We start from the raw sequence: 71,817 nt of genomic DNA, 5'->3' as shown, positions 1-71,817 counted from the left end.
AGAATATGTGGTGTGGCTGGAATGGTGCATGGGTGTATAGGAACACTGAGGAGCAGAAGCCTGCCAGGGTAGTTTTGGAGGGCTGCTCTGAGTGGAAAGAGCCAAAGCTGGCATCTTCCATCCATGTCTTTGGAGTGAACACCCTGTACCCAGATTTTGTCCCAAAAACAATTATCTGGCTTGTTACAGAAGGCCATTCGAGTACATGTTAGCATCCACCCAGTACAGGCACTTGGACAGCTGAGCCCTAGAGTCAGTGATGGAGTCAAATGGATGGTACAGAGCCCCAAACACAGGCAGCAGCCACCAGGCCAGCAGTCAGTGTTCCATTGGTATTGCTTTTCCAAAGGAAAACAAGAACCATGTTTGTCCTTCTGAATCGTTTAAGTAATAAAATATTCCAGCAACTGAGTACTGAACTCCCCACATAATGAATGGTAAGAATATGATATTTCAAATGAGACTTTGACTGTTGAAAGACTATTCCCAAGCTCCCAATGGATGTAATTGTAGATCTAATACTTTCATGAGTATCTTTAACAAGACGCAAAGCATTTCCAGTTCTTTCTGCTGTCCTTGGGACATCAGCGATGTTATATGGCATTTCTTTGTGCAGTGCATTGTGCAGCGGCATTTCTTGATGTCTTTTCAGTGCTACACAGTTTTGTGGTACCGAGCACAATTTGTTGCACGTTCGTGCTGCCTTGCATAATGAGACTTATACATTGTTCCTTACTTTGTTGGGCTGATCCCTTTCTGCATCTATGCAGATGCCATGCTCACAGAGCGTCTCAGCTCCTCCCTGGCAGTCATCAAACTTCGAGGCACAGTGAGACCCATAGGTTTCTGGAGTACAGGAGCAGCTAATGGTGAAAGCAGACAGAAAAATCAATACGTTATTTCTATATAGCACTTAAAGATCACGTGTTGCCATGGTAAGATAATATTCTGCAGTCTTTATTTATACGGTGTTCCTCATGAAGTCCCTGTGTACTTAGCAGTACTGACAATCCCATTAATAATCCTACAGCCAGAGGCAAGGCTCCTGTCTAGCAGAGACTGAAGAGCTGTGTGGGACTTGCTCATATCCGTGACTGTCCAGGCCCATAGGAGTATCCACAGATTTTTGTTACAACCACAAATTCAAGAAAAATGAAACAATTAAAGTGAGACTTCAGCAGAATATGAGCCTGGAAATCCCCACTTCAGCCAGAGAGCACCTTAACTTTGCTTTTCACCTTCTTGTGTTGCCGGGTACCTAAAGCTCTACCTCTAGCAATATGCAAAAATGCTTTGCCATCCAGAGGCTTGGTGCTTATCTCCTGTCTGTGTCCATACACAAGGAGCAACCCCACTCACCTTCACAGCGATCCAGACATCATTCCCTGCACTCCCTCCCAAAGCAGAGGTGTACAAGCTACAGGAGGCACCACAGTTCCTTTGATTTTTTTTTGTTGTTATTATTTTTGTTTGTTCGTTTTTTAAATCCCCACCACTGCAGGAGATGGTGGTGTTAGCTCTTCACCATGCGGCAGCTTCACTGCCGCTGAGCGCTCATCTGGGAGGTGGCCCAGCCGGGGCCATTCCCTCCTATCCCACATCCAGCCCGTCCCAGGGAGCGGGGCAGCCTCACACCCTGTGGGGTGACAGTGGCGGTACGAGGGTCTGCTGAGGTAGGAGGAATAAAGCTGCAGGCTGAAGGGATGCATCCTGCATCGCCTTAGTCACAGCATTGCGCAGACACAATGGAACTGAAACTAGGAGTTTCTAGGCCATCAGGGGATGTTTCCTTTTTCTCTGGCCCTTTATTTCCACATGGACAAAAACTGAATCCGAAATACAACTAAGTGAATGGGACTAAAACTGCAGAAAGACTCCAATCAGCTAACTTTTAATAAAATGAAAGTGAGACACTTATTTCGATGCAAGTTATGTGCTGAGATGTCTGATCCCCACAGAGACATATAGCACTCACACAGCCCTGTTCACTTGCTTTTAAGCTGGTTAATAAAAAAATAAAATAAAATATAATAATAATAATAAAAAAAAACTCTGTACTAGCATTTACCTACACAGTCTGAATCAGATATTCCAGTGCAGCCGATCTGGACCTTGGAGCAATTTACTAGTAAGCTGTGCTATCCTTGCCATGGCAACATGTGATCAGCTGAAAAAGCAGTTTGATAAGCCAATTGCAGATAACTAAACTCTGCACCCAGGACAAGCGACCCAGATGAACCCAGGCTTAAAAACTGCAGTCGCAGTACTGTAAAACTGCATGTTTATTAGTGTGAGAGACAGCAGATACACCAACACCATCTTGCAAGTGCAGTCGCACAAGCTGGGCAAGCGGAGAGTCAGCAGGACAGGGAAGCAGAACACCCCCAAACGTTCAAAGTACATGCACAGCCTCGCATTCAACTCCAAAGGACACAGCAAGGCAATCGGAGAGGCTCCAAAGGAGAAAGAAAATGACACTGTCTCCTGCCTAGTCTGGCAAAGATTAATCCATTACCCATTTGAAGTTGCTCAGCTTCGAGAAGTAGGCCACGCCGCAAGGAGCTTCGGCCAAACTGCAAAGCGGTGCTGCGTGGCACTGCCCTGGTCCTCTCCCATTGCTACCTGCGTGTCCTGGTGAGGCCCCCATCATGCTGGTTGCGATGCAAGAGTCTGATGGACATGGGGATTCCCACAGCCTTTTGTCCAAAAGATGCCATGTCCTATTGAGGTGCTGATTCAGAAAGCATTTCTAGAATACCTGCTTTTTCCTCATAGATCCATGCTTCCCTGAATTAGAGCTTGAAGCTTGCAAGTAAAGAATCTGAACAGGGAGTGAAGACTGCGTTACCCTCCATTTGAAAGTACCTGATAGAGCACTGCCCTTCACCTGGCGTTATCGCCGAGGTCTATGGGAAGTTAAATATCACCATTTTCTTTACCCTCAGTCCCCACTGGTGTATGTAACTGCACCAGAGCAGGACTGGGGTGACAGGGGTTGCTGGACCCCAGAAAAACCAGCAGCAATGTTCTCACAGCTGCTGAAAAGAGCCATGTCACCCTGTTTGGGGATGGTTTTAGCATCTGGGGAGCGCTCAGAAATAAGTAGGACATGATGTGAAAGGAGTCTGTGAAGACAGTATAATGGATTTGGGGAAAGGACTGAACTATAATCCTGAAGGCATAATGCAAAAGCAGTAATATCACAATGTCCATGACTTACAAAGAGGTTCTAGTTTCTTTGAAGTAATTGTGTAATTTGTAAGAATTACACTGGGGAACAAACTTCAGGAGTCATGACCATAGAAACACAATGAAAACACCTGAGAAAAAGGCAGAGGGTTTGTTCCCTCAAACCTTAATTTAGCCACACACCTGTATGCCACATCGCAGAGCTCAGTAAGAAACAATAAGTAAAGGCAGGCTGCTTTGTGCGGAGTTTCCTTGATAAATGTCTTGCATTGAGGACAGCTGCAAGCAAGCTAGAAAGATCTTTAAAATCAAAGAAAAGCTGTCAGGCAGCCTTATGCACGCAGTAACATCTCAACAGGCTCTGTGTCCCTGCTGAAGTGGAACACTGCATGAGAATTTCCCTTTTGTGAAGTTCCTCCAAGAACTGATAAAGCACTGTAAGGCAGTGTTACACCAAGCAAATATTTGTGGGGGCTAAGACTTTCATGCTGAAGCAGGAGACAAGATGCTTTGAAGAAAGCTGTGGCATGCTATCCAGCCTGCTTGTTCCCATTGCACAGGGAGAGCTTTGTATTATATCTGAAAGTTATTTATTTACCAGATTATTTGCCACTATGGAAAATAAGACTCAGGATGTTCAGGCTGGCTTGCCTTGTAAACGGGAGCATGTTTCTTAAGGAGCTGAACAAGGACTGCCTTCTGCCTGGGCACAGCTGGAGGAAGGTGAGCCCCAGGAACCTCGTGTCTGTGGTGCCCAAGCACTCTTCTGGCCAGCCTGCTGCAGGCAGCATTTCTCCTCCCTTTCTATCTGACAGCACTATCTGTTGCTTGTGCAGCTCCAGTCTCAGCAGTGCTGGTATTTCTGGAGCAGGTAAAGGCATTTCCAAGAGTTATGCAGCGTGCTGGGGATGCCACTGAACGCGGGTGTCCATATGTTCAGCAAGTTTCCAACATCCCGAAGAGTTTGCTGGAGCAAAGCTCTGCTCCTGTGTTGAAGCAAGTGATGGCTTTGGAGGGCATCTGTGCCTGTGGAAGGCTTGTCTATACAGTGTACTAATGATTTTGTGGCCTCTCAGACTGAAAGGAGGTGATATATAGTGTATAGATACTACATGGACTTGTTCCTAGAACTTGTGCTGCAGATGGGATAGGTGGCGCAGACACAGCAGTATTTTATACAGCATTTTTGTGTATAGTTTTGAAAAGTTACCTGTAGCTGCCGGGTGTGTTCACACAAGTGGCTCCGTTCTGGCAGCCCAGTGCTGTTCCAGCATAAATCTGGCATTCATTAACATCCACTGAACAGAGGAGGCCCTAAGATGAAATGGAAAACCAGTTTATTTTCCAAATAACAGAGAAATGAAGCAAACCATGGAGCCAATGTTTAATATAGTTTCCAAACATACACAAACCACGGGCTGCTATCAACACAGCTTCTCTTATGAAACATTATAACAACACTCTATTGTTCAGCTGTGTTTCTGTGACCCTGGTTATCAGTCAGATGAGGGATAAAATATTTCAGATGTCTGCAGAAAGCATATGGACAGCTTAGTACTCTCCGTCCCCCTACTTTCCAGCTCCCTAGCAAAAGGCTCTGAAAACTCTCTTTCAAACTGTTTTTTCAGGAGATGCTGTTTTGTTAGGACTGAAACTACATCAATTTTGACACGAGTCTCATTGGGACAATTTTCAGGCTGACAGCTTTTGGGAAAAAAATAGAACTTTCCATCTTCAAATGTACGTAACAACACCATTAAAGCCTTTGCCAATAAGGTCTTTGGATTTCAAAAACCCAGAATGGGACTGATTATTTACACCCCCATTTGTTTTTCTTCTTTGGACTTCAGTAAACACCATTCCCTTCCTTCATTCTCTCTACGCCCTTGTGTAAGCTCAACAGCAAGGTATGCAGTTCAGTTCACGCTGCTCAGCAAAAACCAAAGACTAATTCTCTGCTGTGGAAACTGCCAAGCATCACTGACTCCATGGGGCATCACCCACGTCTAACAGTGCAGGGTCTGGCCCAGTGGTCGCGGCTTCAGTTTTCTTGCTGTATGTCAGCGTTGTTGAGAAGCAAATGTGTTGCACTTAAACTAAGAGATGACTCTGTTACGGTCGTTTTGCTCTTCGGTATATCTCGCTCCATCCTGAACAATTTTTAAATGGTGTGCTTTGTCACGACTGTGCTAAGCCAGGTACAGCCTTGCAGTTACAACACACATCACACATTCAAGGAGTCTACAGACTCACCTGCCAGTTGCTGGGACAGATGCAAAAGAAACCATCCAATGAGTTCACGCAGGTCCCTGAGTTCTCACAGGGGTTGCTGCTGCAGGCTTTCCTCTGGAGAGACTGAAACCCAGGAAGAGAGAAGGCAATTAGCTTCCTTCTTATTTAGTTTTTCATCAGCATTTATTTTCAAGACAAAGTTGTAGTGTTTTTTTTTCGTTCGTTCTTGGAGTTTTCCCTCTCACTTTTTTCAATAAGGTTAATTTGCAAAACTTTAAATCTCTTTCACTCACATCTGTACAAAAATATGACTCAGTATGACTGATCTTACACAGGATGACTGGCTGCAAGCACTAGGATGAGCGAAGCTCTGTAAGATGTAAATATTAATAGAAACTGTTCCTCAATGGCAGGCTGTTAGCGAGTCTAGATGGAGAGTTGGTTATCTTATCTTCCTGATTTCATGAGTGACTCATCGGACAACTGCTTTTACTGGCAGGAGTAGCTGTGGCTTGTCACACACTCATGGAGAAGCAGCTGATGGTTGAAAATAAGCTATTTCCAGCACAATACAAAATCCAGTTTAAATTCTCCAGTCTTTGTCTTGACAGATCAGTGAAGAAAGAGTTTATTTTTCCTTGGTATCTAGTTGTTATTCTTCAGTCTACAATTGTTTTTCCTTTAAGGAATGCAGGCTCCTACACAGTTTATGTTTTGTAAGAGGGTTTTTCACCTCCTTTACAAACCTTGGCTTTTTTTAACCTCCTGTTACCAGAAAAGGTTTTCCTGAGCAGTGTGTGAGAGGAAAGAAATCATTTAGCTATTTAATCATTGTAATCTTATCTTACTTACTTGGGGTCAGATGTTTCTTTTTTGATCTTCATTTTCTTTCCCATTTACTCACCTGCTCTAAGCTTTGAAGTTTGTTGTCAAGATTTGTGATCTGCAAGAGAAATACAAATTAAGTTGTCCTTGGCATGAGAGTCACTGCAGAGGTACGTGTTGGTCTCAGTGCTGGCATGCTGGATGCCAGTAGACTGACAAAGTGCTTTCTTTGGAGACAAGAGTATAGCTTGTGTGTGAAACCAGGTGACAATCAGGTTCAAATCAGGTCCCATTCACTGGGATTTAAATACTTTAGGCAGTTCAGAAAATGACAGCTTATGAAAAAGGTATGTCCAATTTTGCCTACAAAAAAAAAAAAAAACAGTCTTCTGAAGATGCATTAGGGTATTTAACATTAAGAACATGAATATTCCAACAGGACTGCTCAGGTGCTCGTGAGCCATACGAAGGACTGAGGCCTGAAGTGGGCACACTGAAAACCCAGGAAAGGTTCAGCATATCTCAGTTGGTTAGATCCACAAATAGCAAGCAGAAAGTGAATCAGGGAATACCATAGACACATGTTAGGACAATTTCCCTTGGAGGTCTCAGGCTATAAAATATTTTCCTATAATGAAATTATGTCTGCACTCTAACAAAAGACACTTAAACAAAGTCACTTAAAGGTTTTCCATCTTCTGTTGGAGAAAGTCTTTAGTAGCTGGGGAAAGTTCCTCGCAGGTATTTTCTTTCCACTGTAAATCTCTACATCCCATTTCACCCATGCAATGGAATATCTAGGTAACATGTCTAAGAACATATTTGGTCCATAGCCTCAACTTAGTGAGATTTCACTTCCATAAATGTTAGAGGACATAGTCCATGGAGACAGTGAACAGAAAAAGAATCCCAGTAATTGGAAATTATGGGAATTACAGGACTATTTCCATTGTCTCCACAGATACCGGTTCAGTATCTCTGATGTTAAACAGACCCTGAGCTGATGTTAAATATGGACTCTGACCCAGTTTTCTGAATCGAAGCCGAGAAATACTGAAATGCATCAGGTAATTATGTTAATCTGGGGAATGGAAAATACGGAATGCTGGTGGAGTACAACACGAGGGTGCAGCTCACCTTGGAAGCCAGCAGAGAAACCTGGTGTGACACGTTCTGAGAGACACCACTGGCTTTCTTAAGTTCTTGAATCTCTGCGCTACTTTCTCTCACCTATTTTTTTTAAAAAAAGTAAATGTAAAACAAGCTTTGATTTTTTAAAAGCTTAGGAAAGTTTTATTCTTGCTTAACATTACTATTATAAAGTCTCTTTAAATACAGAGAGCTCTGTTCCATGCACAATTTAATCTTTTAATTACTTTATGTAACAAATTGATTACAGGTCCGCAATAGCTCACTTTCATATTAAAGTGCTGACAGAAATAATATAAAATAACAATCATACAAAACACATCAAACATTTGCTAAGAAAAATTCTGAAGAAAATTAAACTATTAACGTACAAAATTGGAAACAAAGACATATTAAGGAGAAGTAACTATATCACCTGACTAAAAAGTTCTGCAAGATCTTCTTCATTAAGCTTTATTTTCCCCAGTGGTCCAGTTCTAAATTCAATATTTTTGCTGGAGCCAGCGTGGAACACTAGATTACCCTGTTCTGAGGACAAACGAGGCCTGTTGTATTACGGGAAAAAAAAACAAAAGATCATTTAGTTACACATATCTGCCAGAAAGTAGGTAGAAAATATATGCAGTAAAGTCATTCTGTTCCCATTACTGGCACTTAAAACCCACCATATGAATAAATCCATTTGCAATTGATAATAGCAATGGTACTTACTGTTCATCATAAACGTTTCTTTTCTGCCTCTTTTTTTCATAGTGGTTTGATTCACAGCTCAATCCAGCAAGTAATAACAATGCAACTAACAGCCCAGGAACAGAAGCAGCCCAAAGCATTGCTCTCCTCCAGCTGTCCTGAGATTGAAGTGAAACCTCTAGTGCTGAATTGTACTTTTGAGAGCCCAGGTGCCCTTTGCTCTCACACAGCTCTTTATTCACAAGGTGCCCATGCTGCTGTCTTGTCCTGTAAGGGTAATCTTTATCTCAGGTATCTTAATTAAAGATTGACAGTGTGCAAATAATCTAGGCACTCAGTGTGTTTTTCGCCTTTGGCTGCAGGAGCTTTGAAAGGTATTTAATTAAAATCTGCATGCGTTGGATCATTATGTCTCTGACCTTTGAGCAGCTGAGCCCCCCTGTGTCTCAGAGCACACTTGTAGCTGGCTGCTATGGGAATGCTGCGCTGTCCCTGCACGCTGCACCACATGGCAGAAGGGAAGATTGTTTGGCAGCACTAAAAGACCTAGATTATTACCAAAAAAAATAACATATAAAACCCACAGTAGCTGGCAAGGAATATTTGTATTGAAGGAGAAGCTTCCAGCCAGCAATTCATTGGGCAGATGACATAAACAAGTTAGCAGTACCAAACAGCATCCTATGAATTGCAACAGCAAAATACAATTTTAACCAAATATGGTTGCTCTGACTTAAAAATGACTCAGTCCCCAGATGCTGAGAAGACGATCGCACACCAAGAGGACTGCATTTTGTTTGGCACATGGAGGCTGTCTTCACTGCACACACTGGGGCTCCCAAATTCAGGGCCAGCCACAGACAATGGAGAAGACCAAGGAAGGATTTGGAAAACGCTCAAAAATAATCGAAGAATGCAAATTCATATGTTCTGAGAGCCAAAATTTGAATCTTGACCCCATTTTCCTCTACTCTTCAGCTGCACCCTTCTCAAAAGAAGTGTAGTACCCAATTTAGTGCCACAGCCACCACTGCTCCTTAGGCCCCTGCCCCTGCAGAGCCTGGCCTGGACACGCACCTCCCGGTGCGACCTCTGCGTGTGACGAGGTGACGGGCTCCGAGCTGTGACCTCCCCAGAAGCATTGACATCAGCGGCTGCTCCTCCAGGAGTGGGCAGGCTGCTTCTGGAAGGTTCCACATCCCAACCTCCTTTGTGACTTTGCTACTCACCAGTCAGGTCTTGGCCTTTTGTTTCTTCCTCCTAGGTGGCGGTTCCCAACACCCCCGCTGCAACTGGGACTCCATGTACTCAGTCCTTGTGCCTTCTACTACACGTCAGGGATTCTGCAGCCCCATCTTCCACCCTGAAAGTGCACTTTTTATGTGACAATCCCTGCTACTCCGTCCTTTTCTTTTGCCAGTCCCCTATTCCCCTCACACATATCTTGCTGTGCTTTCTTCCCCCTGCTTAGAGCAGCTTTGCATACCCTGTACTAGGAGCTACCTGAACCTCCAGTCCCACCACAATTCATGCATTTTTCACAGAATCAGAATTGTAGGGGTTGGAAGGGGCCTCAGGAGATCATCGGGTCCACCCCCCCTGCCAAAGCAGGTTCCTTACAGCAGGCTGCCCAGGTAGGCGGCCAGACGGGCCTTGAGTATCTCCAGAGAAGGAGACTCCACAACCTCCTTGGGCAGCCCGTTCCAGTGCTCCGTCACCCTCATTGGGAAGAAGTTCTCTCACATGTTGGTGCAGAACTTCCTGTGATCCATTTTGTGGCCATTGCCCCTTGTCCTGTCCCCAGAAACCCTTCTGTTTAATGCCTAACTCATACAAGTTGGTCACATTTCAAAACCCGAGCAGTACAGCAACATTTGTAGCTGCTGTCGCTGAAGATAACAGCGGCCACCGTTCGTTGGCCCTACAGGTCCCAGACTTTCACAGAGGCCACAGAGCTCCTGCAGCTCCCAACCCTAGGCAGCCTCCATTTCTGCTCCAGTTTGCACTTCTCACCCAACAGGGAGGTTCTGCCCACAGGTCTGTGGGACATGCTCTGACGCTGGGCAACTGAATGAGCTCTACAGCTTTCAGACAGGAAGGTTTCAAACAGAAAGGTCAGCGCCTTCCTGTATCCTGGGATTAGATTGGATGTGGTGACCAACAATATTAATGTCACCTCTAGAACAGACAGAAGTACACTGTGAAAGTGAGCGTGAAGCCAGGACTGCTGAGGTTTATTGCTTTGCCACAAATAACTTTATCCTTACTACAAATAACTAAAATGTCCATTGTATCAGCAACATCCCACCACCTCCACTGTTTTCTGTTGTTTGCATGAAAAACTAGCTTGTTATTACATTTTATTGCCTGAGTTTTTCAAATCTTATCTCATAATTCGGTACAGTGGTAGCCTGCTGCTCATGTTTCTTGTGCTTACAGACTGTGGTGCAGGTCACCCGACCGTTACTGCTGCTGCCTGGAGATCTGGAAGGGCAGAGGTGAAGCTCACCCTGAAACCACGGTGGTTTGAGATAGCCCATGCCGTAAGCCTCTGCTCAGCCCTCTGGGCACCCCCCTGCTCCAAAGCAGGCTGTGGCCTCCAGGAGATTGAGTCTATCAGCCGCTGCTGCCAGAACACAGGAGCATGAGGAGGAAAGACCTTGTGTTATCCTTCACCAATGCAGGGGATGGTGTTTACATGAAAATATGGAATTGTATCCGCACTTGATGTAAACTATCCCTACTCCAGTCAATCCAAACAAACTATGATATTTTACACCAAATGAGAATCTGTCCCCACACTTTTTACTTTTTTCTTTATTACTATTATTAATTTTCTGTTCCGCTCTTTGCTCTGAAACCCTGTTCTGGAATAGGAAAGCATAGATGAATTATTGATGTCTCTGTCTAGTCAACAGGATACCTTCTCCCTCTGGGTATACTTGTACTGTCCATTAAACTAGTGCTTAGTAACATTCTTCATGTCTGTTCTGATATGTCTGGGGTTTGTGTGGTGCTTTTTGTATTTATTTTATTTTTATTTATTTAACAGTCCACTAAATGTGTATGTCGTGTTGGGTGTCAGCTTGAAGAACTTAAGGGACAACTAAAACTGCACTTTCTAGCAGGCTGCTTGAATGTACACATATATTGAAGACTTTCTTTCACAAAATGCATTGTATGTTGAGAGTTTTCAGCTTGGATTTAGGCTGTTACGCCACAAAATCCTTTCTTTATCTCTATTTATTGCTTTAGCATATTCAGTACGCATTGTCTCTCTCTCCTGCCTGTCAATCTTTGATTCAAGCTTCACTTTCCAACTAATTAACTCTAATATAGCAAATGACCAATGAGCAATAAATTATAGAGGTTGGGGAGATTGTTGCTAATCCAAGGAGGAATAAAAATAGTTCATTTCACCTTCTCTTCATGCAGGCTTTACAGCTTAGACAGTGGTTGACCTAAAGAACAAGTGACTTTGACTATGCACTGATTATAGGATGGAAAGAGAGCTCTGGGCATCTATCTAAACCTTGCATGACACACTACTTTCCTTTCATTAGACCTTCAAGATTTTGCTTAATTTACTGCTCTATTTCTAGTGAATGCACCTTAGGCTGGCCAAGTTGGGAAATCTATAAACCATTTTAAGGAGAAAAATAGGTCCACACCTTTTAATTTTACTGAAATATATTGGATTAAGACATCGCTTTCTGCAGGAACAGAATGGAAACCCTGCAAGTATCTGGCATAAGTTTAGGGACTGTTCATTATAACAAGAAGAGCTGGCATGAACACCTCCTCCTGGGGCAGATCATTCCATTACCTCACTGACATTATAGCCGAGGAAACATCTCTAAAGAGGATAATTTGCACACAGATTTGGCAGAAAGTAATGGAGCATTTGTCTCTATCTTATTCTGGTTGAAGTTCATCCTGTCCTAGCAGGGACTACAATTCATCACCATCTTATGCTTCAGTATGTAGCTGTGTGAAATGAAATGGTGGTTTCCATCTACTTCTCCAGCAGCATGTGCTTGCAATGCAAAGATGCTGCTGGAGAAGACAAGAGTTGACTGAGAGCACAGCCAGAATTGAACATGCATAAATTGCAACTAAGAAATCAACTCAGATGCAGACATGACACAAGACTTAACAATGCTCGCTTTTTAAGGGGGGAAGTGCAACTACTGGTGTGGATACCAGACTCAGCTAATCTTTAAGGAAAAACTAACAACTCGATTATTTGCAAATAATTTTGCATGTTGCCAAGTAATGCACATTCACTTGAGTTTCACTTCAGCTTAGGTCATACCTACCAGTACTTCCATCTTCCCTGGATTTTCTTTGACCCTTTCTCTTTCTAATAGTGCTCCAATGTTCAAAAGTGGCACACGACATACGAAGAAGGACTGTTAACTACATGGTACAAGTGTGCAAATCGCTGGTATAAACAATGCTCGTTACAGAATTCAGCACTTTCTGCCCCTGCAGCTCAGAGATGACTAAGCACCAACCTGGTATTGGGCCCTCTATGGGGGATCAACAACCACAGTTTACATCAGCTGAAACAATGGTGACTGAAAAACAATTTCGGAAGGATTAGCTCTCTGGTGGAGGGGAGGCTGCCCAAAGACATCAAAGCTCAGCTGTCCCATCACCCCAACCTCCTCTTCCTAATGTGCGTCTGGAAAGTTTTATGGCCACAGCACCTTCTTCAGGGGCTGCAGCAGCTCCGAGGCTCCATTTCCCACGTCACTCCTTAAAGATTTCTTCTACTTCTCAGCACACTGCCCTCTGACACCTGCTTAAGATTTTGCTCCCTCAACACAGTCGATGAAGTTAATAAGTTACCTGCTGATGGAGTTTAACTGTCTAGGAAATGTAGGTTTTCAGCTTTTAATAGTAAATAACAAAGAGAGGAGCTTTGATTTAGTTAGCTACTTCAGCTAGAATTTATCTACCATCCTAGTTCACCCTTGGCTCCTTTATCACAAGGAAAGCAGTTATAACATGTATTAGTTTTTTTCCTTTGTTACAAGACTCACATTTTGGTTCCTGTCTTTTTGATTCTTCTTCCTACACATTGTTTTAACAAACTATCGCTTTGATGCTTCCTATTTTCTGTTTCATTCTTTTTTAAAATTAGGTTCATGAAACACTTCCAGTCAGTTACATTGGTTTTATTCTTTCCTATTGATTATTCCAGTCCTTTCAGCATACCCAAATTGCTTTAGTATACGCTGGAGTTATTTTTAGGGAGTTGCATTTGCATTGTCACCCTTCTCCACTAATAACCCTAAAGCCATGAACGGACCTGGCTGCACAATCTCTCTCAGATTTGTTCTATTCTGTACTCTTGGCTTTATGGGGAGGCTTAGATCTGAGCTGCACATTCTCAGTCCATAAATCATTTGCTGTGCATTGGTGTGATTACAAATATCGGCATTCTGTCACAACACAAATATAAGAAATAAGAGTGGTCATACTGAGAAGAAGATCCATCAAGGTCAGTACCCGGTCTCCAACAGCAGCCAAGAGCAGACAGTTAGGAAAGAAAGGGTTTGTGAAAGGGCAAGCACATACAATACCTCTCCTAAGTACTCACCTGGCCTCCATATATTGCAGTGTGGGAACTTCTTCAGCCAGAAGTCTACCTACTTGGTACTCTCAAAGGACTTTTTATTCCATGAACTTGCCCAGTCTTCTCCTGAGCTCTTCCCCACGCTTCACCTTATAATACATGCACAGTGACTGAGTAATGCCACATGGTAAGACGAACATACAGTCAAAATGCCATTCAGAAATGTTAGTTCTGAGTAGAGTCCCATACTAAAGTGTAATAGTTATAAACAAAATGATTTATCATTATTTTTTTTAATATACACAGGACAAACATTTGAACCAATTAAAACTATTTATTACTATATGAGAAAACACATTAGCACCATCGATGCATTTTGCTTCCGAACGCCAGGTTGTACCTTAAATTAAAACCACGCCTGAGTTAAAACATCCCATTGCGTGGACAAACAAACATGCTCTCAGCCATGCTGGGATTTCAGGATGTATTCCCGTGATTAAAAACAGAGAGGCTCCCAATTGGAGGAGATTTTAGAGACTTTCGTTGCAGAGTTTTCTGAACTTTAGTATCAACCCCCAGTTAAGGTACCCAACCAGAGTGGCCACCCAACTCTCTCTTACTAAAAGTGGAGTATTGCACTAATTTAGTTCCTCTAATTCTGCTTCTGTGTGCATCAGAGCTCTTGTAAAAACATCCCTTGTCCATGCTTCCTCCTACAGTCAAAAAGACAAGGTGGAGGAAAGTCAGAGAGAACGATCCAGTTTTCTTGTGCTCTCAGATAGCTGGCTGGTCATCTAATGCTATATACTTCTTTTCTTGGACAGCTATATAAGTTCCCCAGCCTTTGTAATGAAATAAAGATAAAAGTAACACAAATCTGTTCATGTGCTTCACAGTAACATTTAAACTGACACATTTTCACTACTCATTTTCCATTGTGTCTTGGATATGTTATCTATCCAAGCAAGTTGTTATTAAACAAGTATAAACTTCCCTTAATGAGGTCAGTAAAACTAGAACATTTATATTTGCACAGGCAAAAGGAGGATGCCTAATGGAATTCATTTTGGACTTTATGCCTAATTTCTTATACTTTAGCATTACTTTGCCTCGGATATTTACTTGACTATTTCTACTTTACATACTATTTCTCACTGATATGACCTGCTATTTAAACACAACGCAGAAAAAAATACGCAGAGCACAAACGTGGTTTCAAGTATCTAAGAGACAAAATATATTAAACTGTTAATAGATTTTCACTTCATATAAATTTACAAAACATCCAGCGTACAGCTACACAAATGCATAATGCAATGGGTGAACAACTGGCTGATGCATCGGGCTCAAAGGGCTATAGGAAATGGGGTTACATCTGTGGGTTAGTGTGGTGGCCAGTCACTAGGAGGATTCCCCAGGGCTCCATTACAGGCTCAGTTCTCTTTAATGTTTTTATGAATGGCTTGGATGCAGGATGTGAAGGTATACTAAGTAAGTTTGCAGATGACACTAAATCGGGAGGAGCTGTTGACTCCCTCAAGGGTGGAAGGAGTGTATAAATTCAGCATTTATATAGTAAGACCATGGAGTGTTAACCTTCAGTACAAATAGCAAGCTAACAGAACAGAAAAATCAAAGGGTGAGCTGAGAATGAATAGTTCATCCTTGAGATATAACAAATATTTGCTAATTTTTCTGTTCGTCTCATCAATTTGCAGCAACCGCTACCACAGAATTTTACAGTCACTGAGGCACTGGAGGACCTGTTCAGATTTCAGCTGTTACCATTGAGATCTCTCTTGTGAAAGAAACTGAGCTTACCCATGACTAAGTCTTAGACATATGATAGCGTTAGCACAGACCAGTGTTTTTCCAGGCTGTAATACACAGATTCCTGACAAACCTTATACTCCTCCTAAGGGGGTCAGCAAAAGGTGAATTAAAAAAACTACAGGCAGGAGCCTTATGTTCCCTGCACGGAAGGATGTACCTCCACTGGAAAACTTTGAGTTCACGTATCAAAAATATTCAAGCCACTGCTTTAAGCAAAAGATATTTTAGTAACTTCACCATTACACAGGTTTCTTCATGGGTATAGGGACACCAAGATTAACCCAGACGAAAACAAGCTCATGTAGGTAAGGCATTCTGTAAGGCAATCAGCAAGCTTTAAAAATGACTGCATAAATATGACACCTTTTCTATCAGAGAAACTTCTCAAGGCTGAGGAAATTCAGCCATATCATCTCACTCTGATAATGATATATATTTCGTATGTGCAGAATAAGCAAGTTATGCAAACAAAAACCAGATTCTTGAAATCTCTTCCAGTTTTCAGAGCTGTCTTCCCGATTTCACTCATTTACCTTTCAGCTGCTTTTGCAATTATACTTCATTGCCGTGAAAATGCTTAAGCTGAAGCTGCAAAGTGCTGCACTGATGTAGGCTGCAAAGCACTTATTATTAGGAGACTGCTTGGAAAAGGAAGCAACATGATCACCAAGTGAGGTCAAGCAGGTGCAACCCACCAGCCCTCACTCAGTAATGAGTCTATTAATGACAAACAGATGGGATAAGAAGCAGTCACTCAATTTAGCTCTGCTGGTATTACAGGGTTAGCAGGAGCAAAATAGATAGATACATATTTGCAACTCTGAAATATCTTTTTTTTTTCAAAATGCCTCCTTTCGAAACAGCTCTGATTAGTAAACAAATTTGAATCTTCACAATCATATCAAATTAAAATCAACTACCACCATGTAACAGGCTGTATTGCTATATCATAGTTTTGGATGCAGCTAGATTCACTGCAAATTACACTTTAATACCACTTACTATGAAAAGTATATAAATACTTAAAATGCTTTACACTAATTAAAACGTTTAACAAATTAAGGAATTGAAAACTAAGAGTTAATAGTAGTATTTTGCCAATTATTACAGAAAATTGAAATGAACAGGCTATTTACATGGTTTAGCAGGAAGAAATCCCAATTTATGTATAAAACTGATCTTTGTTTTTCGTTGAATATTTGGATCACTTTAAATAGCAATAGATCTTCTATTATTATGCCTCCCAAGAACAAAACCATGCAGCTATTGGTTACTGATCTAGTCGATAAATCTATACAGTAATCACCATGTTAACAGATAACTAACTATGGTTCATAACATTGTCAAAAACACACTTGCTCTTCGCATAATTTAGTAGTAGGCACAGTTAACATTAGCCTAGTACTTTTTGCTATTACTCTACTACAAAACGCCACCTGAGGATAGGTGCTCTCTTACTTCTCTAGAGCTTACTCCCAGAGGTCTTTTAGGAGAATCTATTTCCTGTTCTCTTTCATAGCTGGGACACTCCAAGAGGTCCAAATGCTCTTGAGGAATAAGACAGCCTGCAGAAGCTCAGCCCAAGGATTTCCCAGTTTAACAATGCAGAAGCAACACATAAATCAAGACTGAAGAGGAAATAAACAAGGAGTCAGCATAAGATAAAAGTATGGCATAAAGTAACAACAGCATGCTTATTTTTTTCAGGATGACTACAACAGATCAGAATAGCTGCAGTATCTCTACAGTGGTTTCTGTTCTCTGTAGTCTTTAATTTCTACTGCATTACCAAACCCAGGCGCCATACACACTGACTGTTACTATCCCATGGGGGTGGAAAAAAAAAAAACACTCTTTTTTCAGGATTGGTAGCTTTGACAACTACTTGTTTTGGTGCACAGGAACCATGAGCAATATGAAATATTACTCATATATATATGAGTAATATATATGAAATATGAAATCCTTCACTGTTGTAGCATACCAGCTCCCCGGTGGATGCTTACTAAGTATCATCTCAGCTTTTCTTCTGTTTTCTTCCTCTAGATACCAGTATGATATTGTTAGTACAGAAAGTAACAACCTGAACACATACTACTTCAGAAGGCTTTCAGTCTTCCCATAATTTTCCTTACTGTTACAGAGATACTGAACTCACAAGACCTAATGATTAAAACAAACAAAAAACAACAACAAACATTCAGTCTATGTCTATGGGATAGTGTTGAACTGTGACTTTCGGGCTGGCCATATGCAGTGATTTCATCCCGAAATACACTCTTAACTCTAGTACTACTATCAAGTTTTGTAAAGCAGTTTTTAGAAGAAACCCATATAGCTTTTCTACACTTCTTAAGCCAAAGGAATCTAGACATGAAGTTTTAAAATATTTTTATGTCTTTTATATGCAGGTCTTTGGTAAGGAGCAATGATCTCATCCTGGATAATGTAAGCGAGAACAAAAACAGCCAAGTTATTGTCAGAGTTGTGACAATATTAAAATATTTTTATTCAGCTGCACCTAGACAAATCATTCCAGACAGACAGACACAGTTTGGTTCCATAAACCTGAAAGTATTTAGAGAGGGTCAGACAGACATATAACAACGTCTTCTTAAAAATTACATAAAATACTGAATCTAATAGTTTCATTGGATACAAAAAGAAAAAATAGATCACATATACAATAAATCTGTTAAGAATGGATCACTGATATTTACAGAGGAAGACATTTTGCATGTAGAACTTGGTATCCGCACTTAGTTTAAACAGCTTTGGCATTTACAGCCCTTTTATATTGTATCAACAGTACAGTTTTAAGATAAAATCAAACTGGTTTAACCATTTGCGCTATGTGTGAATACTGTTACTTTTAATTTTGCAAACTAAATCCAACATCTAAATACAGCAATTAATTCCCAGAAACTTCCATTTAAATAAAACGCTTCTACAGTGCAAATCCACCATAAATGCAAGTTATTAAAACACATCAGAACTGTTTAGCAAAATATCTGCACAGATATTTTGGTTAGCATGGATTTTGTTAAGCTGCCATCCGCTTTCTCTTGAAAGATGAAAGCATTTTCCATCACCAGTCTACCATCAGATTGATGTTCTAAGTTATCCAAGCAGAAGAGAGATCAATTTTGCCACCACATGTACGTTGAGGCTATTTCCCAGGAGACGGTAGCATTGTTTCACCGTTACTTTGTCAGGAAAGCCTAAAACAAAACAGATAATACAGTGTCATTAGTCTGGCTTTATTCCTAGCTTTTAGTCTGTTCCTTTTTTCAATGAACAGTTCTTAATACAGTTATCAGAGACTTCAGCTTACATATAGATTTCATACACATAAACACACAGCCTTAAAATTCACAAATTATAATTTCCAACCAGTTTACTGGATTTGGATCAGTTCTTCTATGAATAGTACTGCCATACCTAAGATTTAAGAAGTAGCCTCAAAACGTTGTTCTGTGTATCTAATGCTGATCTAGCCTCTCTTCATACAGCTCAAAACATCCAGCAGTCTCAGGGAGGGGCAGCAGCACCTAAAGCACCGCACAGCTGCTACTCTAGAGAACATGCAGAGTAATGTGGCCATGAGAGAAAGAAAAGATGATTCTACAGATGTCAAGAAATGCAGTTCATTACAAGCTTTGTATTGTACTTCCAATCTAAGGCTCTCTAACCAGTTATGGCAAATCAAATGAGGCTCACACTGCAAGATACCACCAGAACAGATTAAGCTATGAGCAAGGCTTATTCAGGGAACGATCAAGCACCTTAACATTTTTCCATGTAATTCAATGCTGACTCTGTAGAATGCACTCAGAAATACAGACAGCATCAAAAATGTTCTTCACATTGTATGTGCACGACTAGCTGAGAAAAGGGAGGACCAGAAAACATTAAACTGGTCCAGGTATTGTGAAAGGGCTGCGTGCTGTATATTGAATGTGCAATCAAAGGTGAGCAAGCTTCTGAAAATCAATAGTTAGCAACAGCCAGCTGGTCTCCTGTAACTGCCCTTGCTTGCACTCTCAGCTTACTCCAGCTGTGAGCTAAAGTGCGCTTGCTTCAGATTGAGTGAAAAATGAACAGCAGTGGTGATTCAACTATTAGGGTCATTTGCTAAGCTGTTTAAACTTGATCACATCCAATTACTTGCTCATTCCCTAAGAAGAAACACCTAACTTTGACCCTGAGGTCATCACCACCCAGCTTTGGTGCATAAACTGTTTGTGCGAAGAAGTAGCAATAGGTATGTTCTGAAGTTTGCAGAGCACATCAGAAAAGTCCTTGTCCAAAGAGAGCTCAGGAGAGAACATGGCTGGACAGTGGGTGGGAAGCCAAGGAGGAGGTGCTGGGAGGAGTTGTTCCATACTTCTCCGCCAGTTATTAATGCCTTGAATGTGGACTGCTTTGGTAAACACATTTTCTGCCAGCTCCAGCCATTCTGCCCAGCACTCAAATTTGGGCAACCATTCTTCTCTCTTTGGAACATTTGCTTGCGTTCCCCTCTAGAGACTTCCTTAGATGAAGTTTTCACATTAAATCACTGAATAAGGTACAAAATCTACACATTTTAGAAGAGCATGTATAAAAAAAAAAAAGTGTATTTATGCACACACACGTGCACTTAGAGGCCAAGAAGCTTATCCGAACACTGATAATTTCAGTTCTCCTTCTGCCTCTTAGCAACTGAAAAGCCTGAATTCATTTTCAGAGCTCATTGTTTCCTTTATCCCAAGCCTCCTCCATCTGCCTCTTTACATTATCTTTCACCTTCTATCTTCTTGGCTCCAGACTAGCCTACATCAGGACAGATTTACAAACTCACAGCACACTGGTAATTGCTGCACAGCTCTCGTCATATCATTTAGGTCTTGCACGTTACCTGGTGATGTTGAAGCCTTGGCGACGTGCACTACTAGAGTGCTGGCTTTCCACAAGGCTGCCACTTGTTTCTTAATAGCTTACCTACATTACTAATAGGAAAAATGGAAAAGGCCCCCTGACATCACCCTCATGAAAGCAGGTCGCAGGTGCAAGAACGCTCTGATCACTTTTAATGATATTGCTGTGGGACCCGTGACAACAACTAAGACAAATGACTGCACATTATTTCATTGACCTATAGTGCAATTACTAGATATACAGTTAGATGTTAAAAGCACAAATAAATCTGTTAATGTTAAGACAAAATAATGATTTTAGCTCTGGATCTCATGTATTGGAAAAGGCCATCCATTTGTTACAATATAGAACCATTTAGACACAATCATGTTTCTTCAGATAATACTGTAGTGCAGCTAGCAACATGACAGTACCCATGATAAAGCTTCCTGACATTCTCTTCATTTAATTTTCAGCTTATAGTTTTCCCATTTTTTAGCTTCTTGGGTGAACATATTTGCAGTGGCTACATTTCCAGGCTTTCTGTCATTAAACATTTCAGCCCAAATGTTGCTACAGAACACAGGAACAGAGAAAGATAGCACATTTTCCTCTGCAAATTTCACACTTCACAAATAATGACTTGAAATTTAACATGGGAGAAATGCTGTCCAGGATACACCTTTCACTGTAGCCATAAATATAGCAACTTATATGTCTTTCCAAAAAGACATAATATGCAAATCCTGAAAAGAAACTTATAGTAGCTAAATTTACCAGATCCCAATCAGCCTAGAGCTAACACTTTTTTTTGTCTTTCCAAGCACAAAGTGGGAAACATCTAGATTAAAACACAAAGGAAAGAAATGGCAGTCTTGTGACTCACTGCACTGGGAAAACCTTGTTGTGTATATGAATCAGGAGTGTATGACAGTGGAAGGCATTGGATGAGAGGCTTGTTTCATGTGTTGTGGAAGCTGGAAAAGCGGTATAGTGAAGCAGCAAACTGCAAGAACTGTAAAGAAGGTCCCATGGTTAAGGCAGAAGCTGGAATCTGTCCCCAGTTGCTGCGCGTTTCTCCAGTGACAAGAGACAAGTTTGCTAAGTGATCATTTTGTAGATGGTGACTATCTGCATGCTCCCGAAATTCAGAAGCCTGACTTGTCATGAGAGTTCAGTTCTGGCTTGCAGAAGTATTGAAGCTCAAAGCTGCCCCTGAAGATGAGCTCGAAACAGAGAAAGCTCAGTATCATTCCAAGCACTCTGAAACAGTAAATGTCAGGCTTCACAAACCAGTCACCCCAAATTAATGGAGTCATTCAAACATAAATCTTTCTGTGCCTCGGTTCTGCCTCCATAAAATGCAAGAAATGTTAACCCTAGTACACCTCTCAGTGGTATTGCAAAGACTGATTTAACATTTGGAAAACACAAGCTATTATAATAAGTAACATATTTAAAAAAGAGAAAATTGACAATTCGGTGCTCAGAGGGAGGTTAAACAGCACGATAAACCTACACAAGACCAAACCAGTCCTGTTTAGCTCAAATTTCTTTACATCAACCCAAGTCAATACAGAACTGAGCAGTGCTAAGAAAAAGGCTGTCTGCAAAAAGGACAAATTATTAAAGAAGGCAGGGTATGAAAAATCCCACACATTGACATTTAACTCAACATAGCACACTCCTGCAAATACTATTAAACAAGCAAGCTTAGTGGTAGCAAACCTGATGATTTTGCAACCCTGATAATGTTGTTTTAAGGTAATAATAATTTTAATGCAGTTGCAAGTAATAAGAAAAACTAAAACTGCAACAGAATGAAATATATGCAAACCATTAGCACTCCTCAGATCCTGAAGTCACTGAGGAAACTGAAGAAAAGTCTAACTACTCAAGGTCAGTGGTGTCTTATTTTATGAACGCTCATGTTTCTGAGAGACAATGCATTGATCTGATGTGACTGCAGCAGGCCAAGTTCCTTAGCAGGTAGTAACAGCTCCACTTCCTTGCCCTTCTTTCTTTACTGAGCAAGGGGGAACTCTGGTGAATTTACTGCAGGCTTAATTCTGGTTGACCTGTGTGCAATGTGCTGGTATTGCCCAGTCTTGCTCCTTGACTCCCTTGTTTCCACAAAAACAGTGATAAAATGAAGTAACTGACCAATGGCTTGGACTGTCTTTTCTAGAAAATAGAGTGGGCTTAAAAGATCATTAACTGAAGAGTTTGGTTACTCCTGAACAAAGAAGTATCTGTATATTGTGAAACTGCCTTTCTGTCAGCAGCTGCAAATGTTTGGAAGGAAGAAAGCAAGCAGCTCAAACACTGAGAACAACTAACAGACATCCTAAACTGGCAGGATATGTTGACTTACCACAGTTGTGGGTAACATTGGCTGCTGAGTAAATAGTTTCAACTTTAAAACAAAGATATTCCTTCACTGCCATTCAGTAATAGCATTTCTCAAGCCAAAACATTTTTCCTTAGTCTATGAAGATAAACCTAACCATAGAGGATGGTTCTCTCTCTCTCTCTCTCTCTCTCTCTCTCTATTTTTATATATATATATATATATAAAATAGTGGAATGGTAATAAAATAATAATACAGAAAGGCTAGCCAATTAATAGGAATCAATCATAAGAATAGAGTGGTCAGAAAAAACTTGCAAAAACAAAATGCAAGGATTGCTCCCAATAAAAAACTACATTGGCATTTCTGAAGAATGAAGTACAAATGGGTACTTTGCAAGCACATACCAAATTCTGGAGGGAATCCATGTAGATTTGCTATTTCTCTCGGAGTAAAATACCTCAGTTTTAGTGTTGACAGTTTCATAAGCTTCTCTTCTTCAGGTAAGTTTTCAATGTGTTTAAACACTGATTCGAGCTACAAAGAATATCCAAGACAACCGACATCACTATGCAGGCAGAATATGTGAAATTATGCTGTAACAAGCATATCACAACAGAATATTTCTTTGATTATCACAGTACCAAAGACAATTTGAAAGAATGTTTGGAGTTACATTTTTGCAGCCAGTATCTCAGTACCTGCACTTACAAGAACAAAATCAATGTTGCCATGAGGCAATTCATCATGCCTTCCTCCAGTTTACAAGCCATGCCAATACTGAATGAGACAATCGAAGGACTAGAAACATTTGTCAATGACAGAATAGTGACTTAATATAACTCAGCAGCAAGACCATGCACACAAGTTAAACTGTATAGATGCAGCTGTTTTAATACATTTGGTCTGAGATTATTCTGAATTCCGAACTGCATTCCTCTTATGCTTAGAAATACTTTATAATATTAATGAATGGCATGGAAGTGCAGGAGGAGGTGCCTGTCTGCAAAACATGCTTTGTAAAAGTATATGTGAATGATAATTCATTTATTTTTACCTTTCCCAATGCCAAAAAGTCACTTTCTGGTGAACTTAGCATCAACAGCAGAACTTTTCAAAATACTATGTCTTCCCAGATAAATAATACTTTTGGTATTCAAATGTGTTCGGTTTTGGGCTCCTCACTACAAAAAGGACATCAAGGTGCTGAAGCGTGTCCAAAGGGTAGCAAAGCTGGTGAAGGTCTTAGAGAATAAGTCTTATGAAGGGCGGCTGAGGGAGCTGGGGTTGTTTAGTCTGGAGAAGAGGAGGCTCGGGGAGACCTTATTGTGCTCTACAATTACCTGAAAGGAGGCTATAGCGAGGTGGGGATCAGTTCTTCTCCCAAGCACCAAGTGATGGGACAAGAAGAAATGGAAGTTGTGCCAGGGGAGGTTTAGGTTGGATATTAGGAAAAATTTCTTCAATGAAAGGGTTGTGAAGTATCGGAATGGGCTGTTTAGAGAAGTAGTTGAGTCACCATCCCTGGAGGCCTTCAAAAAACGTGTAGATGTGGAGCACAGTGACATCGGTTAATGACATCCTTAATTGGCAGTGCTAGGTTAAAGGTTGGACTAGATGACCTTAGAGGTATGTTCCAACCTAAATGATTCTGTGATTCAGTATTAAACATTTGACAATGTTTACCAAATCGCATATACAAAAATGGCCCTAGAATCACAGCATTGCACTGTAATTTGTCCACAGAATTAGTCAATTTTAATGTTTTTTAATACCCCCATGAAATCTCTGCATGACACTACAAAAAATAATAGCAACTCATTCTCCACATAGAGAGGCACACGTATAATCTTGATTTAAATAAACTGTTGTTTAGGAACTCTAAGTAGATGCGTTGGAAACTTAGTTGCCATAAAAAGTAGTTTTAAAAGCATATCTGTTGTAATATTCAGAATAACAAAGCAGAAGACAAAGCAAGTTTTAAAACAAATCATTCTTTTATGTTAGTCTAGACTTTCTTACCTGTACATCCACTGCTGTCTGCAGAACTGAGCCTGTCCCTTCTACATAGTGTCCATACCTTAGGAAGAACAACAACAGCAACAATCTTAAATGAGTATTTTCACTGGACCTCACAGAACTGACAACTGCAAGGATGGAGGATGAGTTTCATTTGCTTAATTAACAAACAGCCTTCTGGATTAATAAAGCAAAAGGCCTTATTAGCAATGCTGATTCTTGGAGTGCAGTAGACTCTGAACATAATCTTTGGGGATGAGTCTGAAAGCAGTGCACAAGGGTTTAACCACACCCATGCCTTGTATAAGGCAACCAGCCAAGGAATTCAAGCACAGCATCATCAGGAAGCCCCATCTACATTGCAAAGACCCATTTTACACTAAGGCAAAATAAACATTTTGGTCCCAGGTTTTTAACTGGCCGCTCATATTCAAAGTAGGACCATTAGTGTGATCCTGCAGCTTTTAGATCAATCCATTAGGAACAAAGCAGTTCAGTCAGATTTAACTTTTGCTTGCTTGCACATTTTCCACAAAGGGAAGGAAGGAATGTGGGATGGCTTCTATGCAGAGCAGTAGAAAAAAAGAAAGAAAATAAAAAAAATCCAACTAACTAGTAAGTAAATTTACATTATAAAACCATAATACAGCTTTTTTGGATGCTTTGTGGTTGATTGCATAACAACATGTTTACTCTGTGCTCTCTTCCAGGCTATCATTTAAATATAATCATGGGCTTTAGGAAACATGCTCCGATGGTCTAACTATGATAACATACGAATGTTCTGAACAAAAACAGAGACTGAGTCAAGTCAAACATTGGCTTTTGCAAAGTGGAAGAACTTCAGAAGATCCCATGCATCAAATGGAAGTGGTCGGCATCAAGCATTAACAGATACTATCCTTTAGTTTTCTCTGTGTAACTGTAAAGACCATGGTCTTCACAGCTGAAACAAATTTGTGTTTCAAGCCTAACTCCACAACAAATAAAGGAATATATGGCCTTCAGCAAAGACACAATGACCCAGTAAGGCTCAAATCTTTAGAATTTCTTCTTCGATTGGAAAAGCTTACAAGTAGTTCTGCCAATATCAGTGAGACCAACACAAATTTTTAAAATTAAGTACATACAAAACGTATTTCACATCAGGACAAAATGACGTGAACACTAATACAGATTAAAAACATGTGAAATTGAACTGTGTTGTAAATATATAACATTTAACTGGATAGCAGCACTCTGAAAATTCCCTAATGCCATGTTTAACAAGGTAACACGTGCAGTACTGAGGAATCCTCATCTTCTTACACGGCATCTGATCTTATTTCAGATGAGGATATCTGAGCCATAATAAATAGATGAGGATAAATTTCAAAGTGGTAGTTAGAGTTTTATTGGGGAAAAATAATTTTAACAGGATTCATGTTATATAAAATACTCCAGTCAAAATAACTGTCACTGCAGTAAAGAATGCACACAAAAAAAATAATCCGGTTGGTGTAGCAAGATAACATAACATATTTAAAAATGAAGACCACCATACCCTTTTTTATAAATGAATGGTATGGGGGCTTGGTTTTGTTCTGAGGTGGTGCCTTTAAAAAAAAAATGTGGCCAGATGGTCAATGTCAGCTGGATTGTTATTAATTGTTATTGCAGCTGCTGACTACAGAAAAAATTGCATTCCTACCTTAGACTCAGAACATAATTAAAGATGGGAAGTTTTGCCACAGTAAAAAAAAAAAAAAAAAAAAAAGATGCATTGATTTTTGGACATTTCATTACCACTTAAAATGATTGAAGCAGATGGCTTAAGAAATTACAGTCTTAATTTTCACCTGACTCAAGACTGTTTCCCCATCCCCCAGCTTTATTTCTGTAAGCTTTTAAAAAACCTTCATTTTACACACTTAATATATTATTTCTAGGTATACTGTGTCCTATATTTTGCCTAATAAAAAAGTGAACTCCACAATGCTAGAGAGAGTTTCTGTAACTAATATTACTCTATTTTAGGAGGTATCTCTTGTCAGTAGAGCAAGAACTTACAAGTAGGTCCAGGGTAATCATAACTAAAGAAATAGTTTTCATCTACTCTGTCCTTCAGAATGGCCAGTTTCCTCTCTCAGAACTTCAGTCACTGCAAACATGCTCCCTAGAGAAACCACGGCATTTGTACTCTCTCAAGGAACTCAGCAATTGTTTTCAAATTAGCCAGGAGTCTAAGGTCAGAAGGTCCTGCTCTGTCTCTCACACAGCACAGTTACACTTTGCCCTGTACTCCACCAAAGCCATTTGATCCTCAGAAGACAAAGTGGTATGACAAAGGGAGAAAGGCAAAAACACTTATGTAATATCAGTGTTTGAGGTCCCTGAAATAGCAATGACTGAAGGAGGCATATCTGGATTATCCTCAGCACATGAACCTTGCCGGAGAAAACTAAAGACTGATCATAACTGTGGGAAAATGTTTTTTTTTTTTTCCCAGTCTCAAATTTGGTGATCACTATGACTGGTAAGAAAGACACCAGACAGGTACCACAGAAAAGCGATTCTCTGAACCACTCAGCACCGTTCTGCTCCATTCAGGGTCTTTTCTAAATCTGATGCTTCAGAGAACTCCTGGATTACCTACAGCAGCAACTTACTCTTGGCCTCAGAAAGTGACCTGGATGAAGCCTGAAATGTAATTATAATCTTCTTCTTAGTGCTGAGCTGTAAATGATATGACCGCATGGAGAACCATACTGGAGATTTTCCTTCTCCAATTCTTTGTTCCAAAAAGAACAAAGACAGACAGTAAATCAGATTCTTACATTCTGAGCCAAGAACTACCACAACTATCCGGCATGACTCCTCCCAAATCAGCAGAAGAGCAATAGTCACATTCAATGTCAGATTTCCTGCCACTGTATATAGACTTCATATTAACTATTCAGAAGCCTCCTTTGGTGTGAAATTGATAAACATGACCACAAACTGCCCTAACATATTCTAGTGAAGCCACAAATGGCCAATTTATTTTTTCTGATATTTAACGTAAATATAAGAGATACATAAAAGATCATTCTGGCCTTAGGTTTTTGTTTGACTACTCCAGTCAGACTACTGGTTGAAACAGAGCCCACAGGGTGCTGACTCCCCCACAACTCAAACACTGAAGGTAGAAAGTGCATCTATCAATGAGGGATGGAGGAAGGGATTTCCTGTTGCGCAATTTTTTTAAAAAAGCTGAGAATAGAGAATTTCATGTCAAAAAGTTGAAATCACAAAATCTGTAGGAATTATGTCAATCTGACATTCTAAATTCTATGACTAATAAAAAGCCACTGTTACAATTAGCTTTAACTCATTAACCAAAAGTAATTTTGTTGAAACATCTTGAGAATTCAAAAACACACTTCCAGGCTCTAACTGGTACTTTCCAATACAAATGCATTCACTGGAAAACCTCCTGACAGGTTGTCTGTGGGATTTCAGAATGTTCAACAACCTCTGATAGTCAAACTTAAAATTCCAAAGCACAAATCGGAAAACCACTAGACAGAAAAGCACTGATGTTCTGTACCATCAAATACGATTTGTAATGCAGCAAGCTAACTGGTTTTATGACATATGGCCAATCCACAGCTATTCTGACTACACAGCTGAAAAATCCAAGAAATCAATAAAATGTACAGTGGAGACAGTTTTAATGAAGAATGGATCTGTCATGCATGACACTTTGTAACTTCAGTGAGCAATATAAAGAAATTCATTAATGAATCAGTACTACACCAGTCTACTGGAACCATATTTCCGCAGGGGTAATTAAGCTTCTGTGAAGGTCAACAACAAATGGCAGTGTCTGTTGTGAATGCCTTTTTTGAGTGGGCACATCGTGTTCTGCCAGACAGATTCTCATGCTGGCATTCCACTGGATCAGGAAGCATTCTATGTAAGGAGATTTTTACTTTTTTTCCAGGGTTTTTGATGAAATAACTTCTTTCTTACAAAGTACACAAGCAAAAACACACAGTTTCATGACATGACTCAGTAATATCTTCTCTGCAACTTACCCTTTTGTAAAGCAGGTGGATCTCCGGCAAGTGGGTTTAACAATGTCTAACAAGAAAGCGTAGCGCACCAAGAATTTGGGTGCTAAGAAATACCGACTCATTTCTTCATTTTCCTCTTCCAGGAAGTCTTCTAGCATTTGAATAGAGGAATCATTGTCCTGATTATGTTTCCTTGCAATTTCTTCTGCTGTTTCAAGCTTAAAAAGAAAGGCCCCTTTCGGTAAACTCTTCTGGCTGCTGCAATGAGGACCAACATTTGAATCCAGACTCTTCACTCCAGAAGGCAAAGAACTAGATTCACATACTTTATCAACAACTTTGTCCTTGCATAACTCTTCTAGATCCTGACTCTTGTCTTCTAGATCTGGGAATCTTGTCAATATCTAAGAAATAAATTGTCAGAAAGATTAAGGAACTGCATTTGATAAACAACTTGACAGCAGAAACTACGGTAAGAATTCCTTCAGAGATGCTCAGATGCAAGTAACCGCTTGGCGTTATTTTTATGACGATTAAAAAAAAAGTTAGCATCAAGACTGGCTGACCTAACAGCACTGATGACAGGAATGACTGCAATAATTGCCCTTACAAAAGACATTCCCTAGGATATGAAAAAAGTAGCAGAACACTTTTTTTTTTTTTCTAGCCCACCATCAGCCACTGCCCCTCAACTGCTTAAAGCCATCTAAGCCACTGGCATACATCTCAGTCCTTAGAAGACACAGCAACCAGGCTGAAAAAGAACAGACAGAATTTAACTTTTCTGGTGATATCCCTTCTCTTTCTATCCCTTCATCCCCACATACCACTAAACTGAAAATTTAAACCTCAATCTTCATTAAACAAGGCAAATTTAAATAACAGAAATTAGACTCACCTGACCAGGAGCATGAAAGAAAAATGGCTCTTGGTGAAGCTTTGCAATTAGAAAATACCGCAGCCTAGAATTGGGAATGCCAAGCTGTAAGCAAAATCCACAAGACATGTGACAAAGAGAGAAGAAATGGTCTATTGTGTTATAAAAGTTATGTACTAGCATTTACAGTAATATAACTATGCCACACTAATAAATTTCGTCCCTTTGGAGATATCAATATTGGTACTACCAAGACACTTAGGATGAACCATGAACATAACTCCCATGCTTAGGTAATCTCAAGGAAACAAGCAGGCAATTATTTTTTTTCTTATGATTTTGAGAGATTTTTTTTCCCTGTAAATGAATAGGAATATAAACAAATTTTTATGCAAGGTAAGAAGAAAAATGACTTGCACCATTTCTTGGCATAGGTACTGCCTATATATATATTTTTTTTTTTAATAAAAAATCAAAAATATTTCTCCTTGCTTTTTTGAACAAGCAATTAAAAGACATCTAACAACAAAACAAATGTACTACAACTGGTTTTCAAGCTACTCTCTACCATCTTCTGTCAAATATATACAGTACTTTATTGATTCCATTTAGTCTTGCACAATCTGAAATCTCTCTCAACTCGTTTTCAGTTGCCAGGGAAACATGCAAACAGAGGCCCTCCTCCCACAAATGACACAGTCACATTTTCTCTGCTGGGAAAATCATATGCATCAGCACTTCTGAATAAATGAGGCTCCTGCAGGGAAAACTACCTTCTTAGTCATGGTTTAAATTCATAGCTACTTAAAAAAACCACCAACTGTTAGCAAAGAAATACAGGACTAGGATCTCAACAATAATAGCAGTATGATCATGCCAATGTGTGGATGAGAAATCAGAAGTCACATGAGATGGCTCTCATTTGGAAGTATCTTCAGTTCTGGGCACCACTCTCTTTTCTAATAAAATAGATAATTTCCAAATGTCATTGGACTCAGTATAGTTTGAACAGTTATTCTTAGAATAAAATTACTACTCACACAGGTTGGAGACAGGAGAAATTCTTGATACTTAAATCCACATGTTTCTAGTGTTCGCAAAAGTTCATTTCTGAAGTGAGAAGAATTGAAAAGCAATTATGCCCTTCACAGACTCTTATACACCCTTTAAGACCTTTTCTATCCTACGTAAGAACACATTACATGCAATACCTTAGGTACCAAGACTTTCATAACATTCAGTGAAAGAATCAGACAAAGTATTATATTACATTACATTATTATGACTTCATATTTGAAGTCATCCATTTCTGAATGTCAGGAGACAACATTTAAAGTTCAGTGTTACTGTAGCCAAAAATAACTACTACAAATTCACAGGTATCTCACAACTAGTTTGATGCAAATACCCCTTCAAAAATATCCCATTTCAAGATGTGTACATCCCTAGATGAGTGTGCCAGCAAGCTAAGCAGTTAGAGGGCAAGACATTTTCTTTTTTGTGAATTATTAAACAGGAGATTAAACCCACTACAAATAGCTCACTTTTTCTCTCTGTCAAGCATATGGCAACAGCGAAGCCTAATAAAAGGGCTAATTCAAAAATTAGTGGCTTTGACAATAAAAGCAAGGTTGGACTGTGCTCTATAAACATGAGAAAATTACTGAAATGGATGCCTTCTTGAAAAGACTTGTCTTTCCTGTTCCATGCAGGTTATACCAGGCTACACATAAATCATCACCTGTGAGCTGTATCTGGCACTGTATAGGATGCTGCATCCCAAGACAAAGCAAGGATACAGCCTGGTGTGTTTTCTGAGTTACAACCTGTTCCAAACACTGGCCAGCAAGGCACAGCCTAGGGAACCTCAGGCTCTACAGCAGCAGTCTGAACCTCCAGGTGTTCACAGAGAACTGATGAATGCTTTAACCAGTGAGAGAGCTGAACACAGCTCCCAGCTGCCTGCCATATGCATTAAGAAGCATGAAGATATGGAAGCTGGCTCCTCTTTTGTTGCTTTAAGAAATGCTAGGAAATGATCCTACTTTATTCCAGCAAGAAGTGAAGATGACTCCTTGTCTCCTGCTTTGTCCACAAGCAAGCATGGTCCTGCTGTCATGCAGTAACCTTATCGCCAACTTTCTTCTTCCTCATTTCAGACAAAAGTTATACACGGTCTTCACCCTTTCTTTTTGGACCATTTGATGGCAACCATGAACCAGTGGCAATCTACTACCAACAAAGGTACCAAAGAAAGCCACTACATTCTGTTCTGACCTCAACACAAGATACCAGGATCTCCTGTCATGGATAAAAACCCCAAACCTCTGAGTGCTACCCATATTGTTATTTTTCTTTGAAAATTAATATCAACATTTTCTGAAGGACGCAGGATCATCAAAGAAAAACAATGAATCATAGAATGTAGAATGACTTAGGTTGGAAGGGACCTTAAAGATCACCTAGTCCCAACCCCCCACCTATGGGCAGGGATGCCACCCACTAGATCAGGTTGCCTAGGACCCTATCCAACATGGAGTGAACTTGTTCAAGTTCTAACATCTTTATCTGCTTAGGGAAATAAATAGTTATTTAACAAGTTCTTTTCACATCCTAAGACCTTAATTCCTAGATTAAAACTGTATTTTTAACCTATAGTTGCTAACTGTGCCTTCTCACTCTTTTCTTTACCTAAATTCTAGGAAATAAAAATCCTGCCTTCTCCTTCTAAAGAAGACAACCTTTATTAAAAACTAAGCCATGCATATATTAGACTTTACCTCGCAGAAGAGGATTCAAATCCTTTAACATTTTCTAAAAGTAGGTATTTTGGAAGCTTCTGGAGCCTACAAGAAAAAAGAAAAGACCAACAGTTCAGAGTTACAAGAAGTAAACTACATTACATTTATCTACAGATGTGTTCAGCTCCAAGAAAGATCAAAACATTCCTATGCCATGTTAATTATCAAAGTTTAAATTCTGCAAAAAAAAAAGTACCTCAACTTTCGAGGTTGCCTAGATCAAATAATGCCCATTTGAATTACAAATGTAGACTGTTGGTAATTAAAAAACAAAAAACTACTTTTGTTCAGATGTAATGCTGTGCCCAGCTGTACCCCATGCATGTACTTGTGAAAATTTTTACCACTGTTCATTTCCTAAATCATATTATTACTATTCAAAGATTAAGTTTGTAACAGAATAGATAATTTTCAGGAGGAAAAATACCACTACATAGCTATGGAACAGAAAACTTACTTTCTTTAGTTAAAGTACTTAAACCTGAAATCAATGTTAAAATATCACATCAACTTTAGTGATAACGTATCAAAGTCAGCATGCATTTAACTGCTTTAAGAAATGCTACATATTTAGAGTTCAAACTACATATATTCTCAATCTTCTACACTTAACTTTTTCATTTTGATGTGGGGGGAAGGGGAAGGAGCTGCCTGAAATTTAGCAAGATTAGTGCAGAGGTCTGGCAATAGGCTCCTTCCGAAAACAGCATATTAAATCTCTGGAGAAAGGAACATAAAACTGTGCCAAGGACCATTCTAGCAATTTAAAACCATAGATGATTCAGATTCAAGAGTCTGGGAACATCTCCTGCCACTAACTAATACTCTAGTAAGGGTAGTGCAGATACAGTATGGCTGCTGTTCTGAGACCCTGTGTGTGGCATGTAGGAATAGAGCACTTACGCCAGCAGGCAGCCACTCCATGCACATTTAACGAGTGATTTTGGATTTGCACTGATGTAAATCACAGCAAAATTTGTTTTTGCTAGTTCTTAACTAACATCAATTACAGAAATTCAATGAAGAATTAAAGTATTTCACAAGAAATTTGAAAATGAACGTCAAATATGAAAATACTAAAAATAGCATTGAACTGAAAAAGAAGCAGCAGCCAACCCGCCCCTAAAAGAATGGAGAATATCTGTTGGTACGTTTACCCATGCTCTACATCGACATCACCTACTCTGAAACTTATTTTTGAAGTAATAAATCCAGAGCAGTGCTTGAAATGCAAGAGCTCGTACCGGATCAACATGTCACAAGGCAAATAATCACTATACAAAGAGTATGTGTTAAGTACTTGGCACATTTTAACATTAGTAATGTGTCAGTAAAATTAGCAAACTTTGAAGTCTTAGCATTAGATTTTCCTGGGTTATGGCTTGAACATAACAAACAGACAGTATCTGGACCACTTGGGCCAAACTTCATGTTCAGTGGCTGGGGCTTAAAGGATTTCTCAGGCCTTTCCAAATCTTGGACTTGTCCTTTCCATGCCTTTAACATTTGCCTTTCCAGACTATCTGTTAGCCTTATTTCAGCTACATTTCATTCTAAAAGGAGGAACATAAGGTAGGAACAGCCAAGCGATGAGAAATTATTCTATAATTTTCACAATTTCAATGCATGCCGTACCAATTTAGAATGCAAAGTGGTAATTCCTATATTAAGAACTTCCCTTTTTTGGGCTGAAATACTCCCTACTCAATGTCTGGCAAATATGTCATTTCCAAAACATACACAAACATTATCTCATTAAAACATAAATCTACTGGAACCAAGAAACTCTGCAGAAGCCACCATCTTGAACATATTACAGACAGCTCACAGTAACTATTGCCTCAAGAAACAACCTGCCCAAGGGAGATAAGGGACGTCTCATGGGATGTCGAGATAAAGTGTCAGAGCCAAGCCCAGCTCCTTTGCATCGTCATGACGAAAAACATATGTCCTGTTGTGACTAAAGCTTTGCTTTTGAGAAGGAAAAGCCTCTGCCCTTCATCCAGCTAAACCCACAGCAACCAGGAAAAAAACATTTCCGTGTTAATGCACAGCACTGCCCCCAAAGCAGCCCTCCTCATAATGGTGTCTCAGTTTACTGAGAAGGAATACTGAGGTCAGGATTCTCTTCTGGATAAGGAAGGTACTATTATTCTGACAAATGATTAACTTAGTCCACTATCTGCAGTTTTTAATTTATCATTTTGAAAAGTCAGTTGTGAGGAGGACTGAGCTGAGTTTCTTATTCAAAAACAAACGAACAAACAAACAAAAAAACATTTTTCACAATTTTTTAAACCCACATATTCCCCCCCCCCCCTTCTTTTGTCTGTGCTAGAAATGGGAGAGTAATAATAATCTAGCTTTTTACCTATTATTTGTCTAACTTACTGGGATAAGGAATCTAGTCTAATGGTTGTTGTGTGTTCTCTGCCACAGTTTTCTTTGGTGACCCCAGTCAAGCCTCTCAGCCCTTCTGTGTCTACGTTCTCTATCTGCTGGTGACAAGGGCAAAGAGGTGGTCGCACTAACATTGCCAGCTGCAAAGCTGTTTCTGGAAGAAGAATGAAGAAACTCTTCTCCCAGTGCTAGCAGCAGGTTGAGAGAAAGGAATACAGGGCAGGGGAGGAGAAAGAGACAGACAGACAGACCTCTCTCCCCCCTCCTCCTCCAGTTCTGAAAGTAAGAGTAACCCACACGGAATGAACGTAGAGAGAACAGTTGTCCTGGTCTCCAGCAGAAGCAGGACTACCAGGAATGGCAAGTTGACTGGTAGACTGTAATTGATGCAATTTTTCAATGCCCAATGGACATCACAGTCCAAAAGCAGAGATTTCTGAAAAATAAATCTCCCTGAGCAACTGCTTGCTTCATACCCCCATGAAGGTTTCTTACAGTGCCGTGCATCTCTTTGCAAAACGAAATGCAAGCATCACTTGGAGCTGATTTTAACGCTCTTGGTAAGAACAGTTTAAGTCAGCAATAAACACTTTGCTTGGATTTACTGTTTCAAAACTTACAGCCATAATTATCTGCATTATTCATGCATTTTTATTAGGAAACAGTCCTGTCTGACCAGACAAAAATGGCACAGATGCACACAAAAAAGAAGGGCACTGTTCTGACAGTTCAGTGTTATTTGAAATTTTTAGGATTACAACTCAAAACAAGTGATTTACCACAAATCAAACAAACACAAAATCTGCCCCAAGATATCCAGAGGTGGCACCAAGAAGACAAAATAGACATTTTAAGAAAGAATGGAAGGGAAAGGAAGATGTATTGTATTGTGCACCCAATAACATGTTTTTAAACAAACTCTTTCAAATGCTACCTATTCATAAGGTGAATAAATGTTGAATCAAAACTTTTTAATGCGGTGTTTCAAACAATTTTCGTGTTTCCATGATGCATATCAGCAAACTATTACATTACCTGTTCCTGTTTTTAAACAAAGTCAGTGCAGGTTTGATGCTGAACTGAAAATAAACAGTACCCAACTTCTTTCATTTATGAGATAGCCACAGTTTAAACAGATACACAACAAAAAAAGAAAATCAGACAAGGAAGGCCTCTGCAATAACTATGAGACGATAATGACATTAATACAATACAAGAATTTAATAAGTTACATATGATCACATGAAAACAAATGAGTAATACAATGAAATAGTTGTAGTATCCCTGCAAAACATTAAGGATTACTTGTCTGGCTACAATATAAAACACCTAGTTGGTAACTAAGGCTGAAGAGTCAAGGTGGAAGTTAACTTGTACCTTGGGAGAATATCAAGAATATAGAGAAAGCTCTTTGTCCGCGGATCAGATACATCACCTTGTAGGCCAATTCTACAAAAGAATAAAGAAACACCCGTGGATTACTTGCAGAAGACCATCATCTGACTTACGTTTTTCTACAGAAGGCTTAGAGTTTCGGCTTTGAGCTTTGAAAAGAGATTCTGCAAAATCATCAGGTTCAGACATGATGACCTGCTCACAGAGGCAGTGTCCTATGAAATGCTCTAAGGAATGAAAGTCTGACCTGGAATCCATCAATCAGCTCAAGAGATTAAAATCGAAGCATTCAGTATTGAAACCGACTCCCCAGTCTGCAAAGCATTTAGCTTTGTGGCCTTAGCTAGCAAAAACATTCTAAAAAAAAAAAAAGACAAAACAAAACCAAAACCAAAACAAAAAACATATGCACACCCTGAAGCTCCCGGGAATAGCCAGCTATTTTATAATGAATATATTAAATTATTCATACAAACAAAGGCCTCAGTGCTCACTATTTTGCAGGATCAATCCCCATGTGAATAACTTTGTAGCCAATTTTGTAACATCAAACTGGACAGCTCAAGTAGGTTACAATAATGATAATAATATAATAATGCTTCCAGGCCAGGGTTCCCCTAACTTATGCTTGTATTAGCTCTTAAAAAGACTTAAACCTTGGTAGAAGAGTTTTAGCAAGTCTCTAAGATAGTCAGTCTACAGACTACTCTTTTTATTACATTATAAAAGAAAAATATTATAAAATTGAAGGAATTATCCCACCACGCAGCACGTGTTGGCACAAATACGTTTATATCGGTTGGCACTGCTTTGAAGAGAATTCTTTTTCATCTTAGGGTATTCATTTGAGTTAAACTTTCTTACACAAGTAATTTCATCACCGTCAAGATTTTTTTCATGAAGCTACTACTTTGCCTAAGTATAGTTAAGAGAATCTTTCCTCCAACAATCACTGCTGTCAACCTATCTGAATTCGAAACCAAATAGATAAATAAACTCCCAGTAGGTTCTGTTCTTAACCACTGAGATATTTCTCAGTCATACACAAAATCCTTTCAAAGCCTTTATGATCTGTTTTCAAGATGTTGTGCGTGTATGTAAGTTGCATGTATATCCAGGCACTGATACTCCTAATGTTGCCTAAAATAGAAATATTCCTCAGAATAAACTGTTTGTGTGCATGTGCAACTTTCACAGTACAAATAAGAACAGATTGCACTCTTAGTCACAGGCAGAAGTGAGAAATTCCAATTCTCCTTCTGGAGTTACCCCCGTAAAATATTAGACTGATAATTAAGAGAAAGAAAGCACCCCAAAACACAGAATCCTTTAATTTCACTGTTACGCAAACCATAATGTGTGCAAAATAGGTGCTTTAAAAAGCTTAATTAATTTTAACTGAATTAAAATATACATTAAAAGAAATGTGATCAATAATTAAAATTCAAACTGCTGCATTTCTTTCACTTCAGTAAACCTCATGGTGAATAGAGACACAAAACAGTTGCTTAGGAAGATGAAGCTACACAGATGAACATCATAACACTCTTGAAAACATTTCTCCTTTAACAGTACAAATTATAAAAACTGCACTTTTCTCCAAAATGTGCTATATCTACCTTGTAAATGGCTGACAAGGAGGGCTCATCAAAATCATATCAAAAGATAATCTGTCAAATTCTTTCAGTGTTATGCCCTAAATAAAAAAAATAAAAATAAAATATTTTTGAGTATTGTAAACTGTATGAAGCTCCGAAGTCATTCTTCAGACAAAATTATTCCATTAATATCCCAGTTTCTAGTTAGAAAAAACAAACAACCTCTCTAATCACCCGTTTAACCTAATAACTTCATTTTTTTTTTATCTTAGCAAACCATACAAAGCAAATATGTATTAATTGCTTTGAAAATGAACCAAAAACACTGATCATGTCTGGATCTATACATAATCTTGTTTTTTTTTTATCTAATCACTCTTTCAGAAGAGATGTAGCAGTTCAAGGTTCTTTCAGCTGATCACATCAAAATGACAAGATATTTCTCCCCATCCCTCCTCCAAATAAAGTATCATCGTTGGGACATTACATCTTTGTACATCAAAAAAGTGTTGACATATCCAAAACAGATGAAATAAACAGCAGAATTTCTCAGAAGATGAAATACCTACATGATGTAAACACAGATGAGCCTAGAAATAACATGATAGACTCTAGGTTACCATAAGAAATGATGCAATGGCACTCTTTGCATGAGTGCTTTCAGACAGATGTTTGGCAGCATGGACTCAAGAACCAAGCAGTTATCCTCAGAATTGTGGACTATTTCTACCTTTGGTACAGCAAAGCAGTTCAGAGATTAAGCAATTACACACCCAAGAAGTACTTTACAAAAGAAATATACATAGGTCATAATGAAAGTTGTGGATTTTTTTTTTCTTTTTCTTATAAGAGAACACCCTAGAAGAACGCTGACATGAACTAATTATTTTTCAGCGTAAATGAAGACACTGTTTTTATTGTATTGCAGTCTTGGTGTGAAGGTTTTGGTGAACTGCCTTTACAGTGCAGAACTGTGAAAATTTTACCATGGGCTTTGGCCGTGCATGAGGAAATAGGACTTTTCACAACAGTGAGAGGTTACATATACTGAGTATACTCAGCATACGGATGTTATAATCAAATTTTTACAAAAATGCAATACATATGTAGTAAATGCAGGGTATTTATCTGAATTTACAGTAAGGCTTACTTTCTGCTGGAGAGAAAAAAAATACACACACACACATATTTATGTATTTTAAAGGAAAAAATATGTATTTCATACCACAATTAAAAATTGTCTGCTTAGTGGCAGTTTCTGAGATATGATAAACATTAAGATCATAATCCATGATTTCTAATTCACACTTCACACAATAAACAGAAAATGCTGTACATGGCACATGTCATAGCTTATCTATCAGTTAACCTTAGACAGATGTGTTTTAAGTGTAACATAACTGTCCACAGACTAAATCTGCTATTTTTTCCAATAGATTTAAGGAAGGTCTTACTGACTGTAATCTGTTCTTCTCTACTATAGGGAGATGTAAGCATTTTTTCCTCTTCTGTTCCCATATAAAACTGTAAACTGTCACTACTCTGTTATTACTGAGCGCTGAATAAGCAGCTAACCTTTAGCCACCTATTTAAGCCTTGCTTAAGCTGCTGTCTTGAAACAAATTCAGTATCTTTTACCGTCATGTTGTAAAGCTGTAAAAGAAAAATAAGTATACAGTACTATATGAACGCAGGTAAAACCACGTATCTAGTCCGCTCCTCTATTATTAAAGTATGAGCCAACTGTACCTATTTCTTCTTCAAATAATTTGGAAAAGGACCAGAAATCCTAAAACACATGATCTCTTGAGCCCACACAAATAAAAGCAAGACTGTCCCATCCAGTATATTTTCCTGTGTTTTACTCAGATCAACTATAATTACAAAGCAAAGGCATGACTCCAACAGATTTAATTAAATTCTTTCAAAACATGAAAATATTTTTTAATCTAAAAATGTGATTTTTGTCATTCCTTTCGAGCTGGTAAGCATTCCTCTTGACATTCACATAACCTTTCTTGATGCAGCAATCAAGACTTTCAGGAAAAGATCGCAGTGTGAGTATTCCTATACTTCAATGAGCAAACACAGAAAAAGAAATGAAAGTTGTTGTAAAACTTCTATAGTCAAAACACCATAAATTAAGTCTGTTTGTTTCTCCTTCTTACTACTACAGATAGGGAAGACAATCTGATTCAAGAAATGCCAGACTAGAAGCAAAAAAAAGATACTCATTACTCACCTCAATCGTCTTTGCCCACAGTGGTGTGCTGGGAAAGTTGTGTTTATAAACTTCGTTGGCAAGAGTGTTCACATCAACAGCAGCAACAACTTCTGCAGCTGTGCAGCTTTCTAAAATTAAAAAGAAAGAACAGCAAAGAAAAATGTAGCTTCTCTTTATTGTACTTGGAAAATTATTTTGTTCTGTTGCATTACAGCTGTGCTCAAAAATAAAAGGGAAATGACAAAAATCAAACTCTGCTGTGCTGCCTTTGAAAGTTTATATGAAATATGTACCGTGTTACTAATCATATGGGCAATACTTCCCTCCCTTATGCATCCAAAAAGGGAAGCTAACTGTGCCCTTCTTAATTTGTAGATACAGCCTCTGTATCTACAGAAGGACCAAGTTCCTTCGCTGGAGGAACGCAGCCCATGGCAATGGGCTGAGCCCTGTGGCCACTGCCTGCGACTCTCTGGCCCCTGACAACTTATAAGAACCATATGTGTTATTTTTTTTTGGTTGTCTGCTCACCATGAGAAGCAGTATACTTCTAAAATACGTCTGAGGTATGTATGCTGTTGGAATAAAACTTTAAGAAGGTGCCTGAAAAGTATTTGTGCTTATATTCCCCACAAAGCCTTGGGCCTCGAACCCAACTGCTGCCCCTGTTGGGTTCAAGGTCCCCAAAATAACAAACGCTTTGAAGGAAAACATTAAGCAGCTCCTAATCTCGTGTTATCAAAGGAAGTATTTCTGGGCGCTTAGAGCCATTAATGGAAAAGAGAAAAGGACAATAACAAACCTACCGACAGCTAAGAGTAATATAAATAATCAATGGTCTGTTTACAGAGTAACAGAATAACAGGTCTACAGAAACTTAACGCATAAAAAGAGCAGTGTTTAAGCTGCTGCTCATCATGCCACGCTATTTATTAAGAACTCCAATACCTTCCCCGAGGCTTTTTGTCAGAAAGATAGGCTGTGGTCACTGGGAAAACTGTAGGCAGAGAACAGTGTGTTCTTCCTGCACCAGACCAGACCACTTCCAACCACCAGGAAAGCCACGTTACGGCCACCATCACAAAGCCCCCATTGAAACACGGGCAATTTTAGCAAGGGTTCTGTAAGCCCACAGAAACAGGGCAAATAGCCATATATATGCCTGCAGGGACTCTCACAACGTGCACAAGTGGCATATTAACAAGTGACCTTATGGGACAGCCTACGAATTACTACAAGTCAGCTAATTATTTACAGTTTGAGAGGATGAAAAACCAGCTGCGATGTCTCCAGCCCATATACATTTGAGCGATGCAGTTATCACCCATCTACTATCTTTTACCATTCATGTTTTCAAGGCCACCTCATTCAAAACTAAGATGAAAGAGAAATCAGAGTATTGCAAAGGTTGTAGCAGATAGCTTAAGAAAGATCAACCGAGTTGTCCAGCGTTTACTTGGTGCAATAAATGGCGAGATGAGTAAGAGTTTGCACAAGAAAAAATAATTACCAATGGCCACCCTCTAAAGGGCTATGTACGAATCATTATTTGCAGTTAGTGTGTTGACATTTTGAGTGCAAATTGTAACCGAAGTTGTTAAACACAGGTGTATACACAAGGCCAACAGAATGACTACACCTGAGCTTACAGAACAGGTATGTTAACACTGACATCTAGTGAGAAAAGAGCATCCCCTTTGCAGGTTGACTAAATTGAAAGGCGTAGTCAAGAAGCAATACTGGCATCTTCCTATAACGAGTCGGAACACCTAAGTAAGAGAAACAAATTGCAAGTGCTGTTTAAGAAACTGCTTTTCTCGTTTATTCTTTCAGTTCTTAAAGCATGTTGTCCTAATGAACAGATCCTTACTGTGTGTTCCAGGTGGCCCAGAAGAAAAGAAAATAATCAGTAATTTCAAATTATTAGCTAAATGAACACCCAGTTTAAAAATGACAATTGGAAAGGCAGGCAGCATGCTTTCCCCTGCAACTCATGATTCAGATGTTTTACAGGATGAACATCAGTCCAATCTCTTCATACATACAAAAAAAAAGAAATACCGTGGATTTGCAGAGGACTTCATTAGCCCAAATGCCTGGAAATCCTCAGAGAGAGCACACAACTAATAATTTATTGACACATACACACCCCACAATAAAATGTTCAGCCTAAACAAGAGATGTTACCCACATGGGAGGAGACAGCATCTTTTTCCTGAACTATCCCATCTGACATCCTCTCTTCCCTATTCAAGGACCTAATAATTTTTTCAAAGCTTCTCCTCCTTCTCACTCAATAGCTGTGGTTCACTTGGGAGTTCCTGTTACAGAGCAGACTCCCTCTAAAAGCTGATTAAGTGTATTTTTGTGGAAATACACTGGAAACGCATGAAGGAGCTCGAGCGGACAAGCAGATCTCACGCATCAAACCTAACAAAGAAAAGCTTGTGTAAATTTCACATAAGGTGAAAATGAAACATTTGTAAACAACTCTCCTGAAACGTACATAACTTTGATGTTAAACTGTGACACTTTGCTATAACTAGATTTGTTAATTTAACATAACTGTAAGAACTTATCATTAAAAAAGACCAAAAACCAGTCTACAAAAACAGAATCAAGGTTGTGTTTAACTACCTATCCCCACTGACAAAAGGCACAAAATCAACTTATGTTACGGCTCAGTAGGAAGCCACAGACAATGGGGAAGTTGCTGAGGGAGGCGTTACAGCCTATTTTTAGGCAGACTAGAGCATAAAGCTCTCTCTAGGCTGAAATCAGGTGAAATCAAACTCATATCATGCTATTAGAAATGTACTGATTTTGCACTTGAGTCTTAAAACCTCTTGAATACATATAACAGAAGCCCTGTAGCTTAATAAAATTGCTGCAGAGGCAGCAAAATCAAACTGGGCACCAGTTCTCTATTTCGCTGCATGCACAAAGCTGACGAGCTGCGTTAGCCGTCTAACATCCACTTGTTCACGCTGCGATGACTGGAAGGTGTGGCACTCGAAACAAAGGAAGGCAGGATGTGTGTTAGCTTCTGACTTGGAAAAAAAAAAAAAAAAGGGTGGCATCTACAAACTCTGAAAATAAAATTTCTGACTTTACTCTATTTGCCCTTTTCCATGCCAGAATCATTGATTCCTTTGTGATGCGTTTCTAGCAGACCTTAAAATTAGCATAGATCTGTTTATATCCACCCCTCTACTTCTGCACCAGAATCATCAATGCCAGCAGAGCACATGAAACGCACGGAGCTACACCAAGGGCAGCGCCGCAGATCCCACTGTGTTGGGAAATCAGGGCCAAAGCCAATTATCTACGCTAACAGGTATATGGAAGCAGATGGAAAAGGGAAGATTAGTCACACACTGTGTCAGTTGTGTTTCCCTTTAGAACAGAGAGCAAAGATTTCATTTCTGAGCTGTCAGCTCGTGGCTTAAATGATTAGGCTGAACTGTCCATGACTACAGGCAGCGCGATTATCAGGAAACTTGATACTTGCTTCCTGCAGGATACTTAGCAACTTTTTTCCACTGCTGTATTCGTGCAGGCTTTGTTCATGTCCAACCATATAAACCGTGTAAATTTACGCTATAGCCCGACCAGCACCATCCCGCGCTATAAAGGGCTACATTTTAGACAGCTGTTAACATCAAAATGAACTTAGGCGGAAAAACTTCTTCAGATAAGCAAGGTTTTTGTTTAACGTTGTGCTCAATCTTATAGCTGCTTGCCAGTTCTGTCTGCTTTTCCTCCCCGCCTGAGATAGCTATGCTATGCAGTTACGCACTTCAGTTCATTACGCTGTGCAGTTCATGGAGATTATCAAATAAAACGAACAACAATAAGTGCGGAAGACAGCCTACAAAAGACTAATTCTTACTCTAAAACTTAAATATAACAGCTGCAGTGGAAAACTGTCATTAACTTTAGGGCTGCAAAATTAGAGTATTTTTTAAAAGTGGTCCTTTCACATTTTATGCACAGAGATATTTTTTTTTCAGTGACCTGGCAGATGACAAACGCTTGTGGCAGAGACCTGGAATCTGTTTTTCATGGGAAAACTGCCTAAATTAATATGCCATTTTGAGTTTGCTTTGGTTGGGAATGAGTTAGAGCAGGCTGTTTGTTTGATGGAAAGTTGCTAAGGAAATGAATTAGAGCCACAGATTTTCTAAAAATAAAGGTTGTATTTTTCATTGTAGAACTCTGTACTTTACATACTGCCAAAACATTCACGCATGCATTACGTACATATAAAATATCAGAGTTTTAGACATACATGATCCAAACATCAACCTTTGCAAATCTTGCAATGTTTGGAGCACAGGATGGGAAAAAGGAAGAAACGCATTCCTATCTTTTAGCTGCTTCAATCCTTCACGATCGTGAATATGAGCAGGCTCAAAAACTTCCAACCTTAATCAAGCTCAACTTCCAAATTATATATTTTTCCATGCCTTTGCTGTTAAAATTAAGATATTACTATAAAGCATTCAACATCTGAAACTAGAAATTCTGCATATGCTGGATTATCTACAGCTGAAGTATCAGCACCGAGCTAGACAACCCCCAAGATTTTTCTTATTTAGTTTTGGACTGAAACCTAAATTCATGAGCAGGCCTCCTTACACTGCCCAAAAGAACCTGAGTCAACTACACATCAATAATTTCTACATACAGCAGTATGTAGAAATAGAGGAAGACTTGGATACAAACTTCTGTGCATCTATTGAAATTCATTTATTTCTTAGTGTAGGTGAGGACAATCTAAAAAACAATTGTGCATTACTTGTTGCCAAATGCATTCTACTTTAATGACAACCGCCAAAACAACGAACATCCTCATCCTGCAAACCCAATTATACGCTGTCCTAGAATTAAGTTTATAAAACAATCCTGCCAAAAAGGACATCAAGGTAAAAAAAAGAAAGCCACAGGTTTCCTGGAAAATACCTATTTGCCATTGAAAACACTGACAATTACACAGAAAAAAATACAAGGTTGGATCAGTGCTGCTGAACATAACTGGCCAAAAAACTGGCTGTGTAACAGAGCCAGGAACCAACACTGAGAGAGAAGTTGCCAGAACTACAGAATCCATGTTGCAGAACAAGTAGCTCTCCCGGAGAGGCTGCACAGAAGTATTTTATGTTTTCTCTCTTTTCTAAATGATTCTGTTGTTCTTGGCTGTGTAGATTCAATAGAAACCATACCAAGAAAATAGAGTATTGCGCAAAACCTTCATCTCTCATGCATCTGGCTTATAAAAGCACTCACGAAATGGAGGGCTTTCCTTCAAGCTTCATATTTATATGAAAAAAAGCCTGCTAAATGACATCCAAAAAATTGTACGAGAGACATCCTCAAATAGCATGGTTTCAGATACACATATAGGCCTAAAACATATAAGAAATCCTATTATTATAATACAAAAAGTACTTTCAAAGGAACATTCACTTTGCTGTTTGATTTCCACATAAAAGCAAACACTTAAATCCTCTTGACTTTACTTTCTTCCTCTATAAACTAAGAAAACTGAATCCAGATGTCTAAAAAACTGAAAAAGAAAAAGCAGAAGAGATCAAAACGCCTGACTGTATCAGTATTCCTGAATGCAATTCAATTCATCAAAACCAGTTTTATATAGTGGCCTGCCATTAAATATATAATTCAGTGCAAATTATATATACCCTTTCATTCAGTTGCCTATTAGCTTTCACTAGACTTGAAATAAGATTCTCATCTTATTGGAAATAAATTTACCCTTCTGGGAAGCAATACAAATGCTTTGGTTAATTCTTTCACTCTCCAAACTATGCAAGATATAAAGGATATATACATTTCCAAGCCTTGGCATGTCCCCTGTGGCATCATTCAATCAGTATATCTTTTGGATACAAGTTTACAAGTATTCTGATAATCTTCTAAGGCTGCATTTCCAATATCCCCATTCCCTAAGTATTTTCTTGTGTTGCAAATGGTGTTTTCCTAGTTGGAGATGGATGGCTACAGGATATCACATCTGGCATTACAATGCATTAATCACTGCAGAACACAACTGAACATTCACAAGACGCCTATTATTGTGTTAAGAACAGAGACAGGTGACATTCAGTAAATATTTGTTATACACATACAAAAACCAACACATGACAAGCTGAGTAAGGGCCATGGTGTAGGCTAAGTTTCAGGAATCTGTCCACTTTCTATGGAGATATGGAAACTGTCTGGAATCGTAGAATGGTTTGGGTGGGAAGGGACCTTAAAGATCATTTAATTCCACCCCCCTGCAAACCGTCCCTGCGTGTCTGTAACACATAGTTCCCCACCACTTTAAGGAACAAGACTACAAGAAAAGTGTTATCGTTACCGCCATACTCTCTCTTGATTCCACAAAGCCTCCAAAATCTACAGCTCTGTACCCAGATATATTTTGCTCTTAACACTCAAAAGGATGTGTTTGGAAATAAGGAACACACATTACTTCAACAGGTGGTTAGGATTATTTACAATAACAATGAGGGTACCTATTTTGGTATACAATGTATTTTTACATATTATACGTATACAAAACATACATAAACATTCAAGCAAAAATTATACAGTAGAAAAATGCCTCACTGACAACAGTTTAAGTGAATGAATGATGCTAAGTGGACTCTACCCTAAGCATGATCTTTTAGTATTACACAGCTCACTGGAAGAAAAAGATAAAGTGAGTTTTCACCTGATGTTTTTAGGACAATGCTCTCTGCTGTACAGAGTAACAGAAGGGCTGTTAATAATTATGAAAGGTTTAGTATTTGAAGGACTGTAGTTGTAATTAAAATTATTATCGTGATCATTGTAAATGATACAGATTTGTGTTGACACCTGGACTGAGCACAGTAACAAAGCCCAGGGTGCTTTACAAAGGAGCTCAATAACCCTAGCTCAATTTTTTTTATTTGAGAAAGCCAAGTCACAAAGAGTCTATGGGACTTGGTGAAGGTCACCCAGGCCACGGCTTTTACAATTTAAAATAAATAAAATTCTTCTCCAGTGTTCCTGATACCAGATCAAAAACTCACCCAGGCACATGATCTAGCATGAACTCACAATATCAGCTCACGTGTTATATTCGATTTTCATCTTTAGAAAATATCAGTTATTCACCAAATTACATGAGACAGTGATATGGTTTAGTGGAGGACTTGTTAGTGTTAGGTCAGAGGCTGGACTAGGTGATCTTGGAGGTCTCTTCCATCCTCGATGATTCTGTGATTCTGTACTGAAAGATGAAAACACTGAGTCTACCTGCACGCCTATGGGATAACCTGGCTAATTTGTCTGTGCGCCTGTATGACCCTGATCCCATTTGCAGCAGGGGCACGCCAGCAGATGAAGGATCACATACTAATGCGTGCAAAATCAGGGTTTTCCTGAGAGCAGGTACCTGGGCTGAGGCAGGACCACAGATCCCTCACCTCCATCCCGGTACTCTCTGGGCGCATGGTGCTACCCAGCGGGCCACAACCACTTCGGGGCACTGCCCTGTTTACAGCCGTGGACCACTGACACAAACACCTCACTAGCCACAACCCAGCTGCCACCTCCCCTTACAACTCGCCCCCACGGCCACCTCACGGGCACAGCCCCCTCCCCGGCCCCCCACCGCTTTCCTGCCCCTGGAGAAGGGGAGGACGCGCCTGGAGGCTGGGGGATGAGGGGACAGGCTAGGAGATGAGAGGAGAAGCCGTGCCTCCACCCAGGGCTTCCTCCCTCCCTCCCTTCCCCACGGTGCTTGTGCAAGACGGCGGGGCTAGGGCAGGCGCTGAGGAGAGGGGCTGAGCAGAGGGGCCATCTTAGCCCGCCCCGTCGAGAAGATGGCGCCCTCCGCAGCCCCCCGGGGGTCGGGGGCGCAGCGGGAAGATGGCGCCCTCGCGGGGGAAGGGGAAGGGGGGCCCCGAGGAAGGCGCTGGCGGCGGCGGGTACCTCTCAGGGCCTGGTGCATGCCCCCGATGCCGCTGTACAGCTCCAGCACCCGCAGCGCCGCCATCCCGCAGCGCACGGCTCGGCCCCGCCGGCCGCCTCCCCGAGCGCCGCCCGCCCGTTCCGCTGCTCTTTCGTTCCCACTCCGCTCGCTCAAGGGCTGCCGGCTTCGTGGGGCGCTGCTAATTGCTCATTAAACCCCAAAACGGGCTGGAGCCCCGTGGGGGAAGCCACATGCTAGCACAGCCAGTCCCTCGCCTACGTGGGGAAGCCGGTCGTGTGGGTGAAATCAGCACAGGGCGTGCTGGAAGGGCAGGCTGAGGGCAGAAATTGATTAGGGTGGCTTGTGCCTTGCAAACGAGGCAGGGCTCTTACTGTCTCCCCAAGCCCAGCCTGTCAGCAGGAACCCCGGAGGCTGCTTCCCAAACTATGCAGGCCAGGCATGGGGAGAGAAGGGAAAAAGGGCCCCCAAAAGGGCTGTGCCCGCCCGCTGGGGATGGTGCCTGTCTGCTGTCCGGCTGGGCAGCTGATGCTAATGGCATGTGGCAATTCTGCCGGCCTAAGCGTTTGTCTTATTTTTGCAGGAGTGATTTTAGTCTGCAGGGATGGTTTGAAAAGCCGTTTCAAAGCCCACACTGCTGGTGGAACAGGAAGGAAGGAAATAACTGATGAAACTCTCCTAATTTGTCTTAACACTATGAAATTGCTTTCTCTAAATTAAAAAGGAAGAGATGACTCAAAGACATAGTTGCCCCTGAAAAGCAGTTAGTTTGTAACAAGAAATGTCAGACAGATGCATTTACATGTACCTACAAAACCCAAAGAGTAAATATACTGCGCAGTACAATGTGGGTTACCTACCTCACACAAGTAAAGATATTCACCTGTGCCGAAGTTCGAAGATTTAGATTCTGAAGTGAAGATGAAACATGAAAAAAAAAAACCAAAATCTGAAAATGTTTCTCTAATCATTTCTTAAGTTAATTATATTTTTGTGGAGCCTCCTAGAAACCTGTCAAAAATAAGGTGGATTTCAGGAGTGTTTGTTTTTCCTTAGCATCTGCCTCATGCAGCCTGTCATAGTAACTCCTATCTCTTGTCTTTTGGTGGAGGCAGAATTTTTAGCTGAAAGTGGAGGGTGAACCAGAAAGAGATCTGCCGTCTTTCAACATACTTATCCAGAATATGGGACTCATCCACTGTGGAAAACAGTAGAATCAGAAACATGATTCAAAGCAAGAATATTAGCCCTCCCAGCATTTTTTTTGAAACAGTTCTGTCATTCCCTGTGGATCTTCATCATCAGAGTCTGGGGCTGCTGATTTATTTGCCAGCCATGGAAGTAAGCATGTGACTAAGAAAAGAAGCCTGAGGTCTATTTCGACAATTTCTGAAAGGAAGTGTAGCGGCTGAGGTACCAAAGAGGAGAGCAGTGCACATTACAAGAAGTGGCAAGACAGGTAGCATGCACAGGCAGTGGGTGAAGAACTGAGAAAGGCGGCTGAATCACATGGCTTAACAAAACAGGGAATATTCTGGCTGGAGAAAACAGTTGTCAGACAAAGGTAATGAGGAAGACTGAAGAAAAGGATTCAGGATGATGATGATGGCTGTGATGAGCAAGGTTGTTCTCAGCTAAGAAGATAAACATCAGTAGGAGCCCATCAAAATACAAGAAACAAGGTAAAGGTAAAGAAAAATGAAGCTTTTAGACTACTGAGATTAGTAAAGCCGATTAATGAATTTTAGCTCCTTGTGTTACTAGTTCAACAATCTATATACATCACAGCAAAGCTAAATATTGTAATGAGGGCTTTAGGCAGTCACAAGCAGTTCATTTGTTTGGAGCTGCCCAGTATCTGGAGCTATTAAAGCTACAGAGGAACAATATTTCCTTATATCAGAAGGGAAGACATACTTGAGCCCCGTTTTTCCCTCTCCTTTCCCTGATTCCAAAGTATTCTTGCCATTCATGTGGCAAAGGTAGAGTCAAGTGGAGAAAGTAGCAGATACATTTTTGCCATACTGGTGAGAGTGGAGCATTCCCTGCTCAGGGGAAATTCTCCACCTACCTCCTCTACCAGGCATCCTCTGTGTAGTAAACCATAGAATCTGATCAACAAGCCTCCACTCTGGCAACAAAGAAATTCATAAACTAGGCCAAGGTTTCATTAGCTTAAATTTGCAAAGAATAGGAAACACCAAAATCTCCCTTGTGTTCATTTTTAAACAAATGCCAATAATCAGTTTTATAATTCTGTGTAATGGCATCTGCCCTAGCCTGGTTCTCCTTATTAATTGACAGCTATGAAAAGGACCAAAACCAAATCAGAGACTCTGGAAACAGTTACTTCTAGTACACTTCCTTTATAAATGTAAAGACAGCATAAAAATAACTGTAAGTTTTTTATCAGACCTTTTATAATAAAATTTATAGTGTTTATTTCAGAGATTGAGAAGCACCAAGATCACTGGTCGCTCGTACCTTTGTTCTTAAAAAAAAAGCTGAAGCATTGCAAGAGCGAGTGTGCCCTGTGAAAGTGATTGTTCATAGCTAAGTTAGAAAAATCTTGATAACACATGTTGCCACTACCATGGGGCAGGCTAAATGGTTGCTCTCTCTTGGTCTTGTGGCCTGGCAGCAGCCAGATGTCTGCAAAATTTCCCAACTGAATCTCTCTGACTAACTGAAATTTGGGTATTGTTACAACTCTTTCTTCGCTTTGTGCATATAGGATGGATAGGATTCCTGTAAATCTCAAACAATATTTAATTTGATTAACAGAGGAAATTAATAACAAGAGTTCAAGTCCAATATCTGCCTTCAGGCCCTATTCTACTCTCAGTAAAGGTATTTGTACAGCTCCTTAAGACTTCAAGGGAAGAAGTTTGTTCTATGACTCTTCCAGTTTTGGCTTTCTGATAAGGGATTTCAGATTCTTCAGCTCTTAACTCTCAATGTTATTTGGACACAGTTATTGACTGTTTCATGTATCAGTTATGCCTCAGCAATACACCTGGCTTTAAATAAGAAATGCTAGGCTTTTATAAAGAAAAGTTAGTTTATTCTAAATGAACACATCTACAGAACTATGATAATGCATTGACGAAGCATCTATTTTCTCGACTGACAGATGTTTATAGTAAAATATATTTTAAGCAAACTGATCATTAAATGACATTTCTAAAGCCAAGACATCAGCATATGATACTAGCATTTTCATTGAGACAGCTTTGGAAAACTCCTGCCTCCTAGCAACTGGCAGCATTTCCTCAGTTCAGAAGTTTCCGAAGTTTGCCCACATCTCTGATGACTGGTGTGATACAGGTAATCATGCTAGATCTGAAACTGTTGTCCTGGTAACCAGTAAACACATCCAGTGAAATAGACGCATGTGGTAAGAGGAACACGCAGGGGAAACCACTGCAATATTTTTTCTTCTTGCAATGCTTTCGAATTGTTAAAACTGTTACAATTACCGATGCTGCAAAATAACATCACAGAAACAAGAAACATGCAAAAACACCGCTTTAGGATTCTGTATTTCACTGTAGCAGCAACTGGAATTTAAAATGACAAACTGTGACAGGGCCATGCACACTCTTGTGCTCAAAGAAAAAAGAATTTCCACTGTTGTATTTATATAGTTCACACCAGCAACAAATACATGAAACAACCCCACACACAACATTTTATAGGCACCTTAGGCCTTCTGCAGTTTTCAAGTCTTCTCCTGCAGTTCCTCCCTGCCATCCCATCTGCAGGGAGCAGTGACTAACAGTCCAGCAAGGCGTCCATCTGCACCCATCTGTGAGCAGAAGGTCGCCAGTCTGCAATGCATGTCACAGGGTTTTATTGTTGCCGCAACGCCGTAGCTGTATCAATTGCTTCAAGTTTCCTTTGAATGTAATCCCTCACTGTAAAGCCACATAGTGGAAGCTAGTAGATCTGTACTTTGAAGTGTTTGTGAGCATTTCCTCTATATGCAAAAATGGAAAGAGAACAAGAAAAATCTCTCTCTGCTGACATGCCAAGTGTTTAAAAGTGCATTAAAGCTGCAGTACAAGCAAATATTGTTGGTGGTTGAATGACAAACAAGGTTACTCGTGTCTGAAAGTTCAGTATAACCTACTAAATACCTAAATGAGGATCAGAAAAATTATACAGACATCTCAGCTGTCTAGAAGAGAAGCTCAAGTTCTGGGTCAGAAATCACAGTGGCTAGGAAGGAATGCTAGGCATGTCATACCCTTGCGATGCAATCACTGATTGAAAAAGTTCACTGAGAATGTCTAGCATAAATTATTGTTTCCATAACCATTGGCCCAGTATGTTACTAATACTGAAAACCTTTTGCAGTTTATCAAAATTGAGCTGTACTAGACGTAATGTTTCATGAGGGATTTTATCAGACTTGGTTTCTGATGAAGTGTTGCTCGGTAAAGTTAGCTTTCAGCCGCCAACATGGCATTTCTAGGAACCGTGCTGGGCTGTGCCAGTATGTCCAAAGAAGCCTACGATTTTCATTTATAATCCTACACATCTGCAAGACTAGAAGTGAAACCCACATCAAGCTAGGTTTGTTAGCCTCTCCCAACCCGTTTCTAAGCACTCTATACAGGGAAAATGTATATAACTGAAATTATTTAGAAGAGCCATCAAACACAAATATTTATAGCCTTTCTATTTTCAGACATATTAATCTCATTTCAAGATTTTATTTTTAGGTTCTGGAGTTATGCATGTACTCTGTAGGGAATAAGGAATAAAAAAGACATTGCTTCTCTAATTAATTCATTACCTTCCTGGTTGAAATAAATATAAACAAATCTGGCCTGTTTGTTATGTTTGGCCTGCAATGGTAACCCTGGCTGGATGAGAGGCATTATGTCAACATAGTGTTGTTGACTTTCTTGTTGTACTTACACATTCCAACACCTGGCCAAAAATAAAGGATTAAAAAAAAAAAAAAAAGTGTCTAGTAAGCAAGATATATCTCTATATAAAATCTTTGCTGGACTGAACAAAACAGAATCTGAGCTCTACAAGTCCTGCTGCAGTCAGCCAAAAGATTTCTGTTGCAGCGAATTTGTTTTGAGTCAGACCTTGAAGGGTCACAGGAAACTGGTGGCAGCAGACCCACGGTCAGGCATTGGTTCAAGGAGGGATCTGTTCAAGCCACTCCCTCAGGACGAGCTGATGGCATGGGAGATCCCAGCTCGCTTGCAGAGCAGGAGGAGATGGTAACACATCCTCAGCTCTCTCGGAGGAGGGGGGATGAGGGTAAAGAGACAGATGAGTGCAGACGGCAAGCCTGGATGTGCTCCTTACCTTTTTTGCTTAAGGCAGGAGTTTTAATCTCCAGCATCCCCATATGGTGTGCATAGTATATAGTATATAGAATGACAAACTGAGAAAGACTTGTAGCTATACATTGGCATTGATCGTGCCTTTGGTCACAAACCCATCTACTATCACCTAAAGCTTTTGCATACCCCAGGCTTGTCTTTTTTTTAAAGAGTTCTTCCCCTGCCCAAACTTCGCTTTTTCATTCAGCCCCACGTGATGATTTTAATCTTTGAGTAAGCCTGTAGCTGGCACAGGAAATGAGATGCCTTACGCTGGTCACCATGGTGGTAGGATTTCAGTAGTAGGGTGTTTCCTCCGGAGAGGAAGAAAATCTTTAATGCAGCCACAGCAGAGCTGTAACTGCAGACTTACTGAGCTATCTTGAAACCACAAATGCACGCACTGAGGACTACAAAACCTGCCCAAGAGGTTGAGCGCACGGTGCCTCTGCAGCACTCTTCCACCTTGGTTACATTACTGGCACTTTGCAAATGAGTTACTTCAAAACTAGTTTAAGTCCTTTTGGTATATCACTTAAAACTGCAATTGTAGGAGTGACTGCTGTGTAAATATTCTCATTTTTATTTATTTATTTTTTCACTACATTTGTGTCTACAGGTGTCTGTCAAGCATACCAATACACTAAAGCTTAGCAGCTGGGACATAGCTCCATTCTACCAGAAACTCTCTTAGAAAATAGTCTATAGAAAAGCACAGGTTTGAAGAAGTTGTGAGATTATGTAAAGGTAAAATGGAATTGAGGATAAATTGAAAATCCTGTAAAATCTTGTAAAAATTTCCAACTAAAACAGAAATGTGTCACTTTTGGCTGCTAGGTTTGTTTGGATCCTTTTTCCCAATTAAATGTTGCCTCAGGTAAGAACGAAAAGCTTTGGGTCTTCCTAAAGCTGAAACAAACCTTTTTTAGAAAAAGGGCTATGAATTTAAAACATTAATTTTGCTGAGACAGCCTAGAGACAGCAGCACAAATAAACCTAACCTAAATGGGTTAAGAAAGCCTAAAATAGTTCTTTCTGAAGAAGGGAAGTCTTCTTGCACAAGACATATGCCAGTATAGACTGGCAGTGTCAATATTCATCTGTAGGGAGTTGGGCTGATTTAAGACTCCAGCAAATGTTTCACATAATTCATAAGAGAAATACAATGGGATATTGTTGGAATTGTCTATCAGGGACCCTGCACAGCAGCCAAAGTCCCTGAGGATGACTTCATTGCAGAAACAGTGCCAAGTCACATATAGCACTCATCTCCTATGCTATAGAGCACAGTTGTTCAAAAATCAGAAAAGTAATGCAGTTAAACACAAGTCATTAATTAACCTACATTATGCATACATCCCATTGTCAGTACCAGTCCAGGCACCACAAATATTATAGTACAAATAGTATTATGCCCTTGAGAGAATTCATTTACAGAATATATCTCTAGGCTTCTCTTGATACTATAGAAGTTGATGATTTTAGGAATACATCTGTTGGACAACAGCATTATTACCATATTCACAGTAATCCCGTCCTCAGCCTTTGACAGATCTGGCCTGCATGTTGTTTCATTACCTAGAAGGCTCTTTCATTACGCAGGAAGTTATTTCATCCTGCTGTGCTTTGGACTTGGGTTGTAGGCTTAGTAACCTCCATGTTGTGGAGCTTATGGGAAATGGATATTTCATGTCAGATATGCAGCCACAAACACTGGCAAAAGTCTAAGAGTCAACACCAATAAAGCATTTGCAAAGCTCCTAAATAGTTTCTATGTCCTTCCTCCAGTCATTCTGCACAGGCATTAACTCCTTCCTACTCAATGACCATAAGCAAGAGCCAAATTATCAAAGAAAATTTCAGGTATATTGTGAGTCCGTGTTTGTAATGGAAAGCAGGACACCTTTCCACCCGAAAAATACGGACTCTCCACTCTTCTAGATACTTTCTCGTTTCCTTCTCCAACCATATGCACCATCTGCTTTATATGTATTTAATACTTTTTCTACTCCAATCCCTGTAGTGTAAAATTTTATTTTTTATTTTTGCATACTACCAGCTTAAATCTGGATCATCTTCCCTCTTCAACCCCATCTGGACAGAGCATATTTATGCTTGGAGATTAAGCATAGAACTGGCATGTAAAAGCAACTCATCTTAGAAACTCGGTCTTCTCAGCTTTGGGGTGTGCAAGCCACGTCCTCGTCCCTTTGTAAGAAGCTAACTAATCCCAGAGTGGCTAACACAATGTACAGTCAGTTTATGAGACTCATTGGAACCAAGGATTTGGCACAAGAGCTCGAACTGAGGAATCCAGTAAAAACTTGGCCCTCAGCTAGTACTTTTCTGCTTGTCCTGGGCATCTCAAAGGAAGAATTGAACAATTGCAGCACGTAATTAATAATTCCATTGCCGTGTCCTGCCCCTTCCTCAAAAAGAACATCATCATTTCCTGGTATATCATGGCAAAGAAAACATTAGGCTATTTATGCTTTGTGTAAGTGATGGAACTGGGGGAGAGAGAAGAATGAAATCACTCCCCAGATTTAATTGTTTTTTGGCTAGAGGAGCCCTTTAAGCAGTTTGCTTTGAAAAAGCTTGGCCAAAAAGAAGTAGTAAATGTGTAACTGACAGGGTTCATTAATGGCATACTAGAATCACTTCTTTTAGCTTTTTCCGAAAGAGAGAATGGATGGATGAATGGATGGATGACTCAAGTTTGAAAAGGTTTGCAATCTCAAAATTTAAAACAGCAATCCCAGACAAATTCGTATTCATGGTTCCCCATTGTAATGTGACAAATGAATGTTCATCCATGCTGTTGACTTCTACCTGTGCCAACAGCTGACTGCAGGGATAACAACTGAGTACTGTTCTTGATAGCAAAGCCAAGACAGCGAAGTCAACAATGTGGCAAAGGACGGAAAGAAAAAGCATTTTACAAAGCCTCTACTGAAAGCTTGAACTGACTATGAAGAAAAATCCTTTACTTAAGTTAAAAAGGCTTTATAAAGTGTCCATCATGATCTTTGAGTAGTTCCTTGGGGAAAAAAGGGGGAATAAAAGAAAAAAAAAAGACTATTTAGTCATCAAAATGCACTGTGAAATTGTTTGCATCGATACTGAAGGAAGGTATTCCAGAAGAAATCATCTTCAAACAAATATTTACAACAGTCTTTTATTCCATTTGTGAGACTCCCTCAAAACAAGAAGCACGGTTATAACTAAAGCTACGTGAACAAGTTCCACTATTAGGTATCAGGGTGAGATGTGAACAGTGCTGAAAGAATTTCTTCCCATTCTTTCCTCAGTTCATTTGTGATGAGCTAGGCAAGCTTTGCACCATACAATGTGAGTTCCACCAGATCAAAGAATCTGAGGCTGGAAGACACATTAGTAAGCATGGGGAGGGGGCAGGGGGAACACGACACTGACAGAGTCGGCCTTCAGCAAAACATTGCTTTTCTTGTCAGCAATCGCTAGCTCCTCCAGTTTTGTATCAGTCCACAAGACTGAACCATGAAGAAGAGCAACAATAATTAATCTCTGTCTTTCCTGTATTTTCTCCCGGATGATTTAATGTTTCTTCAAGCTCTGGAAGCATAAAGTGAAATTCATTTTTTCTCCTCCAGCCTTTCTTTTCTATGTTCCTGTACATCATCTCTTTAAGTATTCAACACATGCCCAAGTATTTATTGAATCTGGTTTTTTGTTTGTTTGTTTTGTTTTGTTTTTTCTTTTTTCGGTGTAGGATTATGGGGTAATCCCTTTCAGCTAATAACACTTCATGTCCTACATCTTCTCTCGCCCCCATTTTCCCCATCTTGCTACGCTGTAATTTAACTCAGTGCAGCATTCATCTACTCCTCATTTTTCCACTCAGTCCATGTGATTTGAGTATTGACATCTTTCTGCTACTGAATGTGGTACCTTTTCCTCTCTCTCAAAAATGTGAAGACATGGTCTCTGATTATACCATGTTCATTTAATCTGATGTCTTCCTCAGTCTGTGATTTCTGTTGCCCTTTTCACTGCCATCATTTCTCCGTTGTGTGCCTTGTTTTCTTCTGTATGTACATCTACATGACCATCCAAACACCCATTTTCTTATTCCTACCACAATAAATCTCTTACAAAAACCCAGTTTCTCTAAGTAAAAAGGACTTTCAAGCTTTTAAAAGATGATTGGGTCAAATTAACAGTATTAACACTCTCATTTATATTCAAAATCCTCATGCACTTCTCTTGTTCTTTTGCCCTCTGAATGAGTTTTGCCTGATTTGTCTTTGGCAAAATGCAAGCTTCATGAAATAAGGAAGTCGAACAGCTGAAATTTCAAATTACCTAGGTTTGAACACCCAAATCAAGACTGAGGCACTTGGCACGGTCTGGAAATTAGTTCTGCTTAAACAGTTTCAGGTTGAGCGTCAAACCTTAAAGCATGCCATGCCTCTTGTCAGTTTGGAAAATCTTGGCCTTTACATCCCAGTCATTGCTAAAGATACTGTTGAGAGTCATCAGCTAGTGCTGTTGCTATTAAATGCAGTGATTCAGAGTATACAGGTTTTTTTTTTTTCTTTCTTATTTTTTAAGGGATGGATTACACTAATCGCTAGACCTATGAAAGAGCTGAAAAACTTCAATTTCTCTCCACTACATTGCTGGAATTGTGCATGCTGTTTGAGACAACATGGGACTCAGGCAGAGGGCCATACTGGCTTTGAAAATGCCTACCTGATTTGGTAAAAGAGGGACAAAAGGATACAGAAAATACCCTGTTCTGGCAACTAGAAACCATAGTAGAGGGAACTTTATGCACGACAATAATAACATAATGCAACTGGGTGGCATGAGTCATGCTTAGAACACTTCCCTAGTGATGAAAGACTTACCAGTTTCATATAGATCATTTTACATTAAAATATAATATTGCAGAGAGACGTGGTTAGTTTTGAGTATATAACCTAGTCATTTCCTTGAAAAAATCAGTAGCTACTCACAGACATTTGGTATGTTTTGTAACAATGACAACTACCGTAGGCAATACAACTTTAAAAATAAATTTCATAGAAGAATTTTCAATGTATTTTTTAAGACCATAATTTGTCAAGAAGGTCACTCAGAAAGGGAGACTTAAATGCCCAAACACTTATGTGTTAGCCTCGTGGTGTTCCAAAAACCCAAATCAGCTGCTCTCTGGCAGCGTGTAGGGAGAAGCAATCTCTGGGTTCAGAAACAGATGACTTCTCTCTGGGCTCAGATGGGTTGCCCTCAGCTAGCTTGTCCAAATGCTGAACCAAGGCACAGTGAGTACAGTGAGTACGGGCCTTTCTGAACCAAGGCACAGCAAGTACAGTGAGTACTGGCCTTTCCTGGGGGCTCCCTGTCACACTCAGCCCCCAGTTAGAGTGAGGGACAGCCCCAGCTGAAGATTTACAACCAGAATTTACAATTTTTTTTTTTTTTTTTTTGGAAATGGGAACCTAAGACTTTTCTGCTTTCAAAACCTGAGAAGTCTGAGTCTTCTCAAACCACAGCTGAAGGATGAAGTGCTCTTTTTCACTAGAAGTTGCAGCATTCACTCAAGTAGCAGGCCACAGGGCTTGCTGTGTCTGAGTATTATGGAGATTCCCTATTCAGTTGCTGCAGGACATTAACACTCTTTCATGTCCTCCTGTTATAGCGAGTCCCTCTTGCACGGAGCATGTTCAATATTCATGGGAGCAGAGGAAGTGCAAAGGAATGCCTCTACAGCCCAGTGCCTTCCAGTCCTTGCTCCCAAAAGGATTTAATTAAGGATGCTTTATGGAACTGACAGACAAAGTGGTTGCATTTGCATAGCAGGATATTTTTGGTGGATATTTTACATTTAAGGGTCATTACATACTTTCTAGAAAAAAAAAAACAACGAGCATTTCATATTGTAAGGCAGAATCTTCACTGAAAGTGCAGAAATCTAATTAATGAAATGAGTCAAATCTGTTTAGTTTATAATAATAGGAAAGTACATTCAATATTTGGACGAAATTTCTCTAGTTTCTTGCTGTTTAAATCAAATAACAAATGAAAATAATGTGAATTTCATTATTTTCAGTGATGTTTTCAGACCAACACCTACTTGTCAGAGAAGTTCTGACTGTTACAAAGGATTTTTCATTCTTAGTGTAACAGATTTTCAGTGTAAAATAGTTTAGGCATCTGCACTCTCTCCCTATGCATACCCTTTTTCCCTGTTAATGAAAGTTAAGCAACAATCCAGTTTTTTTTTGCTACACTTATAGGCACTGATTCTGTATTTATTCTTGGCTGTGAACCAAGACATCAATTCTCTGGCCAAAAAAATAAAAAAATAAAAATTAAGAAGGCCAAAAACAAATGTAGCAGCCGAAAGGCTCACAAGAAAAATACAAATTTCCTTTTCAGAGTGCCATTGGCTTTCTTCTGATCTACCTCTGCAGAGGTAAGTGGCAGCAGGCTGAACAGCAGCTGGCCTGGCTGAGCACTGAATTGCAAAGGAAGGCAATGAACAATGCAGGTGATCCTTCATTAATAGACCAGTCTATGAATAATCCCCTACGTGGCGTTTAGTGATGTTATTAGCTGTGTATCCTTCATGTAAGAAGTGGTCAAGATCCTGACTGGCCAGGGTCTCCAAGAGTCCCATGGCACTTTCTTTAAAATTAGGCCTATTACTGTGGTTTTATTTCAGTTCAAACAAGTACACTCTCCATGATTTTTACAGCTATGCTGAGATACCTTTGCTGCCAAGTACTGTGGAGATCTTTCTGCATTTCAAGAGCCCAGTTTTTGTTCCCCTTTGGGTTTGGGATGCAAATATAGGTTATGTTTATCACAGCCTTACAAGAAACTTGGAGCTTCCTCCATTTCTGCACCTGTGTTAAATGCCAACCAGCAAAAGGCACTTTAGAGTTTATTGTAAGTCTGACAACTGACAATATCCTAACATTTTTAGGAAAATTTCACAGTGAGAAACAGCAATGAGGCAGGTAGCCAAGAGTACATATGGTAGCATTGGCATAAACATATGGAAATTACGTTCGAAACAAGGGGGAAGGAGGTCATATTTATTTACCAGAACAAACACTTCCCTGAATTTTAGGGGCAAAGCATTTTCTGAAAGAAGGATGACAGTTGCATGTGTGTGCCATAAAAGGTTTTGTGGAGTAGAAACAAGTTGTGGTCTATTAAGAGAAACAGATTGAGCATGGCGCACCTTTCAAAAACCAACAATCTGTTACAACTATCGGCGCTGCTGAGTAAAGCGTCTTTACTCTGTGAGGCTGTATGCTATGTGCCGCTTTACTTTTTGCCTGCTCATACAAGAAGCGTGTACTTTTGTGCCAGGACTCACAGAGCCTTATAGCTCAAACTTGATGGCTTGAACAAAGCACTGTCAGAGGACCGAAGAGCCAGACAGCCTCAGGAAGGCTGAATGGCCCCTACCTCCTATTCAGGGCGTGAATGAAGCAGGCTGTAGGCTAGGACTCATGCTGCAAGCACTTCAGTAGCTCAACCTTGTCAGCTTCATTGTTGCTACTAAGCTTCTGTGCACGACAAAGAAAATTACCGACATTTAGACACAAACTGTATTCCTTTACTTCTTGTTGCCATCAAACTAAAACACACCAAAAGCAAACAAACAAAAAAAAATTAATAAAATATATAGGCTTCAATTCTTCCTCGTAAGGTACAATACCTGAAGCAGAATAGCTGTGTTCACTGTGAATTGGGGTAAGAAAATGACCTTACCGTCTGCCCACTGCTCGTGTTCAGGTTTATCAGAATTTCCAGTGCAGATACTTGCTTCTGCAGGACTGCGAGTTGAAAAGAATTAAAAATCAGTGGTAGTTTTGCATCCCATAAGTGCTGAAGGAATACATTACAGTTAATATCTCTACGCTATATCAGTCACTTCCTATCACAAAGAGGAAAAATGTGTCACTTATGAGATATGTCACTGCAGGATTGCTCCCTAGAGAACATGCCTCATGCTTTGGCCAGTCAAGTTTTATACTCTCTAAATGATATGGGCTTCCATCATCTCCCTTAAATTACTTCTGCATTCATGCTGAAAATGATCTTGGGGAGTGTTCTTACTGCTACTCAGTCTAGTTTTTCTCTGCCACATGCTATGCCCTGTACTACCAACATCTCTCTTCTCTACCGCTGGGCAGCCCCAGTTGGGTAGCACCACTGCTCTGGAAACACTGGGATTTTTGCCTGGCCTTTGAGGCTATTTGGGGATCAAGTCTAGTGAACAGTTATCATTCGGAGAGGGGCCTTCCGAGGACTCTGGTGGTTTGCCTACTGAAATTAAAAGCAAAAGCCTATTAAAAAGCCTTGGCTAAAACCAAGCCTGCTGCTATCCTAGTTGTTACAGGGATTGTGTCCAAAAGCACAGCGAGATCCCGCTTGCAGCTATCTCAGTATCATCCTGGCATCCACACTAAAAACCAGCCCCGGCCTGGGGCCGCGGTTACCCGAGGGCCAGACCCGAGTGGATGGAGGACACCATGAAGTGCTGTGAAGTGAGGAGGACACCGTGAAGTGCTGTGGACACCGTGAAGTGCCGTGTGTGCGCTGAGGTAGCTGAGGGGGCTGCTCGTGACAAAGGAAGACAGAAACGTTTCATTTTTCTGCTTGTGCTGGACGTTTGGCAGCCCTCTGTGCAGAGTTAGCATCACTCTCCCCTAACCTTCCTGTCTTTCAGAAAGTTAAGAAAGAGGGAAAACCAAAAAAAAAAAAAAAAAAAAAAACCACACACACCAAAAAAAACGGTTTCTCAGAAAGACTCAGCGCTACGTGTACAGCCCCAGCGCGGGCTCCGGGCTTTCCATACCCGCCCTCCAAATCACTGCGCCGGCTCCAGAGGGGGCGTGGGGGGTCGGGGCAGCCACAGCCCCCCCTCGGCAGCCCGCGGGTGCCGCCCCCCGCCCCGCTTTGCGCCGCCAGGAGCCCCCCGCCCCGTCCCCCCCCCCGGGCCGTGCCGTCCCCTCCCCGCGGGCCGGGCGCGGCCATTGGCGGCGGGCGGCTCGGGGCGGGCCCGGCGCCGCCTCAAAAGATGGGGCCCGGGCGGGGGCCACCGCCCTTCTCCTCAGAGCTTCGCCTCGCCTCAGCTCCCCGCCGGATTACAAAGCCCGCTTCTTCTTCTCCGCCGCCGCTACCGCCATGAGCATCAGCAGCAAGAACTCCTCGTACCGCCGCATGTTCGGCGGGGGCAGCCGGCCCGGCACGTCGAGCCGCTACGTGACGAGCAGCAGCAGCCGGTACTCGCTGGGCAGCTCGCTGCGACCCAGCAGCGCCCGCTTCGTGTCCGCCTCGCCCGGCGGCATGTACGCCACCAAGGCCACCTCGGTGCGGCTGCGGAGCAGCATGCCGCCCATGCGGCTCCACGACGCCGTGGACTTCACGCTGGCCGACGCCATCAACACGGAGTTCAAGGCGAACCGCACCAACGAGAAGGTGGAGCTGCAGGAGCTCAACGACCGCTTCGCCAACTACATCGACAAGGTGCGCTTCTTGGAGCAGCAGAACAAGATCCTGCTGGCCGAGCTGGAGCAGCTCAAGGGCAAGGGCACGTCCCGCCTGGGCGACCTGTACGAGGAGGAGATGCGGGAGCTGCGCCGGCAGGTGGACCAGCTCACCAACGACAAGGCGCGGGTGGAGGTGGAGCGGGACAACCTGGCCGACGACATCATGAGGCTGAGGGAGAAGTGAGTGGGGCCTGAGGGGGGGGGCACGGGAGGGGAGGGGAGGGCAGGGCAGGGCCCGCCGGGCGGCCCCTCACCGTGTCTCGCCGCTTGCAGGTTGCAGGAGGAGATGCTGCAGCGGGAGGAGGCGGAGAACACCCTGCAGTCCTTCAGGCAGGTCGGTGCGGGGAGCCCCGGGCTGGGGGAGGCGGGGAGAGGCCGGGGGGGGGGGGGCGGGGGGCCGCGGCCCCACACAAAGGAGCCGCCGCGGTTCTCACGCGGGGCCGCCCCGTTGGCTTTAGGGGACCCCAAAAGGGAGGGGGGAGGCCATTGTCTGGCTTGATCCGAGTCTGGCCGGTGTTACAAAAGCGCTCCGATGTGGAATCGCTTTCCGAGCCAATAAAAGCGAAAGGGAGCAGCCATCTGCTCGCTTGGCTGAAGGGTATTAATGGTTTCTATGGGATTCACCGAGGAATGCAGATAGAGGCATTACGGCGAGTGTGGCGGCAGCGGATTGGGATAATAGACCCCTTTGTGTCGGAGGGGGGGCGCAGGGGGCTGCATTCTTACCGAGCGTGTAATGTTGCGGGCACATTTCGAGGGAGAAGTGTCTGACGTGTGTGGGGCTGAGGTTTTGTACAAGGCAGAGCTCCCTTTTGGTGAATCGCATCGCTCGGTGCCCTACCAGAAAACTGTTTCAAATTTAGCCCCTCGTATCGGTGGTGTCTGCTGATTGGAAACAGGCGATTCGTTCCTGGGGTAAGTTCACAGCAGTCAAGTTGTATTCTTCTGATGTCTGTTAGGAATGTGGTGTTTCATCCTGTGTAAACCAAGGCGTTAATGTCAGAAACAATCTGCACTGGAGTTTAGTCTCTGTAAGGAAGCTACAGTGTTGGCCAGATGAACTAAAACCCAAGCGGCGGCCAGAACCAGCTGTGTAGTGTTCAAAAAGTACTGAGCTCAGGCTTTGATTTGCGCAAAAACAGCTTTTGGCTTGGATTAAGCCTTGTTTGGACTAGGAGATATTTAGGAATGTGCCTTCTCAAAACAAGTTATCTTCCCTAAAACCGCTGCGTTGCTAGTACTCCTCCTAGCTGGAACTGACCGCCCAGTATCTCCAGCACTGACTGACTTAGTCTCAGAGCTGTTCAGTCTCAGAGCTCTTCGTAGGCATTGGTAGATATCACCATTCAGGAAGTCACCGTCTGATTTTCAATATTTCCCTGAGCAAAGCTTTTGACTACACTATAACTGTAGTCTGAGACCAGGTGTCTTAATGAGATAGTGTGGAAATTGAGACACCTACTCTCATTTGGCCTGGGAATTCAGTGCCTGCCACCATTCTGGGCACTGAAGTTTGAAACAATTTAAGACACTGCCTTAACTACAGTTGCTGAATTACTAGTGCTAAGCCAATTTAAAGTAGTGTGAAGTTCAGTGCAAAACCATTTCTCTTTTTTGTTCTAGAGAATCTAATCTATTCAGATTGATTCAGTCAGAAGATTCTTTGACTTAAGGCTAACTTAATCTTGCATACTTACCTGGTGCACTCCAAGGCACATCTACCTCTATCTCAAACCAATTAAGCTTTGTGAAGGCTCCAGGCTTTTCAGCGAGCTTGGCTTTGTGCATATCCCATATTCATTATCCACTTCTCTGCGCTGCAGTGAGGGCTCATTCAGAAGCTCGGCCTCCAGCTGGTCTGTGGCAGCAGTGCAGCTTGAACTGTACCCGTTTAACTTCTAAGGTGTAGCTTATGTGTAAGAACTACAGATCAGTCTGTTGAAGCGCTCACTAATCCACTCATGATATAAATAGTACATACTAGAGAGTATGACTTGAACCAGAGTAACACCTGACTTTTACTTGCCACAAAACAGTAGGTTTATCATGAAGCTTTTGAAGACTAAGTATGTTTCAGCGTAAGTGGTTCTAACATGTGAAATGCAGTTCATACAATGCTGAAGCTGAAACATCCTCATGTGCTTACCATTGGGGGGGGGGGGGGAAATGTGTTGATTATTAAACCATTATGTTCTGGCACTCAAAGGGTCTATATGCTTAGATTTGGAATGCTTCAGGAGATGCTTCGCTGTTCTGATGGATCTTCAAATTTACCTTACTGGAGCAGTTGTACACTTCAGTATTTTAAAAGAAAGTGAACAACTATTTGAACTTTAACTCGCATGTCCAAAAGCTGCGTACTTGAGACTGTTTAACTGAGAGGTATTGAATTAAAATTTAAATTTCCTGAAGAAAAGACAAGTGAGTTTTCACATGTGCTGCAGGGTGTTCTACATAAAATAAACCTGGAGGTTCGGTGACTTCAGAACAAGAGAGGCATTGTAATTAGTGAGAAAGTCACTGCAGCTTTGTCAACTACCCCAGCAGCAAGGAAAATAACCTGACCCTATGGCAAGACTAATGGGTCAGCTCCTGGCTAATGAGAGCTTTTTCTGAAATCAGCAAGCACATTCAACCCTCCGATGTGGCTGGCATTAAAGAATCTCTTAGGATAAAATCAATGCACAGTTCAATTACTTGTATGCACGACTTAAACCTCGCTCAGGCTATAAATAGCTTATTCATTTACATGGCTCTCTATCCATCTAGGAAATAGGGAGTGCAGAAGTGCATCTAACTTAATGAAAATGAATGTAGTAAAATATGTTGCATATTGAATGAGCCTTTAACTTAAGATGCTTTCTATTATGAGCTGCTAAAAATTCTGTAATTCCTCAGGTCCAGGAAAAAATCAGTCTTCAGTATTCAGATATTTTTTTAAGATCCTCTGGAAAGTCTTTAAAAGTGTGTTTAATCATGTAAACATATTAGGTCATAGTCGTGTAGCTTCCTTCCAGAATGATCTTCAAGTTTTTTGGGAGGAGAACAAATGAATTAAGGACTTTTCTCTGGACTGGAAAACAGAGCCAAGATGAACTGTGGGTGTACAACTGGAGTTGGTAGGGAAATTGCCTCATAACACATCAAGGGGCGTTCTGCTGGGAAAGAACACCAGAGAACTCTTCTGGTGCAAGAACTTCATCCCTGAATAGCAATAACACAAGGAATGGCTTTCTAGTAGCCGAAAGAAAACAGTTCCATATTCAAAGGTGCCGTAACAGTGAGCACCGCTGATTAAGAATGCTTATGCTCTGGACAAATCCAGAAAGGCTTTAAAGCAGGCTGTGAAAACCTGAGACTTAGGCTAATACCATAGGAGCACAAGCATGCAGCCAGTATGAAAGGATCAGTCTTCCCCTTTAGAAATGAATTGTTTTACTTGGGTGTTAAAAATGTAAGAAGTTACCAATCAGTGGTTAGGCTTCAGTTATGTTTTGAACGAATTCAAGCTGCTCCCACGTAGCATTTATGACCTATCTTCTGTTGTGCCTTAAATGAATTTTTGCTGTTGATTAAGACTATCTCCGTCCAGCAAAAGGTGGAGTCTTTGCCAGCTAACTTGAGGGTGTAGGCAACGATGACTAACTCAGTTTGTGTTTGTACTCATACCTTCTTTTTCTCAGGGGAGATCTGGTGAACTACATGCGGTAGTACTGGCCTGCAGTTCCTATATATATTTTTCTGGCTTTAACAGTATTTTCAAGCTGTGGTCTGTGGACCCAAGGGGCTCTATGGTTGGTCACTGAGGAGTCCATAGGAGATGAACAAGAAGTTAAGCTCCCTGGTAGGCATGTGGGCACATGGGTTACACTTTTAAGCCCCACTGGAAAGGTGGAAGCCTAAAAATTGAAAGACTAACTTCTTGTTTTCAGTGGTGTCAAGCTAAAAGAGCTTAGCACTCACTTGTAATGTAGGTATGTGCTATATCTTTGAGCAGGGTTTACATCCACCATGATCTGTGCGTTCTTGGTTGTGGTTAGCAATACCATAGCAAAGGTGACATCTTCATATACTGTGTAGCTACCAAAGTTGTGATAAAGGTGCATATAATTGTCTCTGAAGCTGGGGTAGGAGTTGGCAAAAAGATGGAGGTTTTTGATGGTTTTCGAGGTCTTGATTTCATGTTGTCTTGCCAAGAAACTTGGATGTAGGAAGATCTGTGTGCTACTGAACTTGCCATAGAAGATTCCATGACACAACAGTTCTGTAAGATTGCTAATCGGCCTTCTCTCTTTCATCAGGATGTTGACAATGCCTCTCTGGCACGCCTTGATCTTGAGCGCAAAGTTGAGTCACTGCAAGAAGAGATTGTCTTCTTGAAGAAGCTTCATGATGAGGTAAGTTGAAAAATGAGGTCTGTGATTGTGTGCTGTTGGTCAGGTGAGCAAGTAAACGCTTTGCTGGTTCTGGCCCGGAGTCCTAACCTGTATATGTTGTGTACGTTATCAGATATTAACTGAGTGTCCACTTCTCTCTAAGGAAATCCGAGAACTGCAGGCCCAACTCCAGGAACAGCACATCCAGATTGATATGGATGTTTCCAAGCCTGATCTTACTGCTGCCCTGCGTGATGTTCGCCAACAGTACGAAAGCGTTGCTGCTAAGAATCTTCAGGAAGCTGAAGAGTGGTACAAGTCCAAAGTAAGTAAAAATCTGTTGCTGGATTGTTCAGATTCAGCAGGCACTCAAATTAACTTTAGCTAACAGCTTTGCTGTTTGTTTTGGACACTAGTACAGCTATGGAACAGGGTAGTCTTTAAACTCCTGGTCTGTGAAGAGCTGGAAAAATCAATGTTTGCCATAAACACAGCATTAAACTAAAGGGCTTGTATTTCTATTCTGGTAGCTGAGGGCAGCTGTTGATGGTATACTGGAGAAAGAAATAATGAATGGGTGAAAAGATGATGAAAAGATGATAAAACATCTTACTATTCCTATAGGATTATTATGTGCAATGTTAATGTTTAAGTGTCTCAGGTGTTAGGGCTTGAAATAGATTCAGCTGCCTCCAAATTCTGTGTCTAAAAATAGTATGTTAAACCATTTCTGTTGAAGTATTTTGCTAACCAAACTGGGGATTTCCACAGTTTGCAGATCTCTCTGAAGCTGCTAACAGGAACAACGATGCCCTGCGTCAGGCCAAACAAGAAGCTAATGAATACCGCAGACAGATTCAGTCTCTCACCTGCGAAGTTGATGCCCTTAAAGGAAGCGTAAGTAGAAGACAGCAGTTGTTGGGATGCTCTTCCCACTGCAGCTCTGAGCACTGTGCTGTAGCTCGATGGATAGATGTGACTGCAGCTGATCTCCCATGCAAGACAACAGCACACCAGTGCTTCCTGAAAAAGATGCCGTGGGTTCCATTTGCCTGCGTGGGCTACAGTGCACTAGTCAGATTGATGCACCGAACTAGTCTGTCTTCAGGTGTAAACAATACAAAATGAGTTCATACTCTTGCCATAATATTCACTGTTCGTATAATGCTTCCTGAGAGTGTTTATCACTTGTCTGTCAGGTACAGCTGAAGCAATACAAAAAGCCTGAGGCAGTAGCAGGGAGGAGGTGCAGATCTTGCTGTTGCTGGAAGCTGGCTGCCTGAAAGGCTGGCTTAAAATAGATTTAACTACACCTGTAAATCCCCTTGCTGAGTGCTGTCTGCATGCTGACTTGTAGTGCAAGTGTTAGACTTACTGTAAGGGTTTGATTTGCTATCTAGTAGAATAAATGTGGCGCACCTCTGATCAAGCAGTAGAATAACACCCCAACTTTTCAAGGGGAGAATAAGGAGATACATTTAGGACATGCCTGGTCATTTTCAGAAAGGACACTAATGTAATTCAGCTGCCCTTTTTTTCTTGAAATCTTCCAGGCCTTGAGGGTAGGGAGGAGTGGATGAACTGCAGCAGTGCCTTATCTTGTTATTCTCTTCCAGAATGAATCCCTGGAGCGCCAGATGCGTGAAATGGAGGAGAATTTTGCTCTTGAAGCTGCTAACTACCAAGACACTATTGGCCGTCTGCAAGATGAGATTCAGAACATGAAGGAAGAAATGGCTCGCCATCTTCGTGAGTACCAGGACCTGCTGAATGTAAAGATGGCTCTTGATATTGAGATTGCCACCTACAGAAAACTGCTGGAGGGAGAAGAGAGCAGGTAAAAATCCCATGCAGACACTTCTCTAAACAGTAATTGCTAGAAGATACTCTGTACCCGTGTCTGACTTGATTAATTTTTTTTCTTCAGGATTAACATGCCTATTCCAACCTTTGCTTCTTTGAACCTGAGAGGTAAGCTGCTTCACTTCGTTCATTCCTGGCAGCCTTTTCTTTAGCACAGGTCCTGGATAGTTCCCTCAACTCCAGTGTTTCAACTGGTATAAATACAGTCGTGTATGAATGTTATTACATATACAACTACAATGTTTGCACTTAACCTTGGATGGGAGGAGGTACTTTGTTCCTGGATGCAGGCATTATAAGTATCAGTACATAGCAACTGATTGCTTTAGGTCTCTGCTGAGATTCTTTAGAAGGAATCAGAAGAGAATAGGGAAGATTCATTTTTCATTCAAAGAGCAGAAGACTTCCCACTGTATTAAATTGGGATTCTGAAAGTACATCCTAAACTGTTATTCCTCATTTCTTTGAGGAGGAATTTCGTCTAAACTATTGGTAATCTATTTTTGTTCTGCAGAAACCAACATTGAGTCTCAGCCAATGGTTGACACTCACTCAAAGAGGACACTTCTAATTAAGACCGTGGAAACTAGAGATGGACAGGTTGGTAGTAACTTCTGGCTTTATTCCTAGCACAGCTGGTTGCTTTGTACAGTGCTGTAACTTGGGCTGCTGGTCAGCACAGCCTGTATATGGTATTAAGCATTGAGGAGAACAGCAACTGGGGCAGTCCAAGCTGCATGGTTTTACATGCAGATGTAGCAAATGGATTTCCATGAACAGATCACAAAATTCATCTGAGAATAAAAACTTGAGTAGCTGCCAGCTTCCTGTTTAGAGAGAATTTTCTGAGAATTGCTAATTCATCTGAACTTAAGAGACTTCTCTCACCACCAGAGGAAAAGTGGCACTAAACCAGAAATACTAACTACAGGCAAGACACTGCTTTCAGACCAAGTCAAAGTTTTAACGATTTCTTCACCCCATTAACCAACTAGAACTTCTCATTTATAATTGACGGTTAATATCTGTTGGTTCACTTCTGTGCTACTAGTTCCAATTCTAACTCTTCAACTGTCTTGGTACTTAAACTTAACACAAGTTAAACTTAACTATACTTGATACTTAACACAAGTCTCTCTCCTTTTCAACAGGTTATTAATGAAACTTCCCAGCACCATGATGACTTGGAGTAAAGCTGAAGTGAAGTTGCAAACTTAGTGCAGGAGAAATTCTTACCAGCAAGGTTTTAAAAAGTCCATGTCTTAAAGGAAGAAACAGCTTTCAAGTGCCTTTCTGCAGTTTTTCCATGAGCGCAAGATTATTATGCTAGGAAATAGGTCTTAGATCTTGCAAACTGACTCTCCCTGAAGGATTAGAGTTTACAATGGAGTCTAGTTTACAAATAGCAATATCTTGTGCTGCAATACTGTTTTTAAGTATCTGAATTCAATAAAACTGCTTTTTCCAGCACAGTATGAGCAACCTGTCGCTACTTCAATAAATCTTTGGAAAATGGCTCTTGATGTGTTCTAATTTAACTTCATGACTTTCTGCAAAGCCATAACTTAATGCTGGAATTACTATACGGTTGACGGCTCCAGTACTGGTTGTGTGAAATGTTGTTTTTTCAGATTAACTAGATAAACTGTCTTCCCATTTACTGCTTAGGTATTGGAACCAACTAAAATGGACTATAACTGGCAGATGCATAATGTATTATGATATTTCTTATCAGTTGAATAAAATGATACTTCAAGCTAATAAAAAAAATCTTGCTTTCATATACTATTTACCTAGTTAATAGGAGCTAAGAATGTTCAAAGCACTTTTAACTAGTTTTATAGGGCCTAGTTCTAATAACTGTGAAATGTTGTTCACGCAAGTCCTTATCTGAGACAGCACCTTTGCAAACTTAACAGCTGACTTGATGCATAGACTTCATTTTCCAGGAAAGATTAGTTCCCAAAGGCTTGTTAGTATTACAGAAGCTCAAATGAAGTCTTCGGCTGGAGTGGTGGTGGCTTGCAGTGGTATTTAAGGGAAAAGCATAGGAAAAACTTTCCTGGCTGTCACTTGATGCCTGCACTTAACCCCCTTTTAAAATTAAGAGCCATAATGCTCAGTCTTTTCTGCTGAGTATCAGCCACAAGGCAGCAGAATCAGACCAGGCTACAAAACCAACTTCTCTGTTCTGCATTGCTCTCCCTGTAAAGCTTGCTGCCTGTAAACTTCCAGTCTGATCTAATTTTCATGGGATGAGTAAATGGCAATTGGAGTTGATCAGTAAGTATTAACAGCATTAATTGCTAGTTCAAGGTGTTGGTGGTAGTTTGAGTACTTGTGAAAGTGTCTGTACAACATGAACTGATCTGCATTAAATATTATCAATCCACCCTGCACACACATAGAGGCTTTTTTTTTTCAGCCAGTCCTTCCATTTGTTTCAGTGTGTGTCCAAACAACTACAGTGCAGTGGCTGGTGTGAGGGGGCAGTAGGAGTCCACTTTCTTCCTGCCCTTGTCTGCAGCACCCAGTTGGATGTGCAGTAACCAAGCTGCTAAAGAAGAAGATAGCCAGTGACTGGGGCAT

At 40.7% G+C, this 71,817-nt stretch overlaps 3 protein-coding genes across 5 annotated transcripts in view; 1 reads left to right on the top strand and 2 right to left on the bottom strand.

Moving 5' to 3' along the window:
• Positions 1-8,319, bottom strand: part of CUBN (cubilin) — a 142,519-nt gene extending 134,200 nt beyond the window's left edge. The window contains exons 1-7 of the mRNA XM_080581470.1: positions 8,107-8,319; positions 7,811-7,940; positions 7,384-7,476; positions 6,326-6,364; positions 5,443-5,544; positions 4,400-4,503; positions 737-863 (exon numbers count right to left, since the gene is read on the bottom strand). Of these exons, the coding sequence (XP_080437596.1) occupies positions 737-863; positions 4,400-4,503; positions 5,443-5,544; positions 6,326-6,364; positions 7,384-7,476; positions 7,811-7,940; positions 8,107-8,225 (714 nt within the window). The 5' untranslated portion in view covers positions 8,226-8,319. The remainder of the gene's footprint in view (positions 1-736; positions 864-4,399; positions 4,504-5,442; positions 5,545-6,325; positions 6,365-7,383; positions 7,477-7,810; positions 7,941-8,106) is intronic.
• A 9,668-nt stretch (positions 8,320-17,987) lies between these two features.
• TRDMT1 (tRNA aspartic acid methyltransferase 1) lies at positions 17,988-61,224 on the bottom strand. 3 transcript variants are annotated; one of them, XM_080581469.1, is made up of 11 exons: positions 61,206-61,224; positions 40,122-40,231; positions 37,901-37,977; positions 36,264-36,335; positions 32,466-32,531; positions 30,726-30,795; positions 29,707-29,790; positions 28,830-29,212; positions 24,775-24,832; positions 23,160-23,289; positions 17,988-18,723 (listed from the first exon to the last, which is right to left on the bottom strand). In XM_080581469.1, exons 3-11 carry the CDS (start codon positions 37,936-37,938, stop codon positions 18,623-18,625), a joined length of 1,002 nt encoding a protein of 333 aa, XP_080437595.1. In that variant the 5' UTR covers positions 37,939-37,977; positions 40,122-40,231; positions 61,206-61,224; the 3' UTR covers positions 17,988-18,622. The 3 variants fall into 3 exon arrangements, with proteins under 3 accessions (XP_080437595.1, XP_080437594.1, XP_080437593.1); XM_080581468.1 differs by lacking the exon at positions 61,206-61,224 and adding an exon at positions 51,336-51,782; XM_080581467.1 differs by lacking the exon at positions 61,206-61,224 and adding an exon at positions 48,090-48,994.
• Positions 61,225-62,438: 1,214 nt separating this feature from the next.
• Positions 62,439-70,745, top strand: VIM (vimentin). The gene is made up of 9 exons (XM_080581464.1): positions 62,439-63,169; positions 63,263-63,323; positions 67,291-67,386; positions 67,529-67,690; positions 68,137-68,262; positions 68,982-69,202; positions 69,293-69,336; positions 69,743-69,828; positions 70,380-70,745. The coding sequence occupies exons 1-9, from the start codon at positions 62,625-62,627 to the stop codon at positions 70,419-70,421; spliced, it is 1,383 nt and encodes a 460-aa protein (XP_080437590.1). The 5' UTR covers positions 62,439-62,624; the 3' UTR covers positions 70,422-70,745.
• The last annotated feature ends 1,072 nt before the right edge of the window (positions 70,746-71,817 follow it).

Source organism: Anser brachyrhynchus, assembly GCF_964034855.1.
Source record: "Anser brachyrhynchus genome assembly, chromosome: 2".
Taxonomy (NCBI): domain Eukaryota; kingdom Metazoa; phylum Chordata; class Aves; order Anseriformes; family Anatidae; genus Anser; species Anser brachyrhynchus.
Note: the sequence above shows the minus strand (reverse complement) of the source record. Positions and strands in the feature narration are given on the sequence as shown.

Excerpts from the sequence above, each read along its gene's own strand:
- TRDMT1 (XM_080581467.1), bottom strand. The coding sequence starts at position 48,153 with ATGGCGGCGCTGCGGGTGCTGGAGCTGTACAGCGGCATCGGGGGCATG. Across the intron at positions 36,336-37,900 it reads CCTTGTCAGCCATTTACAAG|AATTGGCCTACAAGGTGATG; the intron begins GTAGATATAGCA and ends ATTCTTTTGTAG. Across the intron at positions 29,791-30,725 it reads TTCTCCTGTCTCCAACCTGT|CTTGGCATTCCCAATTCTAG; the intron begins GTGAGTAGTAAT and ends TTTTGCTTACAG.
- VIM (XM_080581464.1), top strand. The coding sequence starts at position 62,625 with ATGAGCATCAGCAGCAAGAACTCCTCGTACCGCCGCATGTTCGGCGGG. Across the intron at positions 69,337-69,742 it reads TGCTTCTTTGAACCTGAGAG|AAACCAACATTGAGTCTCAG; the intron begins GTAAGCTGCTTC and ends TTTGTTCTGCAG. Across the intron at positions 69,829-70,379 it reads TGGAAACTAGAGATGGACAG|GTTATTAATGAAACTTCCCA; the intron begins GTTGGTAGTAAC and ends CCTTTTCAACAG.